The sequence below is a fragment of the Corythoichthys intestinalis genome, chromosome 2 (assembly GCF_030265065.1).
Source record: "Corythoichthys intestinalis isolate RoL2023-P3 chromosome 2, ASM3026506v1, whole genome shotgun sequence".
Lineage (NCBI taxonomy): Eukaryota > Metazoa > Chordata > Actinopteri > Syngnathiformes > Syngnathidae > Corythoichthys > Corythoichthys intestinalis.
Genome location: NC_080396.1, coordinates 77,276,478 through 77,348,566, shown reverse-complemented (window position 1 = coordinate 77,348,566; position 72,089 = coordinate 77,276,478). Strand labels below are relative to the sequence as shown.

General features: G+C 39.7%; 1 protein-coding gene and 1 long non-coding RNA gene across 5 annotated transcripts; both read right to left on the bottom strand.

Moving 5' to 3' along the window:
- Positions 1 to 12,449: 12,449 nt before the first annotated feature.
- dffb (DNA fragmentation factor, beta polypeptide (caspase-activated DNase)) lies at positions 12,450 to 53,604 on the bottom strand. Of its 4 annotated transcripts, XM_057819730.1 has the most exons (9): positions 53,406 to 53,604; positions 32,113 to 32,361; positions 31,094 to 31,220; positions 30,794 to 30,826; positions 30,489 to 30,674; positions 21,347 to 21,426; positions 21,108 to 21,281; positions 20,548 to 20,648; positions 12,450 to 15,963 (listed from the first exon to the last, which is right to left on the bottom strand). In XM_057819730.1, the coding sequence occupies exons 1-9, from the start codon at positions 53,517 to 53,519 to the stop codon at positions 15,732 to 15,734; spliced, it is 1,296 nt and encodes a 431-aa protein (XP_057675713.1). In that variant the 5' UTR covers positions 53,520 to 53,604; the 3' UTR covers positions 12,450 to 15,731. The 4 variants fall into 4 exon arrangements, with proteins under 4 accessions (XP_057675713.1, XP_057675722.1, XP_057675730.1 ...); XM_057819739.1 differs by lacking the exon at positions 30,794 to 30,826; XM_057819747.1 differs by lacking the exon at positions 32,113 to 32,361.
- On the bottom strand, positions 51,883 to 52,407 carry LOC130905953 (uncharacterized). Its single transcript, XR_009061177.1, has 2 exons — positions 52,287 to 52,407; positions 51,883 to 52,164 (listed from the first exon to the last, which is right to left on the bottom strand). It is a non-coding gene; the product is annotated as an uncharacterized LOC130905953 (long non-coding RNA).
- Positions 53,605 to 72,089: the final 18,485 nt, after the last annotated feature.

The window sequence follows — 72,089 nt, the reverse complement described above, 5'->3', positions numbered from 1 at the left end:
CATCCATGTCACTGCCAACTGCCCATCCTCAATGTCAATGGGTGAAGGGGCACACATTTTACCTGTCAGACGTTTCATAATTGCTGCTTGATAGTTTGCTGTCCTGCAATGTTAGTTCAGAGCATCAGTTTTGGGGGGAATAGAATGTTCTGGCAAGACTGACGAGGCCATACAGAAAGATCTGCATTTGGCATCATTTTTGGCACATGACTGGCCAAACAGGTGGCACACGTATTTACACAATGTGTTAAATGTTTGTAGGTCAAGTTTAAACCTGCTGCCCAGCTTTGCAAACCCAGTCACGTATTCATTTTTTATGACGTGCAAAAGAAAATGTTTATTTTGCCTTTGCCATGAAAGGCACAAGCAGAGTCACAACCTGTGAATGTATGGATGCCAATGAGTGCTGAACACACACTAGTGCCAGGAGCTGCAGAGACGTCTGTCCTCGTTCTGTTGCCGCCTCCTGTGAAAAAATGCAATTTACACTGTAAATCTATCTGCAGACTTACAGCAATCACTGCTACGTCAGTATCAGGGCTTTTATTGACTACAGCTTGATGTTCTTGAGCCAAAAGGTTTATTTAACCATTGTCACCCATAACAGGTATGCTATAAAAAGTTCTACTGGATTCACTTTCTATACACTGTATATACATTTTATAACAAAGTGGTATTGATATCTGGGCTAAAAAATGGTATTGTTACAACACTAGTTTAAATAAGAATTTTGTGAGCGTAAGTTGATAACAATTAACCTTGTAGTAAAGGCGTGCGTGTGGCTTACCTGTAGTGAATGTCGTCAAAAATCCCAGTCGACACATTTTCAGCAATATCCTTCGACGGAGCCTGGGGAGAAAGCCATTGTCTGACGCAACCACGCGGGCTGTGCACGTTTTCCAAATTCCTGCCCTTTTTCGCCCTTGGACAGCTGAGAGATGCATATAACATCGTTTCGATGCCTTTTGACTACATTTCGAATGCGTTTTTCTTATCTTTTGTTCATCTTCGCTCGTGTCGTAGCTTGACATGGTCGCCGCCATGTTGTTTGTTTTACAAACCATAGCAACAATCCTCGTCTTCTATTGGTGCACGTGACCTAAAATGGCTTCACACACTGACGATACGACTCCGCCGTATCAATATTACTGCGCCACGGGAAAAAAAAAGACCGACACGAAAACGCTAATTACTAAAAAATGACAGGAAACAGTGAGAACTTTTTTTTTGGTACTAATTAGCATCGTATGTAAATTACAATATAGAGGTTATGTAGATCCACTTTAGTGGAACGAACCAACACAATTTTCGCTCAGCCAATACAGCCTATAAACCTCACAGCAGCATTTGATACAGTCGACCACACAGTCCGTGGTTCTCATTTAGAACACTTTATAGGTATCCGATCTTTTGCGGTTGCTGCCCCCAGATTATGGAATAGTCTTCCCCCTGAAATCCGCACCACTACGAATTTGGGCCTTTTTAAATCTCTTTTAAAGACACCTTTTTAGACCCGCCTTTCCCCCAGATTAGTTTAGCCTGGTTTTATTTCTTAAGGGTTTTTAATGTTTTCGGACTTTATCTGTTTTATTGTCTTATTTGCTGTCTGACTTATCGTGATGCGTTGTTTTGTTTCTTTTTTTTCTCTTAATGTCATTGTATAATACTTTCCTGCCTTTTATTTACTATGAGCCATGTTTGTCTTTGTTGTAAAGCACTTTGGACCTTTCGGGTTTTGTAAAGGGCTATATAAATAAATTTGATTTAATTTATTCACAAGACTTTTCAACGCAAAAATCTCTTTGTCCGTGTTTCCACTGTCAGCTTTGACGGAGATAGGCCCCCTACAAATCGGCCCCGCGTCCCGTCGATACTTCGTGAAGTCTATGGTTGAGGCAAAGGTGACGCAGAAGAATGTCACGGAGGTGGTCTGTCCGACTGTACAGAGACTGGCAGTTTACGAATTCTAGCATCGGGTGGAAGCCAGCAAGCTGTGTTGTCCAGCGTTTTGTCCGATTTCCTTACAGTGTTCTACAACCAGCCAGTGAGAAGCCATAGATTTCTGGTGTCTATGGAACTTCCCAAACTGCGTTGTAAGCCTTAATGGTAAACACATTATCATAAAAGCACCGAGGCACTCTCAATCAGTGATGATGTATCAAGTGTGTGAACTGTCTACTGTTGAAAATTAAACATCAAAACAACTCTTTTGACACCAAACATGTGCTTTTGTGGCACACAGTTAAAATCAAAATAATTATTTGAATATTTTGTTGTGTCCACAACGTGATTCACCATGTGTTTAAAATGTTTCATATTATTTTATTGTGTTTTGGGAAAATATACACAGACGTTTCTGCCTGAAAAGAAAATTGTACTGACGGGTTTTAGCCAGCAGGTGTCAGCGTTCGCCGTTTGGCGTGAATGGGCTATGGGAAGTCGCATTTTGGGAGCGAATAAGATATAGCCGTCTGTGCACTTGTGAAGCCACGTCAGACGAACGTTGCGCTGAAAAGTATTTTCTTGTGTTCCAGTGGACAAGAAAAAGGAAAATAAAATAAATGTGTAGCGACAGACCTAAGCATTTCGTCTTTGTCTGCACCACGCTACATATTTTGGTAGCAGAGGATGGTTGATTCAGCCCAAAGCCAAGCTGCAGTGCCAAATTGAAGAAGAAGCATAATGGAGGAAGCAAGAGACAAGATTAGCACAATATTGTTGACTTTGGAAAAGGCAGAGCTCATCTCCTTATGTGAGCATCTCAAATGTAGTGCACCTGTTGAGGGGTTTGAAAGCAGACCACGACGTGCCCTCATCAGGTTGGCTGAGACTACTTTGGATGAAATTGAAGAGGAGGAAGAGTCAGAGCCACTTCAACAGTATTTGGAGCGTGTCCTCGCCTACTTGGCTTCCTTGAAATCGGCACCAACAGAAACAGAGGCTGAGATGGAAATTCAGGAAACGACTGAATTGGAGACTTTGAGAATGCAGTATAAAAAGTTGCAGCAGCAGATGGAAGGAGAAATTGAGGCATTGGAGCAAAAGATGAAGATGAGAAGGCAACAACCAGGAGGACACGCCACACCTGTCATCGCAGCGTTGAAGGAAGAGGACACAAGAACGGCACCAAACATCACCACTGAGACGAGAATTTCGGATAATTGGGCAGATTGGTGAAGCTGGTCAAAAAGAAAAATTGTCCTATACAAGCCTCCTGAACCAAATTGAGTCCGGACAACGAAAAGGTCATGAGGAAGCAGAAATAATTGAAGCAGTGACCCGCGCCGTGAGTCCAGGCCTTCATCTGAGAGAAATGCTGAAAATCAAGCGAATTATGACACTTCATACTCTCAAGACGATCCTCAAGAGTCACTATCAAGATTCCTCCTCCGACTTGCTGCACCGTCTGATGAATATTACTCAAGACCCAAAAGAATCCGCACCAAGTTTCTTATTCAGAGCAATTGAACTGAAGGAGAAATTAATGAGGAAGTCCACAGAAGACGAGGCTGGGGAAGAAGGTGAGCAGTTTAGCTCAGATCTCATTCAGAGAAAATTCCTTCGTTCAATTGAGACTGGTCTTTATAGTGAAGCAGTTAAATTCCAGTTGAAGCCCTACCTTAGTAATCTGATGGTAACAGATGAAGTATTAATTGAACAAATTAATGTTGCTGCAAATTTAGAACAAGAATGACAGCAAAAACAAAAGAAAACTATCACCAGTAGACCCCCACGAGTCAGCGAAGTACACGCTCAAGTGTATCAACCAGATGAGGCAGCTGCTGTAACGCCGGCCGTTGTTAACCAAAACACAGGGGGTAAGAGCAAGAAGATTTCGGCAACCAGCACTGAGACAAACTCATTTGAAGCGCTCAAAGCCGAGGTCCACTCAATAAAACAATTATTGTTAGACACAGTTGAGGCCACGAGAAACAAATCATCCGAGAAGATGGTCCAGCTCAATCGCAGTCGGCCGAGGGGATGTAAGGCATGTCAGGAAGCACAGATAGGGGACTCCTGCCGTCATTGCTTCAAGTGTGGGCAAGATGGTCACCTCTCAAGGGGGTGTCGACGGACCAGAGAGCAGCAGGGAAACGAGAAGGGGCTGCCAAGCCGGGACTCCTGGTAGCCCAGAACTCTATTAGTCCCAACGTACAACCAGTGAGCTCTTCCAGCACTGTGGCTCCAAACCTGTCAGCAAACTACCTTTCCCCTCGCCGCAAACAGAGACTTATTAAGTTGATTGCCAAAAGAAACATTGTCCATTGCACACTAGATACCATCCCGGTAGTAGCATTATGGGACACAGGAGCTCAGGCGACGATTATTAACGATGAGTGGCGAAAACTCTATTTACCACACAGCACAGTGAAACCTCTCAGTGAACTGCTAGACTCAGATAGCTTAATGGGAGTAGCAGCCAATCAAACAGAAATTCCCTTCATAGGCTGGGTGGAGATAGAATTCAGATTGGGGACACAGGGTGCCTTGACAAAGCCACTTCTCGTGCCTATGTTGGTATCCAGTGATCCACGTGTTGCTGAAGAACCCATAATTGGCTACAACGTTATAGAAGAAATAACAGGGGAGAGTAGTGCAGCAGCAAAGACCGAAACTATTCATCCAGTGTGCCAAGCCTTCCAGATAACAGCCAAGACAGCCCAAGCATTGCTGCAGCTGATTCATGCGCCTGTTAATGAAGAAGAGGTAGGAATTGTCCATACCGGGAAAAGATGTCTCACTCTAGCTGCTAACCAGGTCACCACAGTATACGTACAAGCCAACACTGGGGCTCAATATCATGGACAAGAACTCCTCCTGGTTCCCAGCACAGACCCGACCTTGCCAGAGGGTGTAGCGATAGCGCAAGGTTTAGTCACTGCCCCCAGTCGAAGGTCCGGTCTTGTGGCAATCCCCGTTGCTAATACCAATAAATACAAAGTAACGTTAAATCAGCGCTCAATTTTAGGTCACCTGCAGACAGTCAAAACATGTTATGCCGCAAATGTGAGACTAATGAATGGAGAAGGAGAAAAACAACAGGTCACCACCATTACACCACCAGATGGCGACAAAAACAAGCAACCAAAGCCAGCCTGGTGGGACCCTCCAGTTGACCTCAGTCATCTAACTGATGAGCAAAGGCAGATCACAAAGCAGCTTCTGAGAGAAGAGTGTCATGCTTTTGCATTCAATGAAGAGGACATAGGCTCAATTCCTTCTCTGAAGCTTCACATCACACTACACGACACCACACCAGTGAAGAAGACATACATGGCGGTCCCAAAGCCCCTACATCAAGAAGTCAAAGCGTACATTCAGGACTTGATGAATAGAGGTTGGATTACTCCTTCACGCTCCCCGTACGCCTCACCGGTCGTATGTGTGCGAAAGAAGGATGGGACTCTGAGACTCTGTTGTGACTATCGGGAACTAAACAAAAGGTCAGTCCCCAATCGCCACCCTATACCTCGAATTCAAGACATGCTTGACTCTCTCGCTGGCAGCTCCTGGTTCTCTGTTTTGGACCAGGGGAAGGCTTATCACCAGGGGTTTCTTGATGAAGAAAGCCAGCCCTTGACAGCTTTCATAACCCCCTGGGGCCTGTACCAATGGGTCCGCATTCCATTCGGACTGAGTGCAGCTCCTGCGGAGTTCCAGAGGAACATGGAAGACTGTTTGCGAGGTTTGAGAGACGTCATGTGTCAGCCGTATTTGGACGACAATTTGGTCCACAGCTCAAGCTTTGAAAATCATATCGAGCACCTGAGGACTGTATTGCAACGATACCAGCAGCACGGTGTCAAGCTCAGTCCTAAAAAGTGTGAAGTATTGAAGAGGAAGGTGAGATTCCTTGGACGGATGGTGTCTGGAGAAGGCTACACGATGGACCCTGCAGAAGTGGCTCCAGTCCAGGCCTTAAAGGAGAAGGCGCCGACAACGGTTGGAGAGCTGAGAAGAGTGATGGGATTCCTGTCCTACTACAGAACCTACATCCAAGACTTCTCCAGAACAGCTAAGCCGATCTACCAGCTGCTTTCCAGACCGTCTGATGAAGCCATCCTAAAGAAGGTCAGAGTCACTAGCAGAAAGAAAGGTAACCTTCCACCTAACACACCTATCCAGTGGACAAAGGCTCACCAACAGACACTGAACTCTTTGATAGACAAACTGACAGAGCCTCCCATTATGGGGTACCCAGATGTAACCCAGCCGTTTGTCATTCACACGGACGCATCTCAAGATGGATTGGGAGCAGTCCTTTATCAGAGACAGAACAGTAAAATGGTAGTCATAGGCTATGGCTCCAGAACTCTAACACCACCTGAGAAAAACTATCACATGCACTCGGGCAAATTAGAGTTTCTAGCCTTAAAATGGGCAATCTGTAAACGATTTCGTGATTATCTGTATCATGCTCCACACTTTGTAGTATATACAGATAATAATCCGTTGACCTACATTCTCTCAACCGCTAAACTTAATGCTACAGGTCATCGGTGGGTGGGTGAACTGTCCGAATTTAACTTTGCTATAAAGTACAGACCAGGCAGGAGTAATGCCGATGCAGATGGCCTGTCACGTATGCCGTTGGATATCAATATGGTCATGGCTGAGTGTACTGAGGAGGTGGGTCAAGACGTATTTAGGGCAACAGTACAGGGAGTGAGTGCAAAGAAAGATGCCCCACCACTTTGGGCACCAGCGGTCCTGGTAGAGACATTAGCCTTGGTAAGAGACACAGGCACACCACCGCTGGGGAAGCCATTAACACCACATCAAATACGAGACAGTCAAGAAAGAGATCCTGTAATAGGACGAGTGCTACAATTCAAAAATGACAATAAGCATCCATCTATGAGATCTCTTAAAGCAGAACCAGCAGATGTCAAAGTGTTGATGAGACAATGGACAAAATTGTATGTTAATGATGATGGAATTCTCTACAGAAAAGCAGGAGAGAAGCAGCAGCTAGTTCTACCCACAGAGCATCGTCAAAAGGTTTTCCACGAGCTTCATCGAGAAATGGGACATCTTGGCGTCGAGAGAACATTCAATCTGATCCAAGACCGATTCTACTGGGCTCGAATGTACTCAGAGATTGAACATTTTGTGACTAAAGAATGTGAGTGTCTTAAAGCAAAACAACCGCAAAGGGCAACGAGAGCTCCGATGACAAGCATCGTCACAACTCGCCCCTTTGAACTGGTATCTATTGACTTTTTGCACTTAGAGACATGCAAACAGGGGTTCGAGTACATTCTAATTGTGATAGATCATTACACTGGTTTTGCTCAAGCTTATGCTACGAGAAACAAGTCTGCAAAAACTGTTGTTGACAAACTATTCAATGATTTTGCAATGCATTTCGGATTCCCAGAAAGAATTCACCATGACATGGGAAGAGAATTTGAAAACCAGTTGATGAATCAACTACAGAAAAGCTGTGATGTGCGAGGGTCTCACACAACCTGTTACCACCCCCAAGGCAACGGTAAATGTGAGAGATTTAACAGAACTCTTTTATCGATGCTGCGCACACTCACAAATGAGCAAAAGGCTGATTGGAAAAGTTCATTGTCAAAAATGGTCCACGCGTACAACTGTACACGCAGTGGAGTCACGGGATTTTCTCCTTACTACCTCCTTTATGGAAGGTCCCCACGGTTGCCAGTGGATTTGCTGTTCAATCTAAAGCCTAGTGAGACAAAAGAGACTTATACCGAATACGTCCAGAACTGGCAAAACAGAATGCAACAAGCTTATGAAATTGCATCCAAAACAGCAGCTCGAGAAACTCAACGAGGCAAAAGAGGCTATGACAAAAGAGTACACGGAGTAGATTTGTATCCTGGTGGCAGGGTGCTTGTGCGAAATTTGTCAGAGAGAGGTGGACCGGGCAAATTGCGACCTTACTGGGAAAGTAAAGTGCATGTGGTAGTAAAACGAAAGAGCAGCGATTGTCCAGTCTATGAAGTAACACCTGAGGGGGGAGGTAAAAGTCGTGTGTTGCACAGGAACCTCTTACTCCCATGTGACAGCCTGCCCCTGGAGAAATCAGAACCTGTTGCAGTAAAACCAAAACGAAGGACACCGCAGAAAAAGACAGGACTACAACCAAGCCATGGACAAGAAGAAGACTCAGACAGTGAGGGTAGTGATCAAATTGAACTTATCTGCCGTTATCCCAAGGATCAAGAACCAGCACAGGGTTCTGCAGAGTTAAATCCGGATGCTGAACCATTCGTCCCTGCTTCAAGGACACCAGATGGAGATTTGGATTCGGAGGATACGACAGCGGACCCAGATGATGCTGAATCGGAAGTCGGAGACATCGCAGCGGAGCAAGTAGATGAGAATGATACAGTGGAACCTGGTGAGGATCCCCATGAGCAAGCTGAGGACGATCATTCTTGTTCATCACCAGCGACCAACGGTATGCAGCGAAATCGACGTCGACCCAAAATGCTGACCTACTCGACTCTAGGTGAACCAAAATGGGTAGAAGCTGGTACAGAAGGTGTGAAAGTAAGTGGATCATCAGGTGGCAACCAAAGAGCCATGTGGCGACCATGGGCTACATCAGACATTATGGTACCAGGTTGAGTTCATACTGATTGACATTACTCGTTATTGTACAAAAGTTGTTATGAACATTGTAAGATAATTTTGTGTTAGATAAGAAAAAAATCTGTGTCAACATATTGCATTCATACTGTAATTAAGAAGGAGGCCGAAAGGAGTTTTGTTACGTAGAGAAATGATTCATGTAGGATCTAAAATAATTACAATTGCTAATGTTTATGGTAATGGGTTGAAAACCAAACACTTGTGAAATCAGGGTATAAATTGAATGTGATATCAAATACCGCTTGATCAAAAGTAAAACCATGCTAAATCGGCAGAAAAGTGCAATATGTTTGAACAATGATATTTGATTTTTGGAAATGTAGGAGACATTTTAAAATTGTGGGGGAGAGTGTGGCACACAGTTAAAATCAAAATAATTATTTGAATATTTTGTTGTGTCCACAACGTGATTCACCATGTGTTTAAAATGTTTCATATTATTTTATTGTGTTTTGGGAAAATATACACAGACGTTTCTGCCTGAAAAGAAAATTGTACTGACGGGTTTTAGCCAGCAGGTGTCAGCGTTCGCCGTTTGGCGTGAATGGGCTATGGGAAGTCGCATTTTGGGAGCGAATAAGATATAGCCGTCTGTGCACTTGTGAAGCCACGTCAGACGAACGTTGCGCTGAAAAGTATTTTGTGTTCCAGTGGACAAGAAAAAGGAAAATAAAATAAATGTGTAGCGACAGACCTAAGCATTTCGTCTTTGTCTGCACCACGCTACACTTTATTCTTCATATACTTGAAGTCTAAAATTTAAATAAGTCACAGACTCACAGCAAACATATAACACAATAAATGATAAAATGCACCAACCCAAAATACAATATATAAAGTGATAAAAAGCTGGCAGTTTTTGTGTCACCTCTTCGTGTGGCCATTCGCTTCCGAACACACACATACTTGTCTCAGAGGTTTTTCCATTTTTTTAATGCATTCGCTGACCTGAGGCCCCGTATTTTCAGGAATCTCCTTCCACGAATTGCTTCCCATTTGGCAATCTTTATGCTGCTTTGACGAAACATTGTACAGGTGGTTGTACTTGCTGACCTTTTCGATGATACTCTCGTCGACTTGGTCCATTTTTGCGTGTAGGACAACAATGTTTGAAAATAGCGGTGATTTTGCGCTGAACCGGAAACATCAGTCTGAGCGTCACAGTCCATTTGCGTCACGTCACCATGAGTTGACGTGACGCGTAGTCAGGATGCATGTCAGGCTACGGTGAAGGGTCGTAAATCGGGTGTGCCTTGGCGGCGTACGCCGCAGAAGCTTAAGCCAGCCTTAAAATGTCCACAAATTGGAAAAATGTGAATTTTTGTTTTCCAAAGTAAAAGCAGATTTTTGTTCATGTCCTACTTTGATTTACAAATATATAATGAAGAAATATAGTTACAACTGAGAAGTTATATGTTATAATTTCAAAAATTTAGACAAGGTGAAGAAGATCCTAAACAATTAATTGGTTATCAAAATAGTTGTGTATCATGTGAATTTTCTATTAACCTTGGTGAGACAACAGCTCCCCTTATTGGCGAATTAGATATTTGCAGGGGAACTTGACAGCTGTTAGACTGAGAAAAATACGGAACTCAAACACAATGTACACTAGGAATGTGCCGGTATAACCTAAAGCCAAAATATGATATCGCAGTATTGCAAAACATAAGTATAATTTTAAGTTAAAATACATTTTTTAAAAATATATACCAAATAAAATTGAAATAAATGCAGTCCTTTAGGTGAGCCTAAAGTCCCAGCCACACCTCAACATTATTAGAATGAAATTATTAGAAATTATTATCAGAACCAAAATAGTTGATTTTCCCTTAAAAAGCATGTGTTTATGACTCGTATCATATTTACATTATACTATATACACACACACACACACACACACACACACACACACACACACAGTCTCACAACACACAGTTGCCAGAGAGAAAAAAAACACCTCGTTTTACCACCGCTAGACACACTACACGCTGAAGTTAACTCTCGTAGCTGGTGGGAAATGTTCATGACAGTGTCTACGAACCTTTCATTTTGTATAAATGCGAAATCATATTGGAGGTATTGCTTCCTCGGCAGCCACCCTCCACAAACAGGTATTAAATGTAGGCTGGCCCTCCTCCTTTTCCGTAGATGACGTATTCCCATACCAGCGATTGTTTTCTTCGATGTGGGGGGAAAAAAAAGTTCAGGAGTTTCACCTCCTCCAGCCATCGTGTAGCACAGAAGACTCACTGACACTAAGCAACAACTCACCAGTTGGGGAGGAGGATTTAGCCTTTGCGGTTTTAAAATGTTGACGTTTTCCTACCACGGTATACCTTGAAACCGGTATTGGCACATGTCTACTGTACATTGTTACGAGACTTTAAAAAAAAACATTTGAGACAAAATGATGGACGCGACTTTGGCGCCGTAAAATCGAAATCAAGTAAGTCGGGTATGTCGTAAATACAACATTAAATAATACGTGATTGATGTATGAGCCAATCGACTACTCGGCGACTCTCAAAAATAATCGTAGCCCTACACTGAACTAGATGATACTCCAGCCTCTTTGAATTGGGTCGCAGGGTTCTTACCGCAAGGAGGAAATGTGTGAAAAGGCGGCAATGCCCGGCGTTGCCTCTGCTGGACGGAAAGGAAGGAAAAGAAAACCAGAGAGGGACTCTGTACGACGTCGAGGACAGGCCCAAGGAGATGGATTGCGTGGAAGGGGACAAAAACGTCTTTCCCGATGATGACAGCAATCAGATTCTTCCTGTGGAGCAGCTCTTGGAAATCTGGATGCTGTGCAGGTAAGCCATTGCTATAATTTCCCTTCTAGAAGATCTCCAGGGTTGAGTTGCTAGTGGGTGGTAATGTTTGAGTGAATAGGGGCCAATGATCAACTTTTCAAGGATGTAGATTGATATTAATCTGAGTTTCCCAGATTGATTGTTCGATATATTTCACATATCAATCTGAGAAAGTGCCAATTCAAACCGGTTTCATGGGGGGAACCATTAAAAAAATACACAGCTGCTGACTGGATGATGGCTCTTCTCGTCATAAACGTCAAAAAACACACACAATGCATACGAGTCATTTGAAAGCTAGTTAAGTGCAGAATGCGAAATAGGTGAGGAACCCAATGCCATTTTTGTTTTGTCAATTAGAGCCCATCAAAAATGTTATTTCATCCAAAATAAGTCATCTTATCCTGCAAAGTGCGCATGTTAGCAAATTATTCATTGCCAGTCAGATTTTTCATGGGTGCCATTTTAAAGCTTTTGCAAGTGTAGAATCCAATGTATGTGAGATTAAACTACAGAAAATCTTTATTTACATGCTGAACATGCCGTGATTTTACTTTGAAATGTTCACCGGAAATATGTTCGCTAAGCTGTCAACTGTAAGCTTTACACTCTTTTCGTCATGCATGTGGTGTCAGAAGAGGTGGGTAGTAACACGTTACATTTGCTTGAGTTTATGTGTCCATGAAAAGATATACTTAAATATCAGCAGAAATGCGAGGGGTGTACTCACTTTTGTGATACACTGTACACGCTGAATGGTTTTGATATTGTACGATGCAAATTTCAGACTGATTGTCTCTACAATAAGAAAACTATGATTGGTTCAGATAAGTCTTAAAAAATCTTGTTTCTCATCTGATTTTAACAATTTACTTTCCAAGCTAAATCCAGGCATTCTTGTTTTTTATGCCTAATGTGGATTACTCGCATTTGATAGGCTGAAATAGAACTGGCATTGCTAAGGAAATACTGAACCCCCCAAACCCCCCCCCCCCACCCATTTTTCTTTACACATAACAAAATTGAAGTGATTTTTGCCATAAAATCAACAGGAAATATCCAAAATGTACAGGAAGTAACATTGAGATACCCCAAAATGTACAGGAAGTGACCGGCAAGTACCCTAAAATTACAAGGAAGTGACCCAAAATCAATAGGATGGAACCTGGAAATACCTGAATATCAACAGGAAGTGACAAGTGAAGAGGGAGTGGTTAGCAAATGCCCCAATAGACCCTACCCACCTACGTCACAAAACCACGTGCTCGCTGTATGGTTCCGCCCACTTGTCCGTCATTTTGACTCTGTATTAGCATTGTTTTCAATTGATGGCGGAATTTAAAATGCATTTCATGGAAGACCCGGTGCTTTCTGATGCCGCAAACTCACTGGATCTGTTGCATAAAAGGCGTTATGAGGAAAAGCTTCGTTCTATACAGTCGCCAGATCCATATTTGATGCCCAAATCGATGTTTTTCGACCCACTGTCTTCGCCCTGTCTGCCTGACATCTGCTACGCAGATATTTACAATTATCTTGTCCACACTAAATCAGCCTATTCTCACGAAAATATGAAAAACTTCAAGAGCTTGGAGGCTTATAAATACTTCGTTGCTGGTTGGGTCAAACAGGTCCTCGTCCACGAAAATTCGGCAGGAATCTATCTTGTGCTTGGAAAGGTGAGTTACGAAATTTTCAATTCAAAATCTTTTGTTATTGCTAACATCTACTGTCAAGTCTAATGTATTTCATGTCGTTTGTCAATGGAGTTAAGGCTTTTAATGTTTATATGGTTTAGCGATAGCACTCTCACTACATACATACGTGTATGTTGTCGGCGATTAGCCTAGCAATGATCTTAATTGTGGTTATTTGTCAGCCCCGTAGACGAGGCCAGTTTCTTTCACTTGGTACCAGCTAAATATTATTAAAAAAATAACGATGGTGGAAGAAAGGGAAGTCACAAACATCTTGAATTTGAAACTATGTCGTACTAAGTCGTATGTTGTCAGCAATTAGCCTCGCAATGATGTTAATTGTGGTTATTTGTCAGCCCCGTAGACGAGGCCAGTTTCTTTCACTTGGTACCAGCTAAATATTATTCAAAAAATAACGATGGTGGAAGAAAGGGAAGTCACAAACATCTTGAATTTGAAACTATGTCGTACTACGTCGTATGTTGTCGGCGATTAGCCTCGCAATGATCTTAATTGTGGTTATTTGTCAGCCCATAACCCTCTAAGTATATCTTAAATGCATCTTACCGGATATAAAATGACTACTACATAGTCTGTGGTGATTTTTTGGTGCCCAGTTTTCACGTCGAATTGCAGCCGTCCATTTCGCTCTCTTTGGATCCCTCGGAATACGGTAAAACTTCAAGTCTCTCCTTCCATCTTCTCTGTTAGTGCAACCAACAGCCACACACGCCTTCACCATTTTGATTATTAATGTTAAGGAGCAGAAAAACACGCCGTAAATAGGAGAAATGTACGTAGCCGTAACAGGTTAACACTATGTTTTGACGGACAAGTGGGCGGTACCATTCAGGAGAGCGGAGTTGTGACGTCACGTGGGTAGGGTCTATATCAAAGGGAAATGGTCCATAATGTACAGGAAATGACACTGAGATACCGCAAGATGTACATGAATTGACCTGCAGTACCCTAAAATCACAAGGAAGTGACACAAAAAAAATCAACAGAATGTAACATGGAAATGCCCGAAAATCAACATGATGTGACCAATGAGCAGAAAGTGGCCCGAAAATGCCATAAAATCAAAGGGAAATGGTCCAAAATGTACAGGAAGTGACACTGAGATACTCCCAAATGTGCAGGACGTCACCCATAGGTACCCTAAAAGTACAAGAAAGTGACCCAAATTCAACAGGAAGTGACCAATGAGCAGGAAGTGGCCCGCAAGGCAAATTTATTTGTATAGCACAATTTAACACAAGGCAAGTCAAAGTGCTTTACATCACAGGAAGATTCACACGAGCAGAGATAAAATGATTTGTAAAAATCCCTTTCAATCAAAAGAAAGTTAAAACAAAGACAATTGAAACAAGAAATAAAATCAATAAAAAGCAAATAGCTTGAAATTCCCTAATATTACAAGGAAGTAAACCAAAATCAACACAAAGTGGCCTGGAAATGCCCAAAAATCAAAATGAAATGATAGAAAATGTACAGGAAGGGGAAACTGAAATACTCCAAAATGTACAGGAAGTGACCCGAAATCTACAGGAAGTGACCCAAACACACACCCAATATAAAATAAATAGCACTTACGCCATAGTTTAAGGAAAAGAAGCATAATATAGGGTAGGGGTTTGCAAACTATGACACGCATGTCAGCACTGACATGCGAAGGGTTAACCAGTGACACATGAGCGCATGGCAAAATAAAATAAATGCGCCTTTTTATCTGGAATTAAGGAATTTTCAGTTGCGCGCCGTTATTTAGGGCCATTACCGGAGCACCCCTCCATCCCCTCTGCCGAAAGCGTTATATGCGAACAATAATGGATTTTGAGCACACCTCCAAATCTTCCTCAATTTCTCGACTCCTGTGCTTGTCGGATTTTTTTCTCTGTGCGCTCAATTCAGCCCACGCTACTAACGTGTCACGAAGCCAACCAATCAGAGAGTTGGCGGAAGTACACTGTGTTACCAAGCTGTACTTTTTGGTAATTGCAGTCCTTTCAACTCCGCTCCGAAATGTGCCGTGGACCGGAGACTAACGTGGCTCTTTGTCGTCGATTCGTCGGGTGCTTACTTTGGAGAGGTGGTGATGTGTATAAAAACACTGTGACGGGTTAGATGGCATTTTGCTGGAGACTTTTATTAACGAAACAAAAACCAGCATGGGAAACAGCCACTTTTCACGGTGCTCTCCGCACAACTCTCTCTCTCAACACCTTGCTTTGCTGCTTCCCATTTTCTCGCCCAGACGCCCACTTCTTCTTCTTCTACGCTTAACTAGTACGGAAATAATCCAAAATGTACAGGAAGTGACCAACGAACAGGAATTGCCCAAACATGCCTATATATCAACAGGGAAATGCTCCAAAATATACAGGAAGTGACCTGAATATACTAAAATTACAAGGAAGTGGCCCCCAAATCAAAAGGAAGTAACCTGAGAATGAACGGGCAGGGGCCCAAAAATGGCCTAAAATCAACAAGAAATAATCAAACATGAACAGGAAGTACCCTGGAAATGGCGCAAAATCAACAGGAAGTGACCCAAACAGGAGGTGATTCGGTTGTTAATCGAAAATTATTTCAAGCGCATCTTCTTTCTGTGGCGCTTCTTGTTGTCAGCTTTCAAGATTTGCTGGGGATCACATTGCAAGTTGTGAGCTTCCTTCTTGTGGCACACAATGTGGACCAGCTTCAAGTTATCCCAGGTGAACAGCAGTCGGTAGAAGTAATCCAAATTGACGTCTTCACATTTGTGATTGTGCAGCGCTTCCAGGAGGGCGGGAATGACGCTTCGCTTTTTTTCAATCCTTGTAGAAACAAAATGTAAAAACTAGATTTTTTTCCCCCTTTTTTGTGATTAAACGTGTAACAGAAAATGAGGCACATGATCCAAATACTACATACAGTTGTAGGACAACAAAGGGGGAAAAAATCCCTTATAAGCTTGATAAAAATATATTTAAAAAAATATTATCAATTAATAATATGTATATATTTTTTATTTAATTATTTTTAAAAAAAAATCTTAAGCTTGATAAAATATGAATAAAAATGTATTATTTTATTTTCAATGTATTAAAAATTTTAAGCTTGATAAAAATATTATGAATGAATAAATTTTTTTATTATTTTAATCATTTTCAACTTTTTAATATTTTAAGCTTAGTACAAAATGAATCAATATTATGTATTAATTAATTTTCAAAACAATAAGTATTATAAGCTGAATAAAAAATATATTTATTTTTATTATCAATTTAAAAAAAAAAAAGCTTATTAAAAATAAATATAAATTAATATGTAATTTTTTTTAGTATTTAATTATTTTCAAAACTAATATTTTAAGCTTAATAAAAAATGAATCAATAATGTGTTATTTTAATTATTTTCAAAAAATATATAAGCCTATAAAAATATGAATATTATTTTAATAATTTTACTTTTTTTTTAAATATAAGCTTAATAAAAATAAATATTATGAAATACTAGTATGTATTTTTTATTAAATTTTCCCCAAAATTTAATTATGAACTTAATAAAAATAACAAAAATATTATGAATTAATACTAAGTATTTTTTTATTATGTATTTCATTTTCAAAAAATGTAAATATGATAAGCTTAATAAAAAATTAAAAAAAATATGAATAGCATGTATTTATTTTCATTAATTTAATTTTCAAAAAATATAAACTTAATACAATAATTTAAAATGTTATAATTAAGAAGTATTTTTTTAAATTATTTTATTCATCTTCAAATTTATCAAATATTATTAAATATAATACAAATAATATAAATATTTCTTTTTTTTTTTTTTTTTTTTACAATTCTTACAATTTTATTGAGTAAGTACTTTTAGATTTAATGATAATTCGTAATTTTTAAAATGTAATTAATTAATATTACTTATATATTTTACATTCAATTTAATGAAGTGCAACCAAACATTTAAAACAAAACAAAAAATAATTTTATACAAAAAAATACTTCGACATTTGTGGAAAATTAAGTGTTACTGTTACACAAAAATTTAATTAATTAAATTTGACATATTTGAAAAGAAATACCGTATTGGCCCGAATATAAGACGACCCCGATTATAAGACGACCCCCTCTTTTTCAAGACTCAAGTTTGAAAAAAAGACTTTTTGAACACCAAATTAATTTTTATACAGAAAATAATTACAATACATCTGAAACAAATGATTATAACAATATATTTGAGAGAAAAGGCATTTAATTTCGCATTCAAAACTTCATATCTGAACATTTAACATTTAAATATGTAAACTAAAGTGCAATCAAATTCATAAATGAATGGCTTCTGGTTTTTGAAATATAAATAAGAAAAAAATATTGTGATAAAACAAAATTGCAATAACTGCATTAATTATCAAAGTGAAGTCTAACTAACTGAAGTTCAGCATTCGATTCATTGATGACTGGCGCCATCCAGCGTCGTGAATGGGTATATGTCTAGGCCGCAGTTTTTTTTTGTTTTTGTTTTTTTTTTTAGGCCGCAGTTATAAGACGTCCCCCAGGTTTTCATTCTTACTTTAATGCAAAAAACACCGTCTTATATTCGGGCCAATACGGTAATAAACAAATTATTATTTGAATCATATATATATATATATATATATATATGACAGAAAACACTCAGGTGACTTGAAGTTCCGCTCCGAGACTCCCAATTTGGCCAAATTTCAAAATTGCTTTGGAAAGCTTAAAACCCTAACCCTAACCCAAAACCCTAACTGGAGGTGAGAGCTCGCGAGAGCATAATTAAAGACGCCATGATTTTAACGAGATATTATCACATACTTACCTCTTTTCGATCCAAAAACCTCCATGTAGCATGTATCAGAGTGTCAAGACACAGCTGTGAATGGCCACAGCCTGATTTGGGGGGATTTTATGGGTGAAACATGGTAATATAACAAGGGTCGCAATGCAGAAATCACAGACATCAAGGAGTGGTCAAGATTTTCATTTTAATATATTTACCCTTTTAAACGTTTTTTTTTTCCCATTTTTCTTTGTTTGGATCAATTATTTATCATTTAGAAAATTGGGGAAAATGCGACAATAATGAAAAAAAAATACAATTAAGCGATAGCTATGAGGTAGATATTTGTGACTTATTTACAGACACCATTTTTTTTATTGTGACGTAATTTGTTTAAAAGTTTAAAATATTTACTGAAATATTCGACATCAATTAATGATTTTAAGCTTAAAATGACAAAGATTTTGAATAATGAATAATTACTTCCCTTCTTTTTATGGCTGGGTTTAAACAAAAGCGGTTGCGCGACTTCTGTAAACGGGGGTTTCCAGGGTAAAACGGACAAATCAAAAATAGCTCGGGGGCTTAATGCACCATGAATCTGCTATGGCATCATACAGACATATTACCGTAATTTCCCAAATATAAGGCACACCCGTGTATAATGCGCACCCCAAATTTACTTGTATAATCTAGGGAACGTTATTGTACCCGTTTATAATGCGCACCCTAATTTTAACACCAATAAATAGAAGAATATAAGGAAACAGAGCTCGTGTACAGATACAGAAATGTCATTTTACTGACTGGTGGAAAAAAAGCACAAGCATAGCATATTGGTAGTTCAAAACATTACCATAAACTGACAATATTTACGGTAATAATGTGATTTGACAACTTCTCCAACTTACCAGAATCTAGGAGAAAACAAAACAGATGTGACTTTTCTTTTAAAGGCTGCTGTATAACTTGCTCGTTTCATCATGATGAATAAATGTTTCTTCCATGGATTGATACGGTAAAATGAAAGTGAGAACGTAAATCGGAAATCCGAGAGCGCTCATCGGTGTCGACACGACAGTAACAATAGGAACTATTGTTATTTGGGTTTGAGTTTCCCGAGGGACAGATAGTTGACTGACACACACAGGAAGTCTGTGTTGTTACGTTTGTTATGGTCCGAGTTGCGGAGCAGCAATAAACGTCAACTCAAATGAGTTCAAGAAAGTAAATTCTGTGCTTTATGAAGAGTGAAACAAGCAGAATTTAACACAGGCGAAATCATTCGGCCGATCAGAGTGAAGTATTACCGAATCAAAATGGTGACGTCATGAACCGTACTGGTCGGCAACGGCTCGCCGCATACGTTTCTTCAACACAACGTGGCCGTGCCAAGAAAAAAAAAAAAAAAAAAAAATCGGCTTATACACACACACACATATATACATACATACATACATACATGCATACATACATACATACATATTAGGGCTGTCAAAATTATCGCGTTAACGGGCGGTAATTAATTTTTTAAATTAATCACGTTAAAATATTTGACGCAATTAACGCACATGCCCCGCTCAGATTAAAATGACAGCAGTGTAATGTCCGCTTGTTACTTGTTACCTGTTTTTTTGTTTGGCGCCCTCTGCTGGCGCTTGGGTCCAAATGATTTTATGGGTTTGGGGAGTGAGCATGGTGTAACGACATCAACAATGGCGAGCTACTGGTTTATTTTTTGATTGAAAATTTTACAAATTTTAATAAAACGAAAACATTAAGAGGGGTTTTAATATAAAATTTCTATTACTTGTACCAACATTTATCTTTTAAGAAGTTTTTATATCCATGGATCACTTTAAGAGAATGTTAATAATGTTAATGGCATCTTGTTGATTTATTGTTATGATAAACAAATACAGTACTTATGTACCGTATGTTGAATGTATATATCCATCTTGTGTACTATCTTTTCTTTCCAACAATAATTTACAGAAAAATATGGCATAATGCACACGATGATTTTACAAATTGATTTTGGGGAAAAAAAGTGCGCGTTATAATCGGGAAATTACGGTATTCTAACACAACAGCTCTTTTGGCTTAAAATACAGCGGTTTATTTTAAAGAGTGGCGCAAGAGCAAAAACTGCTTTTTCAGTCTTGTCTGTGTTTTCTGCCATATATATATATATAATATTATTTTAAATTTAAAGTGCAACTAAACACCACATATTCAAAAAAGATACTTTATTCGAAAAACATTTATTTCTGTGCGGAAAAAGTGTTTATGTTGAACAAAATTTAAGTATTATAATATTATATAAAATGAAATTTACATATCAAATTCAACATCAAATATGATTTCAAAAAAATATTTGAAATCTTTTCTGCAAAGAAGTACCACCTAGTAAAAAAAAATCTGTCATTGTAGGCAGTTATTCAGTGATACTCATTACTTGAGTAACATTTTCACCGAATCCTTTTTTTTACTTGTACGTTCGTCAATTTTTCGCATAACTACTTTAGTTTGACTTTGGTAATATGATTTTGAAGGTTCTCTACTCATCTCGGACTATTAAACAAGAATAAAAGTCAAACCTGTGATCCAGATTCCAGGTGCTGAACAAGATTCGCCGTTCTCTGCTGCCGTACGGGTTGATGGAGTGAAGCGACAGGCACTTTGCCTGGTCGAAGGAGCCCTGGGGACGCCGTCAAATAGGGGTGTGACATTACTCCAAAAGGTCATATATCGTGATACTTTTTAGCCCAAAAGGTAATCGATATGATCCCACCAAGAATCTATACATCCTTTTAAAAAGGTGTCACGAACCAAAAGGTTGCTACAAAAATCTTCCTTTAGAATCGTATGTACGTTAACTCACTGCCTGATATTGACTGTGAGGGAGGGAGGACCGAAAGCGAATGAACGTTCATTCGCTGCCATCCCTCCCACTTCAAACAAATTGGACGTCTAGCAGAAGGATGAAAACAGCCTGTTTTTCCTGTTTATTAGTTGTTTTATTGAATGATTTCTTGACCCATAATTGTTGTATTGCCATATAGTAAGATTGTTATCTTGAGCAACCCAAATCTTCCCCCACTACCGTCAAGCATAAAAAATTCCGCCCATCCAAAGATGACAACGCTCAGTCGCCTACCTGGCAGGTGAACCAGCCTTCCCGAGTGCAAAGTCGCTGCATCTCCTTTTGAGTTCGGTCGAAGTAGCAGCCAATGTTTTTGTCCGACCTGAGCATCTGTGTGAGTTTCTCCGACGCTTGCAAACACTTGATTCGGATTTGAGCTCTGCGTTCAGATCTGACGGCTTCGTCCAACTGCCGAGAGAACCAATGATGAGGTCTGAATGATATAAAGCATTCGCGCGCTTGGGAGACTTTACCTCCTTCTTGTAGCTTCTTATCCTGCTGGCACAGTTGTCCTTCAAGTAGGCAGACTTGGTCTTAAAGCGAGCCGCCACACCTGAGTAAAAACAATTTCAAGGCTCAGACTGTTGGTTTACAGCAAGAGTGTCCAAACTCTAAGACTGGTTTAAAAAAAAAAAAAAGGTAGGGTTTTTTAAATGTAGCTACTTTGAAGTATGAACTCTTTGTCTGCCACTGACGGCAAAAAGACGTCCAATCCATTTTGACTGGTTGGGTTGGCAGCGAACGATATACAGTGGTAGAGTGGTATGAAAAAGTATCTTACCCTTTTGGAATTTCTAACATTTCTGCATAAAATCACCACCAAATGTGATCGGATCTTTGTCAAAACCACACAGATGAAAAAACTGTTTTAACTAAAAACACCCAAACATTTATAGGTTTTCATATTTTAATGAGGATAGTATGCAAACAATGACAGAAGGGGGGGAAAATAAATAAGTGAACCATCATATTTAATATTTTCCTTGATCGCAGACAGCTCTTTTGACCGAGCCATCATGCACATTAGACAATGCTTCTTATCAAGACATTTCTTACCAGGTGTGTTTCATAGTGGGCAGGGCAGCTTTAAACCACTCATCAGTAGGTGTGTAACGGTACACAAAAATCTTGGTTCAGTACATACCTCTGTTTTGAGGTCACGGTTTGGTTCATTTTCGGTACAGTAAGAAAACAAAATGCAAAATATAAATGTGCTAGTTGTTTATTACACACTTTTGTGCTTTCAACAATAGGAACATTAGCCTATACAAAGCTAGAATTCTGCTCAAAAAGTAGCAGGTATTTAAAGATAATCCAACCACAATTTGCCTTTCAGACCCTGCGTATTGGTCAGCTTTCTTTCTGAAAGAAAGAAGAAAAAAAGAAGTCCCGTGCTAAAGAGAAAAGAAATCCCAATGACAAAGATTTTAACATGTATTTTACAAATGCAGTGCCGCAATGAAACATTTTTTTTTTCTTATGAACGTTTTTCAAAAGCTTTATTGGTGGATTTTCTCAAGTTAAAGCGCCACACAGAAATTAATAAATTTAATTGTGTAAGCAGGATGTGTGTATTACTGTATTTTTATTATTTAATTACAGGTGTTTTAGCTCATTTCAATTTATTTTATTTAAATGGGCTATTATTTATTTTATTATGTGTTTATATTTTACAAATGTTATGTAGTATTCATTTATATTGTATATTTTATGTTGTATAACTTTAATTCCAATGTGAATATTAGTTCCTGCTTGTTATGTTGTGGTAGGAGGATTTTGTATTGAACACGGGGCCGTGTTGGTTATTATTATAGCAGAGAAGACAGCAGTAAATCAACAAAGACAAGTGAACTGTGCCCTGATCTACCACTGAAGAGATCTGATGGACTCAAAAAGTAGGTTACGATTGCATAATAGTTTGAAAATCGACCGGATCCACCGTATTTTTACACGAGTGACTTCCGGCCCGATCCTAGCTACCGGTAGTAGTATTGACGCAGGAGGGCCGCGTCTCGTGTCAAATAATAAACTCTGCCGTTCTTTTCGCGTGTGTCGCGTTGAGCCGCTTCTGGGACGCGGCTAACACGCGGCCGCACTGCGACTGGTGTGCATTGGCTGATTGACTTTAACGCCCGCGCTTCACTGCGTTCTCGCGGCGGCCACGTTGTCGCGCCGTTGACGTTTCTGAACTGACCTACCGTGTCGGTCCCCATTATAGTAGAAAAGACGGAGTAAATATTATCTACACAAACAAACTGTAACCAGATTGACTCACAGCCTCGAAAAGTAAGGGTTACATTACGTTAGAAACTCGTTCGGTTCGCCTCCATTCCGAACCGAGGACCCCGAGCCGAAACGGTTCAATACAAATACATGTACTGTTACACCCTTACTCATCAGTGACTGGGCACACACCTGACTTAAAATGTTTAGTAAAAATTGGTTTCAATTGCTCTTTAAGTCTACTTAGGCAGAGGGTTCACTGAGTTATTTTTCCTCCTCCTGTCGTTGTTTGCATGCTATACTCATTAAAATATGAAAACCTATAAATGTTTGGGTGGTTTTAGTTAAACCAGACACTGTTTTTACTGTTCTGTGTAATTTTGACAAAGATCAGATCACATTTGATGGTGATATATGCAGAAATGTTAAAAATTCTAAAAGGTTCAGATACTTTTTCATATCTCTGTACATCAAGGTACAAAATTTATTCCAGAGTGGCATTTTAATCATGATTCTTTTTTTAAATGAGCCCTGTTTTCCACATAATTTGTTCCAAGCCCTTGACAATATATCAAAAATATGACATATCCCAATATTTTGTAGCCTAAAAGGCTATCAATATGCTCCTGCCAAGAATCGATATGTCGTTTTAAAAAGGTGTAGCTATTTACAGAATAAACAGGATGCTACCAAAATCTTCCATTAGAATAGTGTCTACATGAGCTCACTGGCTGCCATTGACAGCGATAGACGTCCAATCTATTTTGAATGGGAGGGTCAAAGATAGATTTGACAACGAGCGCTGTCCCTGGCAGTGAAACCAACCAGACTTCACGGTTTTTGGGGCCATTTACAGTGGGGCAAATAAGTATTTAGTCAACCACCAATTGTGCAAGTTCTCCTACTTGAAAAGATTAGAGAGGCCTGTAATTGTCAACATGGGTAAAACTCAACCATGAGAGACAATGTGGGAAAAAAAACAACAGAAAATCACATTGTTTGATTTTTAAAGAATTTACTTGCAAATCATGGTGGACAATAAGTATTTGGTCACCTACAAACAAGCAAGATTTCTGGCTGCCAAAGAGGTCTAATTTCTAACCAGGTCTCACGAGGCTCCACTCGTTACTTGTATTAATGGCACCTGTCATTATCGGTATAAAAGACACCTGTCCACAATCTCAGTCAGTCACACTCCAAACTCCACTATGGCAAAGACCAAATGAGCTGTCGAAGGACACCAGAGACATAATTGCACCAGGCTGGGAAGACTTAATCTGCAATAGGTAAAATGCTTGGTGGAAAGAAATCAACTGTGGGAGCAATTATTAGAAAATGGAAGACATACAAGACCACTGATAATCTCCCTCGATCTGGGGCTCCATGCAAGATCTCACCCCGTGACGTTAAAATGATAACAAGAACGGTGAGCAAAAATACCAGAACCACATGGGGGGACCTAGTGAATGACCTACAGAGAGCTGGGACCACAGTAACAAAGGCTACTACCAGTAACACAATGCACCGCCAGGGACTCAAATCCTGCACAGCCAGACGTGTCCCCCGACTGCAGAAAGTACACGTCCAAGCCCGTCTGCGGTTCGCTAGAGAGCATTTGGATGAAACCAAAATAGAACCTTTTGGTAGAAACACAGGTTCTCGTGTTTGGAGGAGAAAGAATACCGAATTGCATCCGAAGAACTCCATACCCACTGTGAAGCATGGGGGTGGAAACATCATGGTTTGGGACTGTTTTTCTGCATAGGGACCAGGACGACTGATCTGTGTAAAGGAAAGAATGAATGGGGCCATGTATTGAGATATTTTGAGTGAAAATCTCATTCCATCAGCAAGGGCTTTGAAGATGAGACGTGGCTGGGTCTTTCAGCATGACAATGATCCCAAACATACAGCCAGGGCAACAATCGAGTGGCTTCGTAAGAAACATTTCAAGGTCCTGGAGTGGCCTACCCAGTCTCCAGATGTCAAACCCATAGAAAATCTGTGGAGGGAGTTGAAAGTCCGTGTTGCCCAACGACAGCCCCACAACATCACTGCTCTAGAGGAGATCTGCATGGAGGAATGGGCCAAAATACCAGCAACAGTGTGTGAAAAGCTTGTGAAGAGTTACAAAAAATGTTTGGCCTCCGTTATTGCCAACAAAGGGTACATAACAAAGTATTGAGATGAACTTTTGGTATTGACCAAATACTTATTTTCCACCATGATTTGCAGATAAATTCTTTAAAAATCAAACAATGTGAGTTTCTGTTTTTTTTCCCACATTCTGTCTCTCGTGGCTGAGGTTTACCCATGATGACAATTACAGGCCTTTCTAATATTTTCAAGTGGGGAGAACTTGCACAATTAGTGGTTGCCTAAATACTTATTTGCCCCACTGTATAGTCGGGGTGCATGCACTTTGAAACATTGTGAAAAAAATGAAATGGAAAAAATTAGCCTCTGGATTGGCAAACCAGGGTGGTTGTCCCCATTTTTAAGAAGGGGAACTGGAGGGTGTGTTCCAATAAAAGAGGGATCACACTCCTCAGCCTTCCTGGTAAGTCTATTCAGGGGTGCTGGAGAGGAGAGTCCGTTGGGAAGTCGAATCTCGGATTCAAGAGGAGCAGTGTGGTTTCCGTCCCGGCCGTGGAAGAGTGGACCAGCTCTACAACCTCGGCAGGGTCCTCGAGGGTGAATGGGAGTTCGCCCAACCAGTCTACATGTGTTTTATGGATCTGGAGAAGGCATTCGACCGTGTACCTCGGGGAGTCCTGTAAGGGGTGCTCCAGGAGTATGGGGTACTAAGCCCCTTTGTAAGGGCTGTTCGGTCCTTGTACGACCGGTGTCAAGAGTTTGGTCCGCATTGCCGGTAGTAAGTCGAATTCGTTCCCAGTGAGGGTTGGACTCCGCCAAGGCTGCCCTTTGTCACCGATTCTGTTTATAATATTTATGGACAGAATTTCTAGGCGCAGCCGAAGCGTTGAGAGGGTCTGGTTTGGTAACCTCAACATTGAATCTCTGCTTTTTGCAGATGATGTAGTGCTGTTAGCTGCATCAAGCCATGACCTCCGCCTCTCACTGGAGCGGTTCGCAGCTGAGTGTGAAGCGGTTGGGATGCAGATCAGCACCTCCAAATCCAAGTCGGAAAAGGGTGGAGTGTTCTCTCCGGGTCGGGGATGAAATCCTGCCCCAAGTGGAGGAGTTCAAGTATCTTGCGGTCTTGTTCACGAGTGATGGTAGGAAGGAGCGGGAGATTGACAGGCGGATCGGTGCAGCGTCTGCAGTAATGGGAACTCTGCAGCGGTCCGTAGTGGTGTAGAAGGAGCTTAGCCGAAAGGCAAAGCTCTCGATTTACCAGTCGATCTACGTTCCTACCCTCACCTATGGTCACGAGCTGTGGGTCGTGACCGAAAGAACAAGCGGCCGAAATGAGTTTCCTCCGCAGGGTGTCCGGGCTCTCCCTTAGAGATAGGGTGAGAAGCTCGGTCATCCGAGAGGGACTCGGCGTCGAGCCGCTACTCCTCCGCGTAGAGAGGAGCCGGCTGAGGTGGCTCGGGCATCTGGTTCGGATGCCTCCTGGACGCCTCCCTGGAGAGGTGTTCCGGGCATGTCCCATCGGCGCGAGGCCCCGGGGACGACCCTACGTAATAATACGACTTTTTTTGTTCTTTTAGCAATAGTAGTACTTATATCTCGTAGTCCTTATTTTTCCTTTTATTTGGCCCTAATATGTACTACATTAACACAACAATACTAGTTCTTCTTTTAATGGACCAATGGCATACGTTTGCATAGGGACGTTAGGAACATAACACTCGGAACTTTTCAGGATGCTCAAATTGTCCCCACCAACTTTTAGGCAACGTTATTTGCATTATTATAATTGAGTTCAATTATAGAGGTCATTTAGATTGTCTTCACATGTTTTTTTTTTGTCAAAAATGTTCTTTATTCAAGAAGTGATATTGTTCAAAACATTATTTGAAATAATTTCCCCCCCCTAGATTTTGGTGAAAAATGACCAACCTTTAGATGTATGGGCTTAATAAGAACTAATGGTAATATTTACCTAAAGTAAATAGAATAATCTGATCCATTAATCTGTTAACTAGTCTTTAACACTCAAAACAAGATGGAATAAAATTATTGAAATAGATCTAAGAAAAATCAACAGATTAAATCGTTACACATTTTCATTGTGAAAGTTAGTACAAGTCAATACAGTTTGTTTTTGCATTGATCATTTAGCTATCAATTAATTAGGTTCATATTAGTGAGAAATGTAGCCCTGACCCCCGTTCACCTATCAGTTTGGTTTTATTAACGTACTGGCCGCAGCAAAAAAAAAAATGTACATGCAGGTTATGCTGTTATATCGTCCCCACCAATATTGAGACCAAACCTACGCCCTTGTAATGGACCCATTTCAAGGTAAATTGTAATTGCCGTCGAAAGAGTTTTACTAGTTTTGGTGAGAAGGTGAACAATTTTTTCTTGTTGTTGTTGTTCACCTTCACCCGTTCAGCTCCCTGGTTCACAGGGGAGCTGAAATCACTAAAAAGGACTGGCCGAGTCCTGGAGCGGGCTTATGTTACATCAGGGCTGTTGGTGCATAAGTTGGCCTACCGGGAACATCAATGGAAATATGCCAAAGAACTTTCCAAGGCCAGGTTAGCACACTACTCTAACATTATTAACAATAACCCAGGTAACTTCAAACAACTCTTCACCACCGTCAAACACCTCCTCAAACCTCAAACTACAGCACACCACAACCAGACAGCCTCACAGTGCAACAAATTCATGGACTTCTTCACTTCCAAAATACACAATATTCGCGCGTCTTTCTTCCACACTTACAGTTCTGTCACATTATAAGACATTGCACCCGTGACCCACGACCTTTGATACTGTTGATCATCGCATCCTCCTTCACCGCCTCCAACACGATATAGGAATCTCTGGCACTGCCCTTCAGTGGTTTAACTCATATCTCACGGGAAGGACCGAGTTTGTAGCTCTGGGGGATGCTAAATCCCACCCTAACACTGTTATTTGCGGAGTCCCCCAGGACCGAGCCCTGTGCTCGGTCCAACCCTCTTCACCATTTACATGCTACCCCTCGGTCGTGTCGTCAGCAGGCATGGAATACAATTCCATTGTTATGCTGATGACACACATTTATATTTCAAGGTCACTATGTCCTCCACCCCTTCCTCCTCTGTTTCTCACCTTGACTCCTGCCTGGAGGAGATAAGGGCCTGGATGAGTGAAAACTTCTTGCAGCTGAACAGCTCCAAAACAGAAGCTATTCACATAGGTACTCCTCACCAGCTCCCTTCCGCCCCCATTTCCTCAGTCTCCTTTTCCTGCCACAAATTTTCCCTCTCCCCCTCTGTGACTAATTTGGGAGTCAGGTTTGACCCCCATCTTAGCTTTAACAATCACATCAATTATATTAGCAAAACCTCCTCCTTTCACCTCCGCAGTATTGCCATACTACGGCCATCTCTCTCCTGTCCTGCTGCAGAGAGACTCGTCCATGCCTTTATCTCCTCCAGGTTGGACTATTGTAACGCACTCCTCATCGGGATCCCTGGCAAGAGCCTACAAAGGCTTCAGTATGTCCAAAACAGCGCTGCCATGGTCCAGATGAGGGTGCGTAAACACGAGCACATCACCCCCATCCTTCACACCGTTCACTGGCTCCCTGTTCACCTCCGTATTAAATTCAAAATCCTCCTTCACACCCATCACTGTCTACAGGGTGTAACCCCCACCTACCTCACCAAACTCCTCACATCACATACTTCAGCCAGAACCCAGTCAGGCCAACAGCGCCGTCTACTCTCGCCCAGGACTCGGCTCAAGAATATGGGCGACACGGCCTTTGCAGCTGCTGCTCCCCGTCTGTGGAACACCCTCCCAGACCACCCCAGAGCCCTGCAGACGGTGGATGCAATTAAAAAAGGACTAAAACCTCACCTTTTTAAAAAAGCTTATTCTAGCTAATTTTATTTGACTGTCTTATTTTTATCTGATTGGTATCTGATTTTATCTGTGCTTCTGTTTTGCTTTTACTCTTTTATTCTTAGTCTTTTTTATTTTATTTTTTATTTTTTGGTGCGTTATAAATAAACATCGAGCTACCATTTAGCTTTGCAAGGAAAGTTATGAGGGACATTTTTCGAGTGTCCTGGAGCTCACAAAACGGGAAAAAAGCGCATTCATCAAGGTTTCATCAGCCGTGATTGTGTATATCCATCCGCTGAAACGGCTCTGCCCCTCTGCTATTGAATGCGTTGTTGACATTAGCGCGGCGGCGCTCTGACCCGCCGCAAATTAATTCAAACTTGGCTTTCCGTTCAAGACGGCCGTCCACCGCTCACTTTCGCCGAGAAGTCCGATCCAAAATACAATAATGCCCCAGATGGAGGGAAGAAGGAGAGGAGTCTGTATTGGTAAAACCAATACAGTTGTGGCAACAATGATATAGAAAAACAATAACAAAATAACAGCGGGCTTCCGTGACATGCGATCGCTATCTCGCTTCCCTCTATGTCTGATCTCACAGCTCCTCGTCCGAATGTCTCTTAAGGGGGTCTCGCAGCGTTACGTACATTACAATACACAATGAATAGGTTGCCGCTGAACCCTTTACACTAGGCTGCCGCTAGTTTGAAACGGCCTTATTTATTTATTTTTTTTAAACATCTCTTTTGCACAGCGTGGTGGCTTTTATTTTGGTGTGGCAGTGCGCCACAATAATTAATACTGTATGTAGGGGAAACCCTGATTTATTGTGGTATAGGCATATCGTGAGATCGTTATCGTAAGCCTTGTACCGCGAGGTACCCAGAGGTTCCAACTTCTGGTGTGATGCTAGCTAATGCATGTTAACCCTTGCTCTATTAGCACCTACGATCATTATATTTGCGTTGCTGTGACTATGTCTATCATTGAGGAGGAGACTGATTTATTTCATTTTTAGTTTCATTCTAACGTCAGGAAGAGCTCAACAAAGGCAGCAAAAGACACCGATCGACCTCTAGCATCGTCCTTTCAAAGTTCGCCGTCTCACTTGGACTAAGCACCGATGACTTAAAATTTTCTGGGAGTGGAAATAACTTCATCTTTTACAGTATGTCTTATCTTTCGTGTTTTAAATATGTTTTCGTGACATGAAGCGAAAAAGGCTTCGAAATACCTTTCACAAACTGAATATTTTGTTTACAGGAGTGTTCGTATGTCGAGGTACCACTGTATAACTTAAAAAATAGCGACTTGCCTGACACTTCACCTTCAGATTTAACTCATTGACGGTGAACGCCATTTCAAATGTATCAGACATCTATGGACGTCAAATGTCAATAGAACGTGATTAATCACCTGTAAACCAGTCCTGGTCCTCATCTCTGCTCTCGAGCTCTGAAGTGTCCTCCAGGTTCCTGATAAGGTCGCTGAGGATTTTTTGCCTCTTGAGAGACTTCTCATCTGAGAGGAGGCCCTTGGCCACTTGGATGAGGTCATCGGCGTGACTGTCCGAGCTCAGCAAACGAGCGACGTCGCAAATGGCTGATGAGGGACATGTGGGAACGTCAAACATAACAGTTCACAATAAGGGTGTCACAATATAGCGAATAGGTGCTATATCGCAATACAATGTAGCCCAAAAGGTTATCAATATGTCTCACCAAGAATCGATATATCCTTTTCAGAAGGTGTCACTGTTTAAAAAAAAAAAAAGTGGCTGCCAAAATCTATTAGAACAGAGTCTACAACTTTCTACTGCTAGCTTGTGTGTGGTCATCTTCTGACTGTATTGTTGTGTCTGATTGCTGTAAAGGAGTCATGTGATTATTGTTGCAACATCTTATTGGTGAAACTGGAAGAGCCACTGTGGGCATTGCTGGCAAAATCAAGAACAGTGATCCCTTGTTTTTCGCGGGTAATGAACGACACCTAGTTGACGAGGAATAACACCTTGCGCTTACCTCCGCCCCATGTCTGAGATTTGCCCAGGAGAACCAATTCTGTGTTTTCGGGCAATGTCACAAAGAATTCTTTAGTCACCTTTGTGCCATCTGCGTACAAACAGACGTGGGCGCCAGAAAGTGGCAACTGCAAATCAAAATATATGAGAAAATAAAGATGAAAGTCAAGTTTTGCAAAGTTCTGCTCAAGGGACAGTGGAAAACGTTATGCATTCTTTTTCTTATTCTGTATATTTATTAATATGTTAAATAAACAACTTCGAATCCATGCGTAAATGGTTCATCTAGTTCTAACAAAATAATTATATACATTAAGAATACAATTAGATATTCCCGCTGTTCTGATATGTGCACTTAAAAATATAGTCATCTGTGATGTTTTCACTTGAAAATCTAGTTATGCTGACTATAATTAAAAATAATTAATTCACAGTTAAAAAAAAATATTTCTTGCGAGGACTATAAACAATGTCTTGAAAATTCCACTTGAAAAAATTGAGAAAAAAAAACTTATTTTCACTAGCAAGTTGCAATTAGCTTTCACTTGGAAAACCTTGAATTAGTTGTAATTAAAACGATAATTAGGACATTTCAAGAATTCAGTTTGTTTTCACGTGAAGACCATATAATGTCCTGAAAATTTTACTTGAAAATATTGAGAAATATCAAGTTATTTGCATTTTTACTAGCTTTCAATTGAAAAACTGTTATTAGCAACAATTTCAACTGTTTAAGAACACAGTTTTTATAAGAATATACTGTATTATATTCCCACGATGCTTAATATTTTACTTGAGAACAGTGAGAAGCAAATAATGTCATCGTTTTTAGTGATTTTCGATAAGTTTTCCACTTTATACACAACTGAAAACAATGAACGGCTAATTCCTAAAGTTACGCAATAATATCGGTCGCCGATAATTATCGGCTGATAATGGCAATTATGACGTCACACAGATAATCCAGATAATAAAAAATTTCAACCGATAATGCAATCCGATAATTATATACTTATATACCGGCACGACTGGAGACCAATAGTCTGCAAGTAGCCGTCTTCCGACGTAGCCCGCCGCTCTGGCCGGTCTGGCAGGCTGCCTCTGCCTCGCCGTTGGCGGGGCGGGCAGAGCCTGGTTCCCCAGCTTCAGGACCTCCGGCGAACACCCCGGTTTCTCAAGCGGTTCCCCACGGCGTGAGCAGAACCAGGCCCCGAATACGCTGCGGCGAACCGGCCGGTGCGGGCGGATTATCCGGTACGAACGTAGCCACTACCATCGAGACGAGACACGATTTTTTTTTTTACCGAAATGACCAGAGAGCCAAAGCCCTGGATAAAAAAAATAATGCAGTTTATACGACCACCATTCTTCATGAAAAACATGCCAATCACATTTTCACCACGGACATTTGGAAAAGTGATGTCCAGTAAGCAAGCTTATCATGACGGCACAGTGGTTAGATAATTTAAACATGGAGAAAACGAAGTCAGCCAGTCAATAATGCATTCAGTATGTAAAATGATGAGCGGTCAGATGACTTTGTAACGCTACCTTTATTTTCGGCTTAACAAAACTCAGGCATAAAACAACACGCACGGAGATGAGAGCTCAAACTCCGTCCAAATAGTACTGCCGTGTATCAGTTTAGCTGCTGTAAAGCAAATGTCGTGAGTGCCGCAAATGTAAACAAAGCGCTGCAGAATGGGTACATGACCTCTCGCTCTTTTGAGTTAATCATTTTCACAGTGTGCAACAAAGCATATAACATTAGCAGTCACTTTTCAAATTAATTTAACTTATTTGTCTGCTCAATTAGTCACAGTAGATAATCAAAACTTATTGGCACTTATTAACACATATCGATTTAAATATGCACATTCCTGTTGTAATGAAATAATATTCTGTAGCCACAAATATTATTCAAAATCTTTTCTTCTTCCAAGTTTGTTTTTTAGGTTTAACTATAATAATGTATTGCTTAAAATAAGGCTGTTAAGATTATTTTCAGCTAGCTATTTTTCTTCCAAGAAATCTGAGAGTAATACACTTGAAGCGCTGGCAGATAATTTCACTTACTTCCAATAGATTTACACTTAAAACTGACTAGTTTTAAGGAGGTGTGTTTTGCAGTGTATTAATGTTATATATGTTAGGAATGGCTTACTTTTAAAGGCATTTTTGTGCATCAGACAATCTGCCATTATTTAGATGTTGGAATTGAATACTTGTTCATATTTTATGTTGAAAAAAAGAGCAATAAATTATATTTTTGCTCAGTATTATTTTCTTTTATGTATACTTTAAAATTTTACATAAATTTTTTAACAGAATTATCGGCTTGACATTATCGGTTATCGGTTGGAATGAGGAGGAAATTATCAGTTATCGGTATCGGTTGAAAAATGTATTACCGTGCATCACTACTAATTTCCGTAAAAACCAACAGTACACTAGTAGTAAAATCGTTCTAAATTTTTAGTTTTTCAAACGCCTTTCAAAATATTGTAGTCAATGTATTACTATATTCACGCCCTGTTTATTCATACTTAAAAAAAAAATATACAGTATTTGTTGTTAACATTTTAGATTTTTTGGGCGGGGTCACCAATATTCTACCGCTCACAGAGATGCAAGACAATTGGCCGAGATATGTTTGTCATTCATTAACTTAGCAATAATTAAAACTATAAAAAAATATCTAGGATAATTCAAGAATTAAGTATTCATTTGAGGACAATACACTGTCCCTAAATTTCAGTAGAGAATATTCAGATTATGTAAAAAGTTAATTTTTACTAGCTATGCCTGTTATTAGCAACAATTCCAACCGTAATTAATAAGGGTGTAACGGTACATGTATTTGAATTGAACCGTTTCAGTACGCGGTGCTCGGTTCGGAACGGAGGCGTACCGAATGAGTTTCTGACTAGGGCTGTCCCAAACCACTAATTTTCTCCCGATTAGTCAGCCGACTATTTTTACGATTAGTCGACTAATCTAATAATTAAATTTAAAAAAAAAAAATTTTTTTTTTACTAATTTAGCAATGAAATTTTTGTTGACGCTTATCAATTCACAAAAAAAACATTGGAACACGTAAATTATTTATTTAAGTACAAATAAAGACGTAAATAACAATAATAAATAAAAAAATAAGTTCAAATGCTGATAGAATTAACTAGTGCAAAACAATGGAATGTAAACAGATTCAGAACACTGACTTCGCCTTTCCAACATGATTCAAACAATTAAAAAAAACACCTAGCATTAATATTATAGTATAGTACGAGATATAATAGTATTATAATAATTGTAATAATTATTCATTGCTTATCAGATTTTTAATAAATGGTGTCATTTTAAAGGTATTCTTAGTGTAGAATCTGAATTTTGAAGTATTTTGGATTAACTCCAGAAATTTTTTTTTTTTTTTTTTTTTTTAAACCTGTTCTGTTCAGAAGTTTGACACAGAGAATGGAAGTCTAAGTGCCCGGGTTGTCTGAACAGTTTTGATGTTTCACATTGGGAGTCTGATATACTCCCATTGTGATCATTCAAAATACCTTTTTATTATGACAAAGCAGCGAACAGGAAAGGATTATGGGGGACAGAAGAAAAGCAACACAAGAGAAGAAAGAAAAGAAACACTTACACAAACAACAACAAGAAATACATAGAACATCTAGACTAATTATTAATATGCTAGTGCCATCGTCAGCGAGATGTTTTTCCAGTTTACACCATGTGGGGGCCTATTGGCCAGTGAAAGAGGGGGACGGGGGTGGGGGTGTCTATAAGCTAAGTGATTGAAAGAGAGTGTACACAAATCAGTTCTATGATCTAGAACCCAGTAATCATGTGAATCTCTTATGAATATAAGCCCATTGGCGACCAACCCTACGCCGCCCCATCGCCAATCCCGGCACCAGGACCCCCAAACCGAGCATGCCCTACCGCATCCAGCAGCACGTGAGCCCCACCGGGCGCGAACAGCCACGCAGACGGGCGGGGAAGCCGCGCGGGCGCCAACCCAGGGCCACGGCCCCCACCCAGCCAGCCCAGGGAGGCAGGGCGGGCGGGGGGGCTTTTGGGGGTTCAAGCGCAGCCCATCCCTCCTCCCACCGCCCAGCAAAGGAGCCATCGTCCCCCCCCTGGGATCCAGGGTGGTCCCCTGGGCCACCCGCGCACCCATCAACCGGCCTTCAGGGATGGCAGGAGGGGAGGCACCACCAACCCCACGTCTACCCCCCCGGGCCGGGACTGTAAAGCCCCGTCCCAACTCTCCCCGGAGAAATGTATGAGCATGTAAGTGCCAGGGTGAAAGATATTTACAGTGCCGAAGTGAGAAGTGCGTGAGTTAAGAGGCAGGCTCCCGCGGGCGTGGCCCCGTCCACCAGAATCACCGGCCACAGGGTGGGAGAAGCGTCAGGGCCCTGATCAATCCCCGCCCCAGATCACCCACGGCGCCTCCGTCGACGGCCCCGCTGGTAGGGGGGCAGCGGCAGCCGCTGCGGCCCAGAGAGGCGGACAGGGCCGGTGACAGACCACGGGGACGGAAGCGCACCCCCCACAACCCACCCCCGGGCCAGGAGGGCCGCGCTTTATGACACCAGAGGGTACCTCCCCGGCACCCGGTTCAGGAAGACGCGGCTCCGGGAGGGAACCATAGCCGCCGCATACACCCCCCGGCCCCCACCCCAATTCCTCCCCACCCCGGCCGGCCGCGGCCCCGGACCGGCACCCGCACGGCTCCCCCACCCGACCACGACACCAGTGCGCGCCCGACGGGACCCCTGCACAGCCAGACGCAACCAGACAAGCCCCGGCCGAAAATCCCGGGGGCCAAGACCGGCGACGGGACGGCCCAGGACAGGACGCCAACAAACTCCACCTGTAAAGCTGACAGAAGAAGAGGTTTATCAAACACCATTAGATGTGTGCCAAGGACCAGTGAAGTGTATTATTTAAGCATAGTTCCTTAATTGTTCCAAGTCTGATAAGTAATATATAGGGTGTTCCAAAAAAAGTTGCATACGTTCCCCAGCAGCTGGAAACCAAATTGTCTATGGGTTTCTTTGTACATTAAACCCAATGACCGACTAAACTGTGGAGGAAGAAAAGTTATTTATTACATGCTGCTGGGAGTGTCTAAAACAATTCGGATTTAAACATGTCCAGTTTCCAGCTGCAAAAGGATGCATACAACTTCCCTGGACACCCCGCATACATCAGTTTATGTATACATTTTTATTATTTTTGTGGCATTCCTTCGCAGGCGGAAGAGAATCCTTATTCTATGTTCATCATTCTTGCGATCGTTTCCCACTGTTGTTCGTATTTGTCCATTTTATTTGTTTGTCTGGCAGATATTTTCTCTAATGTTATATATTCAATGATTAGATTTAGCCAGTGGTTAATGCTAATGTTTTGTTTGTTTTTCCAATTCAACAATATAGTTCTTTTGGCTATCGTTAAACTTGCCAGTAGTGGACGGGTTTGATGGGTAGAGATATTCACTGTATTCAGATCGCCAAGCAGACAAAGAGTTGGAGATAATGGAATCCTGCAGTTTAATAGGGAAGAGAGTTTCTTTGTTACCTGTGACCAAAACTCTCGCACTGATTTACATTGCCAAAGAGCATGAAAGTATGTGTCTGAAGAATCTTCGTTGCAGCTTGTGCATTTATCTGATTGGGAGCACCGCATTTTGTACATTTTAGATTGAGTAATATGCCATCTGTGCAGTATTTTGAACTGTATAAACTGAAGGTTCTTATTCTTTGTCATTATAAATGTATTTTTACAGATGTTGGACCAATAGTTATTATCTAATGTTATCGAAAGTTCGTTATTCCATTTTTCGATTGGTAGGCAAGTAGAGTAGTTACATGACAGGGCTTTATAGACTTTTGAAAGCATTTTTGTTGAGGGTGGATATTTATTATTTTATTTACGAAAGGTGGTGGGTCTAACGTACCCGTTAATGATGGGAATTTGCTTCTGATGGCTGCCCTGATTTTATTGTATTGAAGGAAATTGACCCCTTTGATCTGGAAATTTTGTAGTATTTTTTCATATGACATGAATGTATTATCTTTAAACAAATGCTGTAACTGGTTAATTCCCGTATCATCCCATGTGCTGAAATAAATAGGAATTTTATTAACTCCAAAGTCTGGGTTGTGCCAGATTGGTGAAAATTTACACGAGGCTTGTTGTGATTGCTAAATTTCCATACCTCTCCACCAGGCTTTCAAGGTACATGCTATCATTGGGTTTTTGAAGCAGCTATGGTGCTTAATACTCGAACTAATAAAGGGGAGGTCTGCCAATTGTATTTGGTTGCAGTCTATTTGCTCTAATTCTAGCCATGACTGTTGTTCAGTGTTAAGATATAACCACTGAATAAGATATTGTATTTGATTTGCTATATAATAGTGTTGGAAATTAGGGGCCTTTAGACCCCCCTCTGGTTTATTTCTTTGAAATTTGGCAAGGCTAATTCTGTTTTTCTTGTTCTTAAAGTAGAATTTTGTGACGGCTGAGTCTAGGTCTTGAAACCATTTTTGAGTGGGTTTAAAGGGGATCATTGAGAACAAATAGTTTATTTGTGGTAATACTTTCATTTTAACTGTTGCTATCCGGCCCAAAAGTGAGATGGGTAGATTATTCCAGTGTGTCAAATCTTCACATATATTTGCTAAGAGGGGTGTATGATTTAGTTTAGTTAATTCTGTAAGTTTTGGTGAAATGTTGATTCCAAGATACTTTATATTCCCTATTGGAATATTGTGATTTAGATTTTGATCTGCAGGATTCCATGAGTTTGTTGATAAGAGCATTATGATTGATTTTGACCAATTTATAGCATAATCTGATATTTGTGAAAATGTTTTTATTTGTTCAAAAGTCTCATTTAGGGAGGATTCTGGTTTTTCTAGATATAATAGTATATCGTCTGCGTATAAGTTAATTTTGTGTTCTGATGTTTGCGAGCAGATCCCTTTGATATTAGCGTTTTGTCGTATTGCAATTGCTAATGGTTCAATAAATAGAGCGAATAATAGGGGTGAGAGTGGACAGCCTTGTCGAGTTCCCCTTTAAAGACAGAAACTTTGTGAAATGACCCCGTTTGTGTTGACAGTGGCTTTTGGGGCATTGTAGAATATGTAGAATAACGGATAAATGGCTCACCGAAGCCAAATTTTCCCAAAATTTTGAAGAGAAAAATCCAGTTGACTTTGTCATATGCTTTTTCTGCCTCCAAAGAGAGGATAATTGCTTTCTGTTTATAATTCTGTGCAATATTAATAAGATTTAAAAAGCATCTTATATTGTTTGTAGAGTTACGTCCTTTAATAAAGCCGGTCTGGTCTTCATGAATTATAGTGGGAAGAGTTTGTTCTAATCTAGTAGCTAAAGCCTTTGCAATAATTTTAATATCTGTATTCATTAAGGATATTGGTCTATAGTTTGCTGGTTGGGTTAGGTCTTTCCCCGCTTTTGGCAGTAGTTTCATTACTGCAGTGTTCATGTTGTCTCTAATTTGACCCTTGGCACTGATTTCTTGAACCATTCTATAGAAAAGTGGTGCCAGCATATTCCAAAAGTGTTTAAGATATGATGTCGAGAACCCGTCGGGCCCCGGTGCGCCACCTGTTGGCATGTCCTTTACGGCATTCCATAATTCAGCGAGGGTAAGTGGGGTGGCTAGCAATTGTTGGCTTTCTAAGGTTATTTGGGGGTTGTCAAGATTACTGACGAACAAGTCAGTGTCTTCTTCGTTATGATCGTTTGTCACCGAGTATAAGTTTTTGTAGTAGCTATAGAAAAGTTCGTTAATTTTTTCTGGTGATTGTGTTATTATGCCGGCTGAATGTTGTATTGTTGATGATGATGATGAAACTTTTTTATTTCGAGCATGCACACACAAAAGAAACAAAAAACATACAATATAATTCAACAAAAATAATTGTACTCGAAAGGGAGTGGGAAGAAGAAAAAAACTTATTTTGTCCCACCCCTGATCTCATTGTCCAGCATCCTTACTTGTGGGATACTCATGTCCACACAATGAAAAGAAGAAAAAAGGAAAAACAGACAAAAACAACTAAACCAACAGACAACCAACTAATGTTGGCTCATTCCCCAAAATTACAATATTTACACCAACTGACATAAACAGCAACACACATTGTTAGCAAATGTCATTATATTGTGACCAGACCATATTTTTATACAGCGATTTAAATTTTTGCATATTCTGACACTGCTTGAAATGATTGTCTAAATTGTTCCAGAGTTTCACTCCACATACAGACACACGAAAACGTTTGCAAGTGGTTCGAAATCTTGGCAACATAAAATATCCAGAGCCTCGCAGACTATGGATATTCTCACGAACCTTAAATAGGTTTTGTAAATTTTGGGGCAGTAATTCATTTTTTGCTTGAAATAGCATTATAGCTGTATGATAGTTTACAAGATCTTTGATTTTTAATAGTTTTGAGAGAGCAAATAAACAGTGGGCGTGATCGAGAAATCCAACCTTATGTATGATTCGTACCGCACGTTTCTGCAATGTGACTAATGAATTGATGGTAGATTTGTAAGTGTTTCCCCACACTTCAATGCAATATGTGAAATATGGGAGCACTAGAGAACAGTACAAAGTGCGGAGTGCACTGTCATCAAGGTATGATTTCACTTTGTTTATTAGTGACAGGCTTTTGGAGATCTTGGTTTTGATATGTCTGATGTGGGGTTTCCATGATAATTTACTATCTACAATAACTCCTAGAAATTTGAATTCATTTACATTCCCGATTGGGACCCCATCAATCTTTATTTGTAGTTCTGCGTTATATTTTAGGTTACTAAATATCATTACCTTTGTCTTATTTAAGTGATAATTTATTTATATCCATCCACCTCTTTAATTTACTTAATTCCTCATTAACGGTAGTTACCAATTCATTTTGGTTTTCACTACTATAGAATATGTTTGTGTCATCTGCAAAAAGTATACATTTCAATAACTGAGATACAGTATATATATCGTTGATATAAATATTAAATAATTTTGGTCCCAAAACAGACCCCTGAGGGACCCCATGAGAGATACTGAGATGTTCTGATGACCATTTCCCCATTTTCACATATTGTACCCTTCCTGTTAAATAACTTCTCAACCACTCCCCAGCAACCCCCCTGATACCATACAGATGTAGTTTCTTGAGTAAAATTGTGTGATCAATTGTGTCAAAAGCTTTCTTTAGATCAATAAAAATTCCAACTGCATGTTTTTTTTCATCCAATGCATTTGTGATTTCTTCTACTGCATCTGTAATTGCCATTGAGGTGGTTGTTTTTGTTCTAAATCCATACTGGCCCTGGTTAATTATGTTATGTTTATCAAGAAAATTATTAAATCGGCAGGTAAATAGTTTTTCCAAGATTTTGGAAAATTGTGGTAATAGTGATATCGGTCTATAATTTGTGTAACTGTGTTTACTGTCATTTTTGTGTATTGGAATTACTTTAGCAATTTTCATTTTGTTTGGAAATTGACCCGATTGAAATGATAAATTACAAATATAAGTGAGGGGCGTTGCTATACTATGTATAACTTTTTTAACAATAAACATGTCAATATCGTGACAGTCGGTGGACAGCTTGCTCTTGCACTTCAATGCAGTATTTATCACCTCCTGCTCACTGGTGGCATAGAGAAAGATTGAATTCTGATTCCGTTTAATTCTTTTATAATAGTGGTCGGGGTCCTGGTCCGGAATACCTGCAGCCAATTCTGAACAGATTTTTACAAAGAAACTATTAAAGCTGTTAACAACTTTTTTCATATCATAATTTATACCATTCTTTTCAATGAAGTGGTCAGGATATGTTGCCTTGGTAGATCCTTGTTTGATTAATTTGTTCAATATGTTCCATGTGCCTTTTATATTATTTTTATTTTCATATAATTGTTTGTTGTAGTATAGCTTTTTACTAGTTCTTATTATAGCTGTTAATTTGTTCTTATAAATCTTATATTTCAGTTCAGCTTCTTTGGTTTTTAACTTGATAAACAACTTGTATAAATAATTTTTCTTTTTGCAGGCCTTGATTATTCCTTTTGTCAACCAAGGGCATTTGAATTCCCTTTTCTTTGTACTGCTTCCTTCAACAGGACAGTGCGTATTATAAAGAGAAGTAAATTTCTCTAGGAACTTATCATATGCACTGTCCACATTTGATTCCCTAAATACAGTAGTCCAATCCTGGACCATCAAACTGTTATTGAATGCGTTAATATTTTCTTCGCTTCTTTTCCGTTGATATACCACTTCACTATCCTTACTTTTCCAGATATCACAATCAAATAAGGTAAAAACCGGTAAATGATCTGTAATATCACATATGAGCAAGCCACTGACTATCTGATTTCCCAAGTTGTTAGTAAAGATATTGTCGATAATTGTAGCACTGTGTGATGTAATCCTACTTGGTTTAGTTATTGTTGGGTAAAGAGACATACTATACATTGTATCCAAAAAATCGTCTATTGCTGCCAGTTTGCTTGGATTTAATAAATCAATATTAAAATCTCCACAGATGAATAATGTTTTTTGCTTAATAGTGGAAAACAATTGGCCCATCCATTCAGTGAAGGATTCAATACATGAACCTGGTGATCGATAGATACAGCTGACAATTATATTTTTCTTTTTTTCATTGTAGATCTCTATTGTCAAACATTCCATGCACCCATCCAGTATTCTTGACATATCTGTTAATACCATACATTTAATTGATTTATGTATATATAGGGCAACTCCACCACCAGTTTTCTTTTCTCTATTTATGTATTTTAATTCATAATCATCCATAAGAAAATCAATACCTTTATCAATATTAAACCACGTTTCTGTGATAGCAATTATGCTGAAGGGGTGTGTAAATTGTTGCAGATAGTCTTTGATAGAGCTGAAATTTTTGTACATGCTTCTGCTGTTGAAATGTATAATTGACAGTTTGCCCATTGAGTTGATATGATTTTCATACAGATGCCGTGTAAAATAATTACAATTGGTAACAGTAGAAGAAAAAAAATGATTGTCAGGATCAATTTCTATATTACGGTCTGTTTTGTTGGATTCAAAGGCCTCAAGTTCTATTTGTTTGTGCTGAAGGGTTCGCAGTAGTGTATCAATATCGCTCTTATTCCTGAGTAGAGTTCGTGTGTTTGATGTATCGTTCATAGTCAATGTATGCAGAGATGGTACCTGGTCTTGATAGGTATCAGTACTTTTCAAGCTCTACAATATCTCGCACCATCAGCACTTTTGCTTCCTCAGGCGTTCCGTTCAATTTAATGTATATTTTACAATTGACTACCCACGTGTGTTGAATTTTGCGTTGCTTTTTAAGATATCTTGCCTTTTTGGCGATATCAGCATTCTTCCGTGTTAAGTGATCGTTCATATATACGTCGGTACCTTTTAACTTGCGACCTTGTTTCAGCAGCATTGTCTTGTTTTTTTGACTGATAAATCTCATGATGATGGCTGGCGGTCTGTCATTCCTCATCGGCAGCGAGTGGCACGCTTCGATGTGCTCCAAGTCCAACGTTATTCCCTTGCTCCGAAGGAAAGATGCCACTTGTTGCTCCACCGAGTTTTCCTCCTGCTGGCTGGGTTCCACGTCGTCCGTGGCCACCGCACGCGCGTAAGTGCGCGGTCGGATCTTGATGCCGGTGATAACCACGTCGTTTTTACGGGCACTTTGCTCCAGCTCGTCCACTCGCCTCTCCAGCTGAGTGATGCGCCGATCTTTTTCCGCATTTTGGATGCGAAGTTGTTTGACCTCTTCCAGCAGCCCCAGAAGTTGTCTTTGCTGTACTCCGATCGCAGTCACCTCTTCAATCAAGGAAGTAAGAGAATGTTTTATGTCCTCAAACTCCTCTGGTGTCGGACCTTTTTTCGGCGGCATTGCGTTGTAAACGGTGTGGTCAAGGTGTCGCTTGTTGCTGCGGCTAGGCGAGAATAGCCAGCAAGCTAGGAATTGTTGTAATTAATGTTTTTTCTTTGTTACGTTCGAGTTGGTTTGCTAAATATTTCCCGGATTTGTTACTATGCTCTAAGCTGGTATATTGTAGTTGTTGTAACAGAAACTGAGTTTTTTTAGACAGAATACTATTGAGCCGTTCTTTGGTGCTGAAAAGTTCTTCTGTGGTATTGTCTGTGGGATTCTTGGCGAATTCCTCCGTCAGTTGTTTGATTTTTATTTCTAATTCGTTTTCCAACTTCTGTTCTTGTTTTTTTTTTTATATATATGATGAATATGAGATAATCTTGCCTCGAATTACGCATTTTCCTGTTTCCCAAAGCAATGATGGTGAGATGTTTGGGGAATCATTAAGTTCCATAAAGTCTTTCCATTTTTTCTTAACGAATGTATCAAATGCTGGGTCATCTAATAAGGAATCATTACAACGCCAGGTTGCGTGGGGTATCGTGCGGGAGTCAATTTTAAGGGCTAAAGAAATTGGTGCATGATCACTGATGATTATTGGATGTATTCTTCGGGAAATATTATTAATAGCGGAATTATTCGCTAGAAAAAAATCGATTCTTGAACACGAACCATGGGCTAGGGATTGAAAGGTATATTCCCTTTTTGTTAAATGTTTTGCTCTCCAAACGTCACTTAAGACGAAATCGTCCATATATTTCCTAATGGTTCTTGCAGTTTGTGACTGTTTAGTGAGTTTAGAATTGGAGCTATCTATACTTGGATCAAGTGTTGTGTTAAAGTCCCCTCCTATAATAATTCTTGAGTTCACTGACATGTCACTCAATTTACCAAAGATATTGTGGAGGAACTGTGTATCATCGTTGTTTGGGGCATATATGTTCACTAATGTGAACAGTTTATTACTTATGGTAGCTTGTACTATTATGAATCTACCTTCCGGGTCTGCAATTGCATTATTTAATGTGAATGAGATTCTTTTATGTATTAATATTGATAGTCCTCTTTGTCTGCTGTTATAGCTGGCTGAATACATCAAGTTAAAATTTGAGTGTTTAAGATATTTCTCTTCGGATTTGGCTAGATGGGATTCTTGCATAAAGAAAAGGTCTGCCTTTAATTTGGTGATGTATTCCATAATTTTAGTTCTCTTTGCCTGCGATCGGAAGCCATTCACATTAAATGAAACAAAATTTATATATGTCATATGCGAATATTCATAAGTACCTTAAGGAAAGTAATGATCTCAAGATGTGTGATATAATATTTGGACCTGAATGTTGTCAACCATTCACATTCATTAGAAGCCATAGGTGTATGTAATAAATCAAGTTCTAATAGAACTGAATGCAATTTTTTGTAAACCGCTTGGCATAATTCACACAACATTAAGACGTTGTTAGAAAGATTACATACATGGCATAGCATCAACACTAAACATTACAATTTTAAAGCGTGTACTTAGTTTATGTTTGAAAACAGCGGTGTGGAAAAGGTGAAACAAATAACCCAGAAAACCAAGAAAAGATATGAGCGCCAGTACAGAAATGTGGAGTGTGAGACATGCGTGACTCTTATAGACTAAGTGATTATCATGCAACCCTGATCTTTACGTGTGCATTGTTGAAATCAAATAGACTTAAAACGGCATTATGTACATATTGGAAGTGTTTAGGAAGTACAGACAAAGTGATTATCGTGCAATCCTAATCTACACATGTGCATTGCTCAAACAAAAAAACAACTTAATTCAGCATTATATACGAACTGGAAGTGTTTCGAAGGTACAGACGAAATAATTATCATGCAGCCCTAATCTACATATGTGCCTTACTCAAACCAAACAATTTAATTTAGCATTATATGCATACTGGAAGTGTTTAGAAATAGATAACTAAGTATTAAGCAGCCCCAATCTATACACGTTTTACTTAAATCAAGACAGCTACATTGAGCATTGTATGCATAATAGAAATATTTAGGCATTACTTATCGGTCAGAATAGCCATGGGGTGAGCACTTGGTTTCGATATAGTTGACCATCAATGTAAAGTTTGTCGACTGTGACAATCGCACGTTTGCCCTCTGCTCTGGACCGCTTCAGAATTGGATAAAGGGTTTTCAGTCTTTCGTTGATCTTGCGCGGGAAATGATCATTCATACCGAATCTTGTTCCTTGTAATTCTCTTCCTTTGGATTTCACCAGTACTTTCTCCTGGTAGAGCTCGAACTTGGCGATTATTGGACGCGGACCGCTTCCTCTTGGCTTCCCTAGACGGTGTACCCTCGTAAACTTTATCGAATCCACCATTTCCTTGGGCAGCTTGAGAGATGTTGCCATAAATGACTTAACGAGGGCTTCAGGTTTGTCTACTGTGTTTTCTTCGATGCCAGAGACAATTAAATTGTCCCTCATGCTCCTTGATTGAAGGTCCAAAATAGATTCTTTCATTATCTTGTTCTCTTTTTTCATGGATTCTCATAGTCCTGCCGTCGACTCGAAGGCGCCTTTAAGGATATCGTTTTGCGACTTGAGAGATACTACCTCCTGCTGTGTAAACACGAGGCTTTCTTTTAAATCTTTAATCTCGGCTTGAAGGATTTCTAAGGCTATGGATATTTTCTTATCGATTGATCCAATTCCCTCGCTAAGTGACTTTGTGTATTCGGGTGGGCTTGCTAACAACAAACCGTCGGTCGATGTAGCCGAATCAATAGAATCTGCCTTTTTACGCTTCGCTGGGAGATCACTGTGTTGGCTAGATGTTGCCATGGCGTTTCCTTGATGTGTGGCGTAGTCGGAGAGAAAAGGTAAATCACGATCGTGAAGAATTTGAGGGAGAATTTAGTTGAAGTCTTCTTGAGCAAAGTTACTTGCTAGCCTAGCCAGTTGATACCGTCATGCGTCTACGGAGTCTCGCGAGATTAACGACGTCACAGCATGCTCCGGCCTAGCCCTCTCAGAAATCGCGATCTATATGAAGAACATGACATGCTTTTATTTTGAAATGTTCACCGGAAGTACGTTCGCTTACCCGATAACTTCAGCTTTACACTCCGCAAAAAAAAGCACTTTTTGTAATTGCATGTAGTGTTTTTTTTTCGTTTGCAAATGCTGTTAACCAGCGATTTTTCATTTTTGAAGTGTCACCTTTTAACCGCAAATTTGCTTTCACGAGATGTAAGTTGCCTTTTTCCCCTATTCACCTCAGTGTAGCAGTGCTAACGTTACAGTGTTTAATATAGATGTGTTTTCTTATTTTGTATGTCTGAACTTTAATTCTACAGCGTGTTGATAGGAGAAAGGACTCATAAGTCTCATATGCCATCAGTACGCACGCACCAATGTATGCACGCACGCACGAGCGCAGCGATAAAAGGCAGCCGTGAAAATTACCGGCCTCATTTTTATTTGCCGTGTGATAAATGGACTCATTGCATATCGTGACAGGCTTGGCAACTTCAATAAAACATGTCGTTAGTTAGTTAGACTTACAAACTGGGTGACGGCGCTTTAGGTATTTATTCACGGCCGACGTGCAGCCAAGCTTGGCATTGAAGAGACAGGACAAAAGAGTGTACCCTCCTTTGTTTCTTTGAAAAAAGTAAATGTTTTGGACACTCTGGTGCGCTTTTTTGGCTTTGTGCCGCTTTCCCCGCTTGCATACAGAGCGTCCGACACTCTGAACTTTCCACGCATATATTTTTTTAACCCTTTATTGACCGTCGACGGGATGTTTTGCTCGTCGACGGATTTACGTCATCGATGACGTCGACTATGTCGACTAGTCGGGACAGCTCTATTTCTGACGTAATGTAACCCTTACTTTTCGAGTCTGTGAGTCGATCAGGTTACAGTTTCTTTGTGTAGATTATATTTACTCTGCTGTACTATAATGAGGACCAACACGGTAGGACAGTATAACCCAGAAACGTCAATGCCGCGACAACGTGGCCGCCGCGAGAACGCAGTGAAACGCGGGTGTCAATCAGCCAATGCCCACCAGTCGCAGCGCGGCTGCGTGTTAGACGCGTCCCAGAAGCGGCTCAACGCAACGCACGCTAAAAGAATGGCAGAGTTTATTATTTGACACGAGACACGACCCTTCTGCGTCAATACTACTACCGGTAACTAGGATCGGGCAGACCGGAAGTCACTCGTGTAAAAATACGGTGGATTAGGGCTGGGCGATATGGCCTTAAGCACGTATCACGATAAATTGAGCAGATTTACCTCGATAACGATAAATGACGATAAATTCACCCAAGCAGACTATTATATAATTTGAAAATCTGAATCAATGCATGAAATACAGATTAACCGTTTCTTGTTGATTTATTTACCAGCTTTCAATTTAATATATTTAACAATTGTACATGCAGTCTAAACATTAAGTATACAAAAATTTATTGTAAACGATAAGAATTCAAGTATGAACATTTAAAACAGCTTGTATGGCTTGAACAATGTACATTGTCAAAATCAATATGCCTGTGCAAACATGTCATTGTAACAAATTACTTACAGCTTGAACAGTACACTTCAAAAAGACAACTTTATTGTTAATGGCTGCTGTGACATAACTACTCAACACAAGTGTTTACCGCAAGGGTTCAGGTTTTTTTTCCCAGTGCATTTTTTAATACATACACACACACATTAAAGCTGCATTGATCTAATGACACAGAATTAAGCACATACAGAAAAATAGCTGGGGCCATTAAACAGTTATAATTTTCACTGTTCGATTGTACTTTATGCTGAATGCTTTACCACCACAAAAGCGATCAGAGAAATCACACACAGACAAGAGATACACAATAACGTGATAAACTCATGCTGCATTCCAGAGAAGTGGGAAATCGGATTTTTCCCACTCGGATGGTACCAGTTCCGACCTCAAAGCATTCCAAGCAAATGTAAACAACAAAGATGGCTGATCGTTTTTTTATTTTGGCCATCCAAAGACATTTTGACCTCCAGCGAACCTTCCTTCCTATAAGCGATCAAATAGTAGAGGAAAAACGACGGCTGCGTTATAGCCCACACTGTAAACTGCCTTTTTTTAGTTACATCCTTTGCTGATCGTCAATATAAAAACATAGCACAACAAAGATAATTCACTGTATGAGAAAAAAATACATGGCGTCTCAAATAAACTTGATTTACTTCATTATTGTGTTATCATTCAATACGTTTTCATGAGCGCCATTTTGTCCAGTGACGTCAGATTGAAACAACTTGGAAGTCGGGATAGTTATTTTTTTCTCCGACTTCCCGACTTGGACCTCCCAGTTCGAGTGGCGTTCCAATTATATTTTCCTACTCGGAGGTCGGAAAAGTCCAACATCCCACTTTTCTGGAACGCAGCATAATTGCTAGATGCAGTCCGAGACCAATCCACTCATTAAGTTCAGCTGTTTCGACAAGTTTAGAGCCGCTATCAGACTCAATCACGTTCATTAACGTTAACCGCTAGCGTTAGCCACTAGCGTTAGCCTGTGGCTTGGCTACCAGTAGAAAGCATTGAAAGCATCCTCTTTGGAAATCGTGAGAACAAGGGGAGACAGCGGGTGAAAGCCCGTCTGGATGCCGCCAAGAGTCTATTTAATGTCGGGTGAAAGTTTGGCGAACCTCCCTTAAGCAACACTCCATCACGTTTGCTTGTAGCGTTAGCCGCTAGCGTTAGCCTACCGGGCTCGTTTGTTTGGCTTCCTGATAACCACGTGACTCCATACGTAAGCACACTGTCTGCTTTCTTAAAGGGGAATGAACATAGCCGAACAACACAGAGTCAAAGCGGGATGAACAGACTATATTTTCTTGATTTATTAAATTACCGAATTCACCGTCATGGTCAAAATGACATCGGTCATCGTAAAGAATTTCGGTACCGGTAAATTTTCGGTTTACCGCCCTGCTCTATGGTGGATCCGGTTGATTTTCAAACTAATATGCAATCGTAACTAAGCCTGAACGATATATCGTTTAAACATCGCCATCGCGATGTGTGCGCGCGCAATAGTCCCATCGCAAGGACGTGCGATAGTTTTTATTTTTTTTACTCCACATACGCCCTGCTCACTGCTCTGTGCAGAGCCTCACACGCTCTTTGAACCTCACAGTCACTGCAGCACTTGCTTATTAAAGTTAACGATGCTGGTATCTTTGATCTTGCCAAAGAAGCGGACATCACAGCGCAGCAGCTGTCAATCATCGTTTAACTTGTTAAACAGATTCTGCAAGGAAGCCGCTTTGGAATGACAGCTTAGGTAGATAAACAGAAGTATTTAATAAAGCCAAGCATTTTTCTACTACAGTACTTTATTCTTGTTCAAAAATGATTTGGCTGGACAGTTATGTTTAAAAGTGATCATAATTATTACATTTGAAGTGCTTAAAACCATTTATTAATATATATATATATAGACACACACACACACATATATATATATACACATTATATATGTATAAATATATACACATTTTTTAAAATCATACTTTGGGGAAAAGGTGAGAAAAAACATGCCTTATATGCATCTCTTTCCAATGCTAAATCTGAATAAATACATTGAGCACACACACAAAAAATAAAAAATTTGGGGGGCGGGGCGCAACTTCGCGGTTTTTCACTTATCGCGGCAGGTTCTGGTCCCCATTGACCGCGAAAAACGAGGGATCACTGTACACTGGTCATTGTGAGTCATCCAAAGTCTTTCCAAACAGCTATTCAAGTCATCTAGTGAAAATTTCTTTTAAAAAAAAAAAAAAAAAAAAATTTTTTTTTTTTAATATCGCAATATAATATCGCAACCCCCCCCAAAAATGCAGCTATAGTTTTTTCCAATATCGTTCAGGCCTAATCGTAACCCACTTTTTAAGTCCATCAGATCTCTTGAGTGGAAGATCGGGGCACAGTTGACTTGTCTTTGTTGATTTACTGCTGTCTTCTCTGCTATAATAATAACCAACACAGCCCCGCGTTCAATACAAAACCCTTCTACCACAACAAAACAAGTAGGAACTAATGTTCACATAGGAACTGAAGTTATACAACATAAAATATACAATATAAATGAATACTACATCACATTTGTAAAATATAAACACATAATAAAATAAATAATAGCCTATTTAAATAAAATGAATTGAAATGAGCTAAAACACCTGCAATTAAATAATAAGAATAATGCACAGATCCTGCTTACACAATTTATTCATTTCTGTGTGGCGCTTTAACTTCAGAAAACCCACCAATAAAGCTTTGAAAACCGTTCATAAGAAAAAAAATGATTCATTGAGGCATTTCATTTGTAAACTACATGTTAGAATCTTTGTCATTGGGATTGCTTTTCTCTTTAGCACAGGACTTTTTTCTTCTTTCTTTCAGAAAGAAAGCTGACCAATACGCGGGGTCTGAAAGGCAAATTGTTGTTGGATTATCTTTAAATACCCGCTACTTTTTGAGCAGATTTCTAGCTTTGTATAGGCTAATGTTCCTATAGGGAATGGGACGTACTACGTCATTGTTTGGACCCGCCTCCATGCTGGCAATATAATTCACTTCCGGGCCGGCAGAGTCAATGCGGATTGTAACGTGTGGTAGTGCTAAGCTAACTCTTTCGGTGTTTTAGAAAGAAAATATGGGTGCTTATTGTTGCGTTACCGGGTGCAACAGCGTCTCCTACGACAAAAAAAGGGGTTAGGAAAAATGGACTCACTTTTCACCGTTTTCCTGCATGGAGGACCAAATATCAGATCACGAAGGTACGACGGATGGCTGGATTGCAGCGGTTCGTCGGAAAAGCATTTCTTATGATCATATTTCTGCTGGAATGAGAGTGTATTCCCCTCATCTCTACTCTTGTAAATTGAACGATTTATCCGTTTTGGTTTCAATACGTTTTTTGTTTTTGTTTTTTTCTTTACTGTTGTGTAAATCTGCCTCGGTAGCAATGCTAACCTACTCCTCCTCATCACCTACCTGTTGTGTTACTAGGAAAACCTGCATATGAAATGCTGACAACACATCCCGATTGGTCACCATATCTCTTCTTGGGTTATTCTGAGGTCAAGCGCACCACATCGGAGCGTTGAGAGGTTGGAAAGGCGAAGAGTGCACGCTGAAACTTCAGTTTGCTCTGCTCTTACAAACACGATCCCAAGTGTTATGAAAAGTCAATAAAATATGAATACCAAAACATGACTTGAACAACTTCTTGACAAACTGTAACTGCTTGTTGTTTACTTCAGGTCTTCATAATAAACAGGTGTAATAATTACAAAGTCAGGTGACTTAATTTTGTTATTCTATTTGGAATATGCATTGACAATTTTTGGACAGTGTTGTAGACAAGAACTGGGACTGATAAGTTGCAATAGATTTATTTCAAGTAATGCAATTTCTCCAATACGATATTTGAATTGACAGTTTAAAATCTTTAAATTAGTGCAAACAAGGCCCACCCTCTGACGGTGGCAGCAAATATTATATAATTATAAGTAATACACAAATACAAGATCACAATAAACGTGTCTTTGTCAAAGCAGTTTAAAACACTATTTACTGGCCTTGGGTAAATTGCCAGACAGGATAAATATGTACTTTACAGTTCTTGCATTTCTATTTTAGGTATTGCAACTTTTCCAACACTATTTGAATTGACAGTCTAAAGTCTACATAAGTGCAAATAAGAATATTATAATTTAAAAATAATAATAGAATATATAAATTCAACATTACAATGAAAGGTGTCTTTGTCAAAGTGGTTAAAAAAAAAAAAAAAAAAAAAAAACGTCACTGGCCATAGTTAAATAGCCAGGCAGAATAAATATGTGCATTAAAGTTCTTGCATTTTCACAAGTTAAAAGCCCGCAGTTCATCGACGAGAAGGGCAGACCCAGATGGCGTCTGCTGCAGGGGCTTGTTTGAGTCCGACACAGGACAAATGGAACCACTCCATTGAACAAATTTTCTTTGTCAAATGATCCAAGAAGAGAGATGGTGACCAATCGGGATGTGTTGTCAGCAGGTTTACCTAGGAACACAACAGGTAGGGGAGTCGTAGTAGGCGAGCATTGCTACCGAGGCAGATTTACACAACGGTGTAAAAAAACAAAAACGTATTGAAACCAAAAGTGGATAAATCGTTCAACTTACAAGAGTAGAGATGACAGGAACACACTCTCATTCCAGCAGAAATATGATCATAAGAAATGCTTTTCCGACGAACCGCTGCAATCCAGCCATCCGTCGTACCTTCGTGATCTGATATTTGGTCCTCCATGCAGGAAAACGGTGAAAAGTGAGTCCATTTTTCCTCACCCCTTTTTTTGTCGTAGGAGACGCTGTTGCACCCGGTAACGCAACAATAAAGCACCCATATTTTCTTTCTAAAACACCGAAAGAGTTAGCTTAGCACTATCACACGTTACAATCCGCATTGACTCTGCCGGCCCGGAAGTGAATTATATTGCCAGCATGGAGGCGGGTCCAAACAATGACGTAGTACGTCCCATTCCCTATTGTTGAAAGCACAAAGGTGTGTAATAAACAACTAGCACATTTATATTTTGCATTTTGTTTTCTTACTGCACCGAATATGAACTGAACCGTGACCTCAAAACCGAGGTACGTACGAGATTTTTGTGCACTGGTACACCCCTAGTAATTAACGTTATTCTAAGAATGCCGTTTCCATTTAAATATATCGTATAAATTCGATATGCTGTATTAGGGTTTTGTTTTATGAACATTAAGAAGCAAATAATGTCAATTTTTTTTTTTTTTTTTTTTTTTTTAGCGATTTTCGATAAGTTTTCATTTGAAACCTCAGTAGAAAACAAAGGATGGCAAATTCCCGTAAAACCAAAATACAAAAAAACAACAGTAAGCCTACACTAGGGTTCAACAGTAAGCCTACACTAGGGTTAAATAAATAAATAAATAAAAGTAGGAACAGTTTGGTTTTTCAACAGACTTTTAAAATATTGTTGTCACTGTATTACTATTCCAAAGCCATATTATTTGAAACTTATAAAAAAAAATTGTTAACATCGTAGATTTTTTTGGCGGGGTCACCGAGCTACTACCGCTTCCAAAGAGTCAAGATAAGCGGCCGAGATATGTTCATCATTCATTAATATTTGACTGTATTTGTACTCGACGACGAACGTCCGCCTAACGTACAACTGTACTATTTTAGTTCCGCCTAACATTGTCCTGGTAAGTTAATGCTACTATGAGGAGGTTTGTGAGCGCAAACTCAAAAGGATTTACCTGTAACAAGTTGCACCCCTTTTTAAGCAACTCCTTGATATCTCCCGCTGCTACTCCGTACTTTTTGTTGTCGTTGAGACTCCTGATTTTAAAAGGCCTGATTTTCCCGAACATTTGGCCGCTTCCTGCGTCTTCTTATCTGTCTGTAGTACACAACTAGCAAACCACACCGCCTCAATATCGCTTGTCGTAAACTTCAAATCAGCTAGAAGGAAAAGGCTATATTTACCTAGATGTGGTTTACAGCACTTACTGGTACGACGGCGGTGTCGCCATATTGAGTGTGGTAATAAATAAAATAGGTGAGCAAGCCGGTTTGTCTGTTGTCTGTAGCCAATGCTGTATGTTGTGTTTCTCATTTTCAAACGCAAATATTCTTACACTCGACAAAGAGCTATGCAGACACAGTTGGCTGGTTCGCACGTTTCTTTATTTACTACACAAATCAGCATGACTCGCATGTACAACCGATACCATCTAGTGGTTTAAAACGAAATAACCTTTGTGTACATAACACTAATTTTTTTGGACTAACGCAACAATTATGTAAACAAAAACAAAAAACATGCTCTTGACATTACAATATTGTAGAAAAATTATATACAGTATAACACTTTATATCACATTTTACAAAATCCTAATTGTTTGCCAGATAACCAACACAGGTTATCTATTTTTCATGGTATTTAACCTGCAAAGGTGTGTAATTCGTTCATTCACATCTGTTTTTATTAATTTTAATTAAAATTAAATTTTATTCACACTGTTAATTCATATATTTATGTATAATTACTTCATTCATTAAATTTTAATTCATTTAAAGGACTAATATCACAAAATCTAAATAATAACCAATAATAATAATAATAATAAATGACAATAATTGCGACTGCCCTTTTTTCAAATGAACAAAATAGTCACTTGTCCAATAAAGGTTTGAAGGTCTTAAGTGTAAAAAAAAGTTTTTTAAATTACCCAAAAGAATCCCTATCATTTTTTTTTTGTAAAATACACTGATGGTCAATTATTTAAAATATATATATATATACAGTGCTGCTCAAAAGTTTGTGAACCCCCTCAACATTTTGGAATTTTCTATTATTTCAACCTGATTTCCTAATCAATCAATTCAGTAGTTTTTTTTTTTTTAACAGTTGTGTTGTCGAGACTAAATTAAAAAGAGTTTTCATCAACTGATGTAGGTGCAAAATTGAACTGTTTGGTCACAACCAAAACCGCCATGTCTGGCGAAAAGTCAACACTGCATACCACCAAAAGAACCTTCTCCCAACAGTGAAGCATGGAGGTGGGAATGTCAAGATCTGGGCTTGCTTTTCATCCTCAGGACCTGGACAACTCCACATAGTCCAGGGAATCATGAATTCTGAGGAATATTGTCAAATCCTAGAACATAACCTGACGCCATCTGTTTTGAAGTTAAAGCTTGGCAGAAGGTGGATCATGCAACATGATAATGATCCAAAGCATTCCAGCAATACAACCAAGGAATGGCTGAAAAAGAAGAAGATTCGTGTTCTGGACTGGCCCAGTCAAAGTCCTGACCTAAATCCCATTGAAATGCTGTGGCGGGACCTGAAGCGAGCAGTTCATGCCAGACGCCCATCAAACCTCTCTCAACTGACTGCGTTCTGCAAGGAAGAATGGGCAAAAATCCCCCAAAGTAGATGTGAGAGGCTGATTAGTCACTACAGAAACCGTTTGGTTGAGGTAATCTCTGCAAAAGGAGGCGCAATATCCTATTAACTGAAGGGGTTCACATACTTTTGCACACATGATATCTGAGTTTTTCTTAAATCAACCACTTTTGTTAAATAAAGAATGACAATATAACTATTTCTTTTGTTTCAGTCCATTATTTGGAATGTCAGTATTGTGGATTTGGGTATAACTTAACATTTAATAAGGTTATTTTAGTTTTTTTTACAAAAAAATCTGACCATCGCTGTGGGGTTCACAAACTTTCGAGCAGCACTGTATATAGGCTATCCATAGATCCAACTTTATGCAAAAGTAATGGAACTCGATAGATTAATGTATGTCTGTAAAATAAAAAAAGCACGTTCTGTGTGTTGTAGTACTGTATTTCCCAAAAAGTTAAAAAGCAACAACATGTCATTATTAAACATTACACCATATTTTCGAACATTGAATATAAATATATACTGTATACCAGAGGTTGCGCTAGACTTTTTCGTTGTCTGTCATTTTGACTGACAGGGTCATAAAAATCCGGTCATAATCTATTTTTACCTGTCACTTAAATTTTTAAAATGATGATAATGACATTGCGGTGACCCTTTGTTTGGCATAATTCACCTTCCGTACGTGTGTGTCCATTTGGCCGAGCGCGTTCCCGGCTACGACAGTCACGTGACAGAGACACTTAAGGTTCAAACACACCAGCAACGTGAACGTCGCGTCAACGATCTCGCCGCGATTACGCACCAGTGACGCTCGGCGTCAATTTCCATAGGACGCGTTTCACGAGCAGCGCGTCTGTGGAGCGGCTCGATCTGTTCACGCGAGGATTGCAAGATCGCGCGAGAATAGCGGGTATTTCAAGGTAATAAAACAACAACACTTTGCCTTTCAGACCCCGCGTATTGGCGAGCTTTCTTTTTGAAAGAAGAAAAAAGTCATGTGCTAAAGCAAAAAGCAATCCCAATGACAAAGATTTTAACATTTTTTTTCTTATGAACATTTTCTAAGCTTTATGGATGTTTTTTTTCTCAAGTTAAAGCACCACGCAGGAATTAATTTTATTGTGTAGCAGGATTTGTGTATTATTCGTATTAATTGCAGGTGTTTTAGCTCATTTCAGTTTATTATATTTATATAGGAAGTTACGGTTGCATATTATTTTGAAAATCGACCGGATCCACCATATTTTTACACGAGTGACTTCCGGCCTGCCCGATCCTACCTAGTAGTATTTACGCAGGGGGCTGCCTCGCGTCAAAAAACAAACTCTGCTGTTCTTTTCGCGTGCGTCGCGTTTAGCGCTTCTGGGACGCATCTAACACGCGGACGCACTGCGACTGGTGTGCATTGGCTGATTGACTTTAACGGCTGCGTTTCGAAGCGTAATCGCGGCGAGATCGTTGACGCGACGTTCACGTTGCTGGTGTGTTTGAGCCTTTAAGAGCCGCGCACGGTCCCCTCACTATCCACTCGCTCTCGCTATATGATTGGCCGAAGAGTCGAAATGCTCTCCTGTGAACTGCCTGTTTTAAAATGTTCCCGTTGTTACTTCTTGCGTTCGCTTATAAGTGCCCATTTAAAAAGGAAAAGCGATGGATGATACTACACACAGAGCGTATTATTAACAAATGTTAAAGTTGTATAATCATCTAGCGAGAATAAGGAACGTCACTGACAAGCGCAGACCCCCACGAGTGGATAGTGAGGGGTCTAGGATGGTGCGCCTACAGCTAACAAGACTCTTACTTAACATTGCATACCGCTTCAACATATTCAATAGTATTTAGTTTTCATTCATTTAAAATTAATATTCTGTCCGAACAAGCTTAACAGAGAATCCACACCGTGCCATCACACATCAAGCAGATGAATATGCAACTTTTTCTCTGCAGTGACAAAAACAGCTGACTGTGGCCCCAGAAGTTAGGTAGCCTACCATATGTAGCATATGGAACAATGAAATTAATAGTTCACCTGCTGTGGCCTGAACGTAGTCTCACACTTTCCTCCTGGTGCGCATGGACTTGAATTGCGTGCCCGCTTCTACAGTCCCTGGTTTTCACCTCTTTTATCAACACCATCGTCGTTTTGGGGCTTTTTGAAGAAACTTCGGACACTCAGTGGCCTTGACATTTTTCAGAGTAAGGCCAACGACGTGTCCCCCAAACTTCCCCAATTCCATTTACGCTTATGGAGGGTGATGCCATTGACGTTCATGGACGTCCAAACTTCCCATTCATTTCCAATGGTATTTCTTCATGTTTTTTCATTCTATTGATGCCAATGTACTTGGATTCCATTGACGCTTATGTAAGTTAATACCATTGACGTCCATGGACGTCCAAAATTTTTCCCATTCATTTTCAATGGGAATTTTTTTTTTTCCCCAAATCAACAGAAAATGACTAGATATCATTAGGACGTGTCCCCCAAATGTCCCCGATTGCATTTCCGCTTATGGAGAGTGATGCCATTGCCATCCATGGACGTCCAAACTTCCCATTCATTTCCAATGTCATTTCTTCATGTTTGTTCATTCTATTGATGCCAATGTACTTGGATTCCATTGACGCATATGTAAGTTGATACCATTGACGTCCATGGACGTCCAAAATTTTTCCCATTCATTTTCAATGGGAATTTTTTTTTTCCCCCAAATCAACAGAAAATGACTAGATATCAATAGGACGTGTCCCCCAAATGTCCCCGATTGCATTGCTGCTTATGGAGGGTGATGCCATTGACGTCCACGGACGTCCAAACTTCCCATTAATTTCCAATGGCATTTCTTCATGTTTGTTCATTCTATTGATGCCAATGTACTTGGATTCCATTGACGCTTATGTAAGTTGATACCATTGACGTCCATGGACGTCCAAAATTTTTCCCATTCATTTTCAATGGGAAATTTTTTTTTCCCCCAAATCAACAGAAAATGACTAGATATCATTAGGACGTGTCCCCTAAATGTCCCCTATTGCATTGCCGCTTATGGAGGGTGATGCCATTGACGTCCATGGACGTCCAATTCTCCCATTCATTTTTAATGGCTTTTACTTTGTTTCGTGCCATTGACTGGCATTATGGTCCATTCTATTGATAGACCTGAGTGGGGCTAAGATCTGTATCTCCACAGAGGAAAGACCAAGGTGTAATTTCTCCCGAAATTGCAGTTTCTAGTTATGCCTGTTGTTAACACTTGCATATGTACAGTGCCCTCCATAATTATTGGCATTCCAGTTAAGATGTGTTTTTTAGCTTCAAATATATATTTTTTTAATTCAAATATGGGACCTTAATGGAAAAAAGGAGAAAAATCCAACCTTCAATACAAGTGCATTTATTCAGTGGGGGAAAAAATCCCACATAAAGAAATAATTATTTGACATCAAATAATGTGTGTCACAATTATTAGCACCCCTAGTGTTAATACTTTGTACAACCCCCTTTTGCCAACAAAACAGCACATAATCTTCTATAATGTTTCACAAGCTTGATTTTGTGTCTGGTGAACCATTTCTGTGTAGATTTGGCCATATGTTGAGGGTCATTGTCTTGCTGAAAAACCAAGTGACGACCCATTTTCAGCTTTCGGGCAGAGGGCAACAGATTTTGATTTAAAATGTCCTGGTATTTCAAAGCATTCATGATGCCATGCACCCTAACAACAAGGTTCCCAGGACCTTTGGAAGCGAAACAGCCCCACAACATCACTCACCCACCCCCATACTTCACAGTGGGTATGCGGTGCTTTTCAGCATGCACACCTTACGTGGCACGCCAGACCCACTTAGAGTGTTTGTTGCCAAAAAGCTCAATCTTGGTCTCATCTGACCAAAGCACACGGTCCCAGTTGAAGCCTGGGACCGCTTTTGGTCCCATATTATTTGAATAAAAAAATAAAAAATATTAGAAGCTAAAAAACACATCTTAACCAGGGGTGCCAATAATTATGGAAGGCACTGTAAATCTGATGTTGGTAGATTGTTTTCTTCTTGGAGATAAAATGCATGTGTGGCAGCTTTGTATTTTCTTTTTTTTTTACATAGCGTTTTGACAGTTGCTGTCATATTTTCAGAATCAAAGCACCACATACCGGAACAGCGTTCCGGCCCTGAATCTTATACAGGAACTGGGTTCCTGACCGTTCCCGCCCACTTTCATCCCTGCATATGAGTAATTATTACATTTTTCGTACCATGCATGCATTTTGAAACGTTGTGAAAAAAAATAATGGGAGAAATCAACCGCTACATTGGCTTAAAGACCACAGTAGCAGCATATTCGACATATTTACATAAAATAAATGCTAACTGCCCGTTTTTTTTGTTTTTAACCAAGAACCGAGACTGTTTTACGTTCATATCTATAAAGAATTCAGGGATTTAAGCATTTATTGATAAGAAATTTCAAGGTAAAAAGCTCTTTGTGGTGATAAGGCGGCACCACAGTGACTTAAAGACTGGCAGCAGATTCGACATATTTACGTAAAATAAATGCTAACTGCCCGTTTTTTTTGTTTGTTTTTTTTGCTTTTAACCAATAATCGAAATTGTTTTACTTCCATATCTATAAATAATTCAGGGATTTTAGCATTTATTCACGATTAGTTTCAATGTAACAAGCTCTTTGTGTTTCCACTCGGTCAGCTTTGACGGAGATAGTCTCCCCCTGGAGAGACTATGTCTCTCGGCTGGCCTGGGAACGCCTTGGGATCCCGCCGGAGGAGCTGGTTGAAGTGGCTGGGGAGAGGGAAGTCTGGGCTTCCCTGTTAAAGCTGCTGCCCCCGCGACCCGACCCCGGAACAAGCGGAAGATAATGGATGGATGGATGATTTGTCTTTGTATAGAGAACGCTTAATGCTACAGAAAAGAGTAAATACATATTGTAAAGTAAATACATACAATGTTGCGCTAGTCCGTTGCTATCCTAACTTTGTGTTGCTTACTAAATTTAGCTTATAGGTTGTGTCACAATCTGACAGCGAAAGCTGATGCTGATTCAACATAAATCTAGTATCATTTATTATTGTGGCCTATTGAATAAGCGAAAGCTGATGCTGATTCAACATAAATCTAGTATCATTTATTATTGTGGCCTATTGAATATTTTTTCAGAATGTAATATAATTAAAATATATTATATACCAATAGAATACATTAAACAGTCAACAAAATGTGTCAATGTTGTTTACAATTTATGGTTTTATTTTTTGAATGTAATTCATGCTCCTGTCAGTCCTTCAGCCTCCTCAAGTTTGGCTCTCACGTCTGGGATCTCCTGACGACACACATACTCTTGGAAGGGTAATTACTTGACGGTTTACAGCAACACCTGGAAAATAAAATCGTTTTGTCATTTATTTTGAAAAATCAATAACATCATTCATTTAGCCACATTTGGGCTAGCTTTATCATATTTAGATTGGTAGGAGCTGTCCCATTACCTAATATCCAGTTTTAGCTATGTGGAGAGCATGGAAAAATATACTACCATGTAATCGCATTCTCTCTAATAAAAAAATCACGATGCTGGACTTAGGCTTACCACTCACTCTCCCGTTCGTGAAGTGTCGAGCTGTCAATTGGCGTCATAACGCCATCTGCTGTGTCAACTAAATCGCCGTCATCTGACTCCTCAGGTTCAAACATCTAGGGATTAATTGTCGTTCATCTTTCCTGGAAGCCTTTGCCATCGGTAGCATCACGAAAGAGCGATCCTGAATGGTTACCTTTGGTGGAAATATCACTGACATCGTTGTTGCTGCTATGCTAGCTGTGGATAGTCTTCTCTTTTGCGTCGGGGAATCTACGTCACACTTCCGGGTTTGCGACGGGACCATTAACGGAGTGCAAAAAAACTTAAAAAAAAAAAAACGCAAATTATCCTTGCAATTACGTGTTGGTATTGTCATAGTTGTTTTGACGAACTCGTTTAAAGTTTATATTCGTAAAATTACACCAAAATCCGGAAAGGTCTTCAGTTGCCCTTTAAAATATGTGGTTACAATACTTTTAAGACCTAAATATTTGTCCATGTGTGTTTTGTGTGAATGACAAGTACTTGCACTTTTCAACATTGCTGATCACTGACGTATTTTAGCAGGCTCGCGATGACGCATGTGTCTAGATGTTTAACATTCACTGTGTAAAGTATGTAAATTAAAGACCAAATTTTTTTTTTTTTTTTTTTTAAATATTTGGACGATTTAAGCCTCTCTTTGAACCCCAGCTATAAGGACCAAGAGACAATACAGCTTGTGTTGAAAATAACCCTTAGAGGCCTTGGGGTGGTCCCTGAAAAAATGCCTAGAAAATGAGTTTCGTTCCAATGCCTGGGCACAACTTGTTCAATGCATTTTTTGATAGATAATACCTTTCTGAACTTTGGGTTATAAATTCACCCAACATTTCCCTGCACCAATTTTGTCAAAAGCCAGGAATATATGGCAGGTAACACTCAGGTGACTTGAAGTTCCGCTCTGAGACCCCCAATTTAGCCAACTTTCAAAATTGTCCGATATGCATGTGTGATACATCATTGGAAAGCTTAAAATCTCAATTTTCAGGGGGAGGAAAAATTTTGAGCAGGAGGGCATTTAAAAAATAATAATAATAATTTAAACAGCAAAATCCTATCTGGAGGTGAGAGCACGCGAGAACAGAATTACAGACACCATGACTTTGACGAGATATTATCGCGTACTTACTTTGTTTCGATTCAAAAACTCCATGTAGCATGTCTCACTGAGTGTCAAGACACAGCTGTGAATGGCCACAGCTGGATTTTGGGGGGATTTTATGGGTGAAACATGGTCATATAACTAGAAACTGCAATTTCGGGAGAAATTACACCTGGTCTTTCCTGTGTGGCTATACAGATCGTAGTCCCGCCCAAGGCTATCACTAGAATGGACAAACATGCCTATCAATGGCATAAAACAAATTAAATGCCAATAGAAATGAATGGGAAATTTGGACGTCCATGGCCGTCAATGGCAGCACCCTCCATAAGCGTCAATGCAATCGGGGACATTTGGGGTACACGTCCTATTGATATCTGGTCATTTCCTGTTGATTTAGAGAAAAAAAAAATTCCCATTGAAAATGAATGGGAAAATTTTTGGACGTCCATGGACGTCAATGGTATCAACTTACATAAGCGTCAATGGAATCCAAGTACATTGGCATCAATAGAATGAACAAACATGAAGAAATGCCACTGGAAATGAATGGGAAGTTTGGACGTCCATGGACGTCAATGGCATCACCCTCCATAAGCGGCAATGCAATCGGGGACATTTGGGGTACACGTCCTTTTGATATCTAGTCATTTTCTGTTGATTTGGGGGAGAAAAAAAAAATCCCATTGAAAATGAATGGGGAAAATTTTGGACGTCCATGGACGTCAATGGTATCAACTTACATACGCGTCAATGGAATCCAAGTACATTGGCATCAACAGAATGAACAAACATGAAGAAATGCCATTGGAAATGAATGGGAAGTTTGGACGTCCATGAACGTCAATGGCATCACCCTCCATAAGCAGCAATGCAATCCGGGACATTTGGGGGACACGTCATATTGATATCTAGTCATTTTCTGTTGATTTGGGGGAAAAAAAAAAAAATTCCCATTGAAAATGAATGGAAAAAATTTGGGACGTCAATGGTATCAACTTACATAAGCGTCAATGGAATCCAAGTACATTGGCATCAATAAAATATAAAAACATGCTGAAATGCCATTAGAAAATGATTGGGAAATTTGGACGTCCATGGCCGTCAATGGCGGCACCCTTCATAAGCGTCAATGAAATTGGAGAAGTTTGGGGGACACGTCCTATTGATATCTGGTCATTTTCTGTTGATTGGGGGGGGGGGGGATTCCCATTGAAACGAATGGGAAAAATTTTGGATGTCCATGGACGTCAATGGTATCAACTTACATAAGCGTCAATGGAATCCAAGTACATTGGCATCAATAGAATGAACAAACATGAAGAAATGCCACTGGAAATGAATGGGAAGTTTGGACGTCCATGGACGTCAATGGCATCACCCTCCATAAGTGGCAATGCAATCGGGGACATTTGGGGTACACGTCCTATTGATATCTAGTCATTTTCTGTTGATTTGGGGGGAAAAAAAAATTTCCCATTGAAAATTAATGGAAAAAATTTGGGACGTCCACGGATGTCAATGGTATCAACTTACATAAGCGTCAATGGAATCCAAGTACATTGGCATCAATAAAATATAAAAACATGCTGAAATGCCATTAGAAAATGAATGGGGAATTTGGACGTCCATGGCCGTCAATGGCGGCACCCTTCATAAGCGTCAATGAAATTGGAGAAGTTTGGGGGACACGTCCTATTGATATTTGGTCACTTTCTGTTGATTGTGGGAAAAAAAAAAATTCCCATTGAAAATGAATGGGAAAAATTTTGGACGTCCATGGACGTCAATGGCAGCACCCTCCATAAGCGTCAATGCAATCGGGGACATTTGGGGTACACGTCCTATTGATATCTGGTCATTTCCTGTTGATTTAGAGAAAAAAAAAATTCCCATTGAAAATGAATGGGAAAATTTTTGGACGTCCATGGACGTCAATGGTATCAACTTACATAAGCGTCAATGGAATCCAAGTACATTGGCATCAATAGAATGAACAAACATGAAGAAATGCCACTGGAAATGAATGGGAAGTTTGGACGTCCATGGACGTCAATGGCATCACCCTCCATAAGCGGCAATGCAATCGGGGACATTTGGGGTACACGTCCTTTTGATATCTAGTCATTTTCTGTTGATTTGGGGGAGAAAAAAAAAATCCCATTGAAAATGAATGGGGAAAATTTTGGACGTCCATGGACGTCAATGGTATCAACTTACATAAGCGTCAATGGAATCCAAGTACATTGGCATCAATAGAATGAACAAACATGAAGAAATGCCATTGGAAATGAATGGGAAGTTTGGACGTCCATGAACGTCAATGGCATCACCCTCCATAAGCAGCAATGCAATCCGGGACATTTGGGGGACACGTCATATTGATATCTAGTCATTTTCTGTTGATTTGGGGGAAAAAAAAAAAATTCCCATTGAAAATGAATGGAAAAAATTTGGGACGTCAATGGTATCAACTTACATAAGCGTCAATGGAATCCAAGTACATTGGCATCAATAAAATATAAAAACATGCTGAAATGCCATTAGAAAATGATTGGGAAATTTGGACGTCCATGGCCGTCAATGGCGGCACCCTTCATAAGCGTCAATGAAATTGGAGAAGTTTGGGGGACACGTCCTATTGATATCTGGTCATTTTCTGTTGATTGGGGGGGGGGGGGGGGGGGGGAATTCCCATTGAAACGAATGGGAAAAATTTTGGACGTCCATGGACGTCAATGGTATCAACTTACATAAGCGTCAATGGAATCCAAGTACATTGGCATCAATAGAATGAACAAACATGAAGAAATGCCACTGGAAATGAATGGGAAGTTTGGACGTCCATGGACGTCAATGGCATCACCCTCCATAAGTGGCAATGCAATCGGGGACATTTGGGGTACACGTCCTATTGATATCTAGTCATTTTCTGTTGATTTGGGGGGGAAAAAAAAATTCCCATTGAAAATTAATGGAAAAAATTTGGGACGTCCACGGATGTCAATGGTATCAACTTACATAAGCGTCAATGGAATCCAAGTACATTGGCATCAATAAAATATAAAAACATGCTGAAATGCCATTAGAAAATGAATGGGAAATTTGGACGTCCATGGCCGTCAATGGCGGCACCCTTCATAAGCGTCAATGAAATTGGAGAAGTTTGGGGGACACGTCCTATTGATATTTGGTCACTTTCTGTTGATTGTGGGAAAAAAAAAATTCCCATTGAAAATGAATGGGATAAATTTTGGACGTCCATGGACGTCAATGGCAGCACCCTCCATAAGCGTCAATGCAATCGGGGACATTTGGGGTACACGTCCTATTGATATCTGGTCATTTCCTGTTGATTTAGAGAAAAAAAAAATTCCCATTGAAAATGAATGGGAAAATTTTTGGACGTCAATGGTATCAACTTACATAAGCGTCAATGGAATCCAAGTACATTGGCATCAATAGAATGAACAAACATGAAGAAATGCCACTGGAAATGAATGGGAAGTTTGGACGTCCATGGACGTCAATGGCATCACCCTCCATAAGCGGCAATGCAATCGGGGACATTTGGGGTACACGTCCTTTTGATATCTAGTCATTTTCTGTTGATTTGGGGGAGAAAAAAAAAATCCCATTGAAAATGAATGGGGAAAATTTTGGACGTCAATGGACGTCAATGGTATCAACTTACATAAGCGTCAATGGAATCCAAGTACATTGGCATCAATAGAATGAACAAACATGAAGAAATGCCATTGGAAATGAATGGGAAGTTTGGACGTCCATGAACGTCAATGGCATCACCCTCCATAAGCAGCAATGCAATCCGGGACATTTGGGGGACACGTCATATTGATATCTAGTCATTTTCTGTTGATTTGGGGGGAAAAAAAAAAATTCCCATTGAAAATGAATGGAAAAAATTTGGGACGTCAATGGTATCAACTTACATAAGCGTCAATGGAATCCAAGTACATTGGCATCAATAAAATATAAAAACATGCTGAAATGCCATTAGAAAATGATTGGGAAATTTGGACGTCCATGGCCGTCAATGGCGGCACCCTTCATAAGCGTCAATGAAATTGGAGAAGTTTGGGGGACACGTCCTATTGATATCTGGTCATTTTCTGTTGATTGGGGGGGGGGGGGGGGGGGATTCCCATTGAAACGAATGGGAAAAATTTTGGACGTCCATGGACGTCAATGGTATCAACTTACATAAGCGTCAATGGAATCCAAGTACATTGGCATCAATAGAATGAACAAACATGAAGAAATGCCACTGGAAATGAATGGGAAGTTTGGACGTCCATGGACGTCAATGGCATCACCCTCCATAAGTGGCAATGCAATCGGGGACATTTGGGGTACACGTCCTATTGATATCTAGTCATTTTCTGTTGATTTGGGGGGAAAAAAAAAATTCCCATTGAAAATTAATGGAAAAAATTTGGGACGTCCACGGATGTCAATGGTATCAACTTACATAAGCGTCAATGGAATCCAAGTACATTGGCATCAATAAAATATAAAAACATGCTGAAATGCCATTAGAAAATGAATGGGAAATTTGGACGTCCATGGCCGTCAATGGCGGCACCCTTCATAAGCGTCAATGAAATTGGAGAAGTTTGGGGGACACGTCCTATTGATATTTGGTCACTTTCTGTTGATTGTGGGAAAAAAAAAAATTCCCATTGAAAATGAATGGGAAAAATTTTGGACGTCCATGGACGTCAATGGCAGCACCCCCTATAAGCGTCAATGGAGTTAGGGATGTTTGGGGACAGGTCCTATTGATAGCTGGTCATTATCTGTTGATTTGGGGAACTCTAGTTTTTTCCCCATTGAAAATGAATGGGAAACATTTTGGACGTCCATGGCCGTCAATGGCATCGACATCCATAAAGTCAATTGAATCCGAGTACATTGGCATCAATAGATTCGACATGCATGGCCGTCAATGGCATCAATGCAATGTAAAAAAATTCAATTGGAAATCCCATTGTAAGTGAATGGGAAATGTTCTCATTAGAAATGAATGGGACAGTTTTTGGCAAATTTCCGGGGGACCGTGCCCAAATTATGTGATTTGATCAAAAATTGAAGGACTAGATACATTTTGAAACTTTTCTTTGTTTCCCATTAAAAATGAATGGGCCAGTTTTTGGCAAATTGCCGGGAAACCGTACATTTTATCAAAAAATTTACCGCTGTCATTTTTATGCCCCTCGCTATCCCGGAATTTTTGACGCCTGTCTTGTGTGTTTTCGTCAAAAATTGACGGACTAGTAACAGTTTGAAACTTGTCTTTTTTTCCCATTAAAAATGAATGGGCAGGTTTTTGGCAAATTTCTGGGGAACCGTAGATTTTTTCCAAATTGTATTAATAACCTATATTCCCCTCCCTGTCCTGGAATTTTTGATGCCCAAATTGTGTGATTTGGTGAAAAATTGTAGGACTAGATACAGTTTGAAACTTTTTTTTTCTCATTAAAAATGAAATGGCAAGTTTTTGTCAAATTTCTGGGGAACCGTAAATTTTTTCCAAATTCTGTATACAACTTTTATGCCCCTCACCGTCCCGGATTTTTGATGCCCAAATTATGCGATTTAGTCAAAAATTGTAGGACAAGTAGCGTTTTGAAAATTGCTTTTTTTTTCGGAAAATTGCCGTTTACAGGCAAACGGAAAATTTTTTGGGGACTTTTGAAAAAGTCCCTGCGTCGCGCGAAAATTCCGGACGTGTCGATACTTGAATGGTGCCGATCGGTCAAGCGGTTCGGGCTGCGCAGCGCACCAAAGGATTCCCATTCAAAAAAAATAACAGAATAACATATAGGGGGACGCCGTAGAATCTCCAGGGGCGCCGTATCGGGGGGAAAAGTGGTACTGATTCTAAGGGCCCATGGCCTGAGGGGGCCCACAAAGAAAATTAGAGAATTAGGTTATCGTTTGCAAATTTAAATATTAATCATTATAATTTTAAATGGTATAAAACGAAGGGTTTCTTTTTGTTGTTTTGTTTTTGGCAAAAAGTAAACATCCAGAGAGCATATGTATTGCCAGCAACCCCCCCCCACCCCCGCGTATTTTCATTAATTGGTTTCGTCCGCCCTTCCTTTGATCAGACCGCGCGCAGGCTGAGCAGCGGTGCACATTTTCACCAGTCAATGACTCTGAGTACTGTGCGTGCGGTAGGCTACATCAAAAATGTTTTCAAAACAGAAATCAGGCGATCAAAAGAGGAAAGAAAATAAAGCAAAGCAGGAGAGGGGTAAAAAAGGCCAACAGGATGTGAAAAAGTACTTCACAAAGGAAGGTTGGTGTAAATTGTGTCAGTGTAGTGCTGAAAATTAACCTGTTATTTTAGCTCACGCGACGTCTATTAGAAAGCTCAGAAGCAGGTCCCAGCTCACTCCGTAAGAAATACGGGATTTTCCCGACCTCAGTGAGCGACATTGACCAATTCAAGAACATGAATTCCAAATAATGACGGCATTTTTTGGTATCATACAGATGTTGAAAGTTGGTGTGGATTTTTTTTTAATCTGGTTGAATCCAGTTTGTCAAGAATTTATTGAATTTAGTTTGTCATCAATTAAATTTAGTTAGTTAACAAGGGAGGGACCTGGCTTCGGAGCTGTAGCCTATAGTGGAGATTGTAAGTTTTCAAATGGGGCTAATGAAATACTGTAATTGTTTGCTAGCTAGTGTTTGCTCCACTTTTAGCTTACATTTAATTAGTACAGCAGGTTAACCCTTTCGCAAGCTCTCCACACCAAAACAGTTGTCTCTGCCCTCGCCTGTTGTAATAGGCACAAGCACAACTCCTCTTGCTGCGTCTGGCTCAGCAGCCCTGTCTCCTGACACCCTTTATGAGCCAGCCTCATCTTTACTCCCAACTGAAGGAGGTGAGGAATCAACTTGAACACTGCCACACCACACATAAAATATCAGTGGCTAAGAGACAAATAGTAATAAGTAATAATAATTAATAATAATAATTATTATTATTAATTAATGATACATAATTAATAATTAAATTAAGATACTAGAATAATATAGAAGATATTGTTATATTTGTCATTTTATGTACACTACAGAGCCAGGACCATCTTCAGTAAGACATCTGAACTCTGTGTATACTGCTACATTCCCCCCTAACTTGTCCTCTCTTGGTCTCCTGAATGCAATTTTTAAGATGCAGCTGCAAAGCATTTTTGGAGAAGTGTGCATAGCTTTACGAATATTTTGCACACTCCCCGTAACGGTTGCAGGCGGCGAGAGAGCTTTTAGTAAGCTAAAACTCATAAAAAATTATATGAGGTCCACTATGTGTCAGGACAGGCTTTCTAGTCTTGCCATGTTGTCCACTGAAAGTCAGTTGGCTAGGAAGCTAGACTTTAATGATTTGATCACTGACTTTGCTATCAAGAAGGCTTGGCGCTGGGCTCTTGGTGACTAAGGCTGAGCAACCTGCAATCTGCTCGCTTTGTTTGTAATTACCTTGGTCTTTCCAAAGGAAAGAACAAGGTTATGTTATTCTACAACTTTATTACCTGGGTCTTTCCCAAAGGGAAAGCACAGGTTATGTTGTTGTACAACTTTATTGTACTTCTTTATTATTATTACCTTGGTCTTTCTGAAAGAAAGAACAAGGTTATGTTATTCTACAACTTTATTATTATTACCTTGGTCTTTCCGAAGGAAAGAACAAGGTATTGTTATGCTGCAACTTTATTATTATTACCTTGGTCTTTCCAAAGGAAAGAACAAGGTTATGTTATTCTACAACTTTATTACCTTGGTCTTTCCAAAGGAAAGAACAAGGTTATGTTATTCTACAACTTTATTACCTGGGTCTTTCCTTTGGAAAGGCCAAGGTAATGCTGTTGTGCAACTTTATTACCTGGGTCTTTCCTATGGAAAGTCCAGGTAGTGCTGTTCTGCAACTTTATTCGCCTTCTTATTATTTATTATTACCTTGGTCTTTCCAAGGGAAAGAACAAGGTTATGTTGTTGTACAACTTTATTGTACTTATTATTATTTATTCTTTATTACCTTGGTCTTTCCAAAGGAAAGAACAAGGTAATGATATTCTACAACTTTATCGCACTTTTTCTTCCTTATTATTATTATTATTACCTTGGTCTTTCCGAAGGAAAGAATAAGGTATTGCTATTATTCTACAACTTTATTATTATTATTACCTTGGTCTTTCCAAGGGAAAGAACAAGGTTATGTTGTTGTACAACTTTATTGTACTTTTTCTTTATTCTTTATTTATTATTATTACCTTGGTCTTTCCAAGGGAAAGAACAAGGTTATGTTGTTGTACAACTTTATTGTACTTTTTATTATTATTACCTTGGTCTTTCCAAAGGAAAGAACAAGGTTATGTTATTCTACAACTTCATTACCTTGGTCTTTCCTATGGAAAGAACAATTGATGCCAATGTACTTGGATTCCATTGACGCTTATGTAAATTGATACCATTGACGTCCATGGACGTCCAAAATTTTTCCCATTCATTTTCAATGGGAATTTTTTTTTTTTTCCCCAAATCAACAGAAAATGACTAGATATCATTAGGACTTGTCCCCCAAATGTCCCCGATTGCATTGCCGCTTATGGGGGGTGATGCCATTGACGTCCATGGACGTCCAAACTTCCCAATCATTTCCAAAGCCATTTCTTCATGTTTGTTCATTCTATTGATGCCAATGTACTTGGATTCCATTGACGCTTATGTAAGTTGATACCATTGACGTCCATGGACGTCCAAAATTTTTCCCATTCATTTTCAATGGGATTTTTTTTTTTCCCAAATCAACAGAAAATGACTAGATATCATTAGGACGTGTCCCCCAAATGTCCCCGATTGCATTGCCGCTTATGGAGGGTGATGCCATTGACGTTCATGGACGTCCAAACTTCCCATTCATTTCCAATGGCATTTCTTCATGTTTGTTCATTTTATTGATGCCAATGTACTTGGATTCCATTGACGCTTATGTAAGTTGATACCATTGACGTCCATGGACGTCCAAAATTTTTCCCATTCATTTTCAATGGGAATTTTTTTTTTTCCCCCAAATAACAGAAAATGACTAGATATCAATAGGACGTGTCGCCCAAATGTCCCCGATTGCATTGCCTCTTATGGAGGGTGATGCCATTGACGTTCATGGACGTCCAAACTTCCCATTAAATCCCAATGGCATTTCTTCATGTTTGTTCATTCTATTGATGCCAATGTCATGTAAGTTGATACCATTGACGTCCATGGTCGTCCAAAAATTTTCCCATTCATTTTCAATGGGAATTTTTTTTTTTTCCCCAAATCAACAGAAAATGACTAGATATCAATAGGACGTGTCCCCCAAATGTCCCCGATTGCATTGCCGCTTATGGAGGGTGATGCCATTGACGTCCACGGACGTCCAAACTTCCCATTCATTTCCAATGGCATTTCTTCATGTTTGTTCATTCTTTTGATGCCAATGTCATGTAAGTTGATACCATTGACGTCCATGGACGTCAAAAATTTTTCCCATTCATTTTCAATGGGAATTTTTTTTTTTCCCCAAATCAACAAAAAATGACCAGATATCAATAGGACGTGTCCCCCAAACTTCTCCAATTCCATTGACGCTTATGAAGGGTGCCGCCATTGACGGCCATGGACGTCCAATTCTCCCAATCTTTTCTAATGGCTTTTACTTTGTTTAGTGCCATTGACTGGCATTATGGTCCATTCTATTGATAGACCTGAGTGGGGCTAAGATTTGTATCTCCACAGAGGAAAGACCAAGGTGTAATTTCTCCCGAAATTGCAGTTTCTAGTTGTACTTATTATTACCTTGGTCTTTCCGAAGGAAAGAACAAGGTTATGTTGTTGTACAACTTTATTGTACTTATTACCTTGGTCTTTCCTATGGAAAGAACAAGGTATTGTTATTCTGCAACTTTATTCGCCTTATTACCTTGGTCTTTCCGAAGGAAAGAACAAGGTATTGATATTCTACAACTTTATTATTATTACCTTGGTCTTTCCTATGGAAAGAACAAGGTATTGTTATTCTGCAACTTTATTCGCCTTATTATTACCTTGGTCTTTCCAAGGGAAAGAACAAGGTTATGTTATTGTACAACTTTATTGTACTTTTTCTTTATTTATTATTATTATTCAATAATTGTTGACGTTTTTTTCGGCGCGCCGCACAGCCCGAACCGTACCACCGATCGGCACCGTTCAAGTATCGGCAC

Coding starts and splice junctions, on each gene's coding strand:
- dffb (XM_057819730.1), bottom strand. CDS start 53,519: ATGTTCGGGAAAATCAGGCCTTTTAAAATCAGGAGTCTCAACGACAAC. Junction 32,362..53,405: donor AGGGGTGCAACTTGTTACAG/GTAAATCCTTTT, acceptor TCTCGATGGTAG/TGGCTACGTTCGTACCGGAT. Junction 30,675..30,793: donor AAAGGATATATCGATTCTTG/GTGAGACATATT, acceptor GTCCCTCATCAG/CCATTTGCGACGTCGCTCGT.